The 65,143-nt window shown below is 42.5% G+C and overlaps 1 protein-coding gene across 8 annotated transcripts; it reads right to left on the bottom strand.

Annotated features, from left to right (window-relative positions):
* Positions 1-17,354: 17,354 nt before the first annotated feature.
* On the bottom strand, positions 17,355-62,890 carry CYP2R1 (cytochrome P450 family 2 subfamily R member 1). Of its 8 annotated transcripts, none has more exons than XM_084630231.1 (7): positions 62,654-62,780; positions 50,275-50,343; positions 43,867-44,008; positions 29,282-29,334; positions 28,702-28,898; positions 24,307-24,636; positions 17,355-22,868 (listed from the first exon to the last, which is right to left on the bottom strand). In XM_084630231.1, exons 4-7 carry the CDS (start codon positions 29,314-29,316, stop codon positions 22,693-22,695), a joined length of 738 nt encoding a protein of 245 aa, XP_084486357.1. In that variant the 5' UTR covers positions 29,317-29,334; positions 43,867-44,008; positions 50,275-50,343; positions 62,654-62,780; the 3' UTR covers positions 17,355-22,692. The 8 variants fall into 8 exon arrangements, with proteins under 8 accessions (XP_084486357.1, XP_084486356.1, XP_084486358.1 ...); XM_084630230.1 differs by lacking the exon at positions 62,654-62,780 and adding an exon at positions 57,861-57,933; XM_084630232.1 differs by lacking the exon at positions 62,654-62,780 and adding an exon at positions 54,085-54,411.
* Between the last annotated feature and the right edge of the window lie 2,253 nt (positions 62,891-65,143).

Below are 65,143 nucleotides of genomic sequence, written 5' to 3'. Positions count from 1 at the left end.
GCCCTCTCTTTTGCAGGCTATTTTTGGATCTTATTGTAAATGAGGTAGCTGGCCCTAAACCTAAAGCAGTATCATCACCTTCCAACATTTGTGAGAGAGAAAGAGAGTAGAAAAGTCGGTCCATATAACAGAAAAGTACAAAAGTATTCCTTTCCTACCCTCTAAAGCTTTAAGTCCAGAGGGTGCTTTTTCTCCAGGACACAACAGAAGCCAGGGTTCAAATCAACTTTCCAAGAGCAATATGTGACTCTTTTCCACAAACTCTTTGCTGCCTTCAAGGGGGAAGAATGTCTGCATTTAGGAAGGAGTAGGAGGACGCAACATCAGACCACTAGATCTTTCAAATAATAGTGCAAAGGCACAAGGTATAACAACTTCTCATATTACCCCAGCTCTCATCTTGTGTTTTTTCCCATGTTCTAGATATCCTGCCAAAAAACTCAAACCCTTGACTCATGTCTCCAGATCAGCCCTATCCTCAGAATCCCTTGCCACCTTTGATGAGTTCAGGCAGAAAATCTATTCTTTCTACTTCATTATCACAAAAGAAGGGTTTGAAATGTATGTGTTTATATAAAAAATTCAAACGGGAATAACTGAGATCAACAATAGCAGATGTGGAATCAGACTCCTTTCTAGCTTTCATGGATCTGAAAGACAAGTATTTGTGAAAACCAATTCAGATAAAATATCAGAAATTCCTCCAGTTTGTGATTGATCAATCAAGGAATTGCATTACTCGTCCTTATAGAATGGCATTGTCTGTACTGACCTTTACTAAAGTTCTAGCTATGGAACAGCCTCACTGGCAAGATCCATGTATTACCCCACCTATATGACTGACTCATAAATTCACCAAACTTTTTCACAATCAAGGATGTGGGCAAAGAAACAACCTAATTATTTTTGAGAGTGGGGATCATGGTAAACCAAGACCAAGAAACTACACTGGAGAGAAAACTTGGATGAGGGCATAAGTACGCTTTATCTTTAAAGAATACAGTATATGGTGGATCAGATGTGAGGGAATGCAGCTGAGAGACCCTTCTGACAGAAGTGATAGCAGTTATAAAAATCAAGTTCCATGAAAGGTGTAATAAGGAGCACATTGCTGAAAGCTCAAATGGTGGTCCCATAAGCTTGGACAAAATCAAGTTCAAATGCCAAAGGGGAATGGGCTCCCTTAATTTAGGGTACAATCTTTCCAGGCCTTTATAGAATCTAATTGTTACGTTGTTAGAAAAAACACAGTTATCTGCACAAGGGTGGAAAGCTGATATTGCTGCCCAGTGAACCTTGATAGAGGAAATTGCTAAATCTTCCTGTTTCAGGTTTAGCAGATAGTTGCATATTTGTTGGATGGACGAATGCATCAGCGAGACTCTGGTTTGACAAGCCCAGATGGAGAACTGCCTCCATTTTGACAGATAGATGGCCCTAGTGGAGGGCTTTCTGCTACTTTAGTAAGATCTGCTAAACTTGCTCCAACCAAATCTGCTCTTTGGGATTTAATCATGGAGCTTCCAGGCCATTAAATGAGGGTATTGCAGGTTCAGGGGGAGCAGCCAAACATGGTCCTGAGAGATCAAATCCAGGTGCAACGGCATTGAGATTGGAGTTGCCACTGAGAGGTCCAGTAGAGTGGAGAACCAATGTTGACAGGCCATGCTGGGGCTATTAATATAACCCGAGTGTGGTCCCACTTGATCTTTAGCAGCACTCTGTAAGAGTGGGATTGGGGGAAAAGCGTAGTAAAGCTTTACTGTCGAGGGTTGCAGGAAGGCATCTGTGATGGAGCCCAGATTGTGGCCTTACAGGGAGTAGAACTGTTGACATTTCTGTTGTACTTGTTCACAAATAGGTCTATCTGGGGAGTCCCCCACTGCTAGAAAATGCATCTGGCTACATCTGGGTGAAAAGAGCACTCATGGTGACTGGGAAAAGACCTGCTCAGGCAGTCAGCCCATTCTGCTCACTTGGAAGGTAAGAGGCCTTGAGATTGATTGAATGGATTGTGCAAAATTGCCACAGGTGAATTGCTTCCTGACACAGGAGGGATGAGCAAGCTCCTCCCTGCCTGTTGAGGTAAAATACTGCTGCAGTGTTGTCTGTACAAACAGGTTTCTCCCCCTGATATGAGGTAAGAAAGCCTGACAGGCAGGATAAATCTCCCTGAAATCTCTGACATTGATATGAAAAGTGAGTTCTGTCAAGGACCAAATACCCTGAGTTAGGAGGGGCCCCAGGCGAGCTCCACACCCTAGAGCCAACATATCTGAGTCATCAATGGTTGAGGGCAGAGGAAGGGAACACCCAGACAAATATTGAGAGGATCTAACCACCAATTCAGTTAAATTAGAACCCACAAAGGTACCATGAGCAGTGTCCAGATGAAGATGGATTGGCAGGTACACTGAGGCCAGTCACATCTGGAGGGGTTTGAGGTGCAGCCTTGCATGTTGTATTACATATGTGCACATTGCCCTGTGCCCTAGTAGCCTCATACTGTTTTGGTCTGTGATTGGATGAATCTTGAGGTTTGTCACAAGAGATCAAATAGATTGAAATCTTGACTTCGGGAGAAATACTCTCACCTGGGTAGAGTCCAACACAGTCCCTATCAACTCTGTCCTCGGCAAAGGATAGATTTGTCTTCATTGATCAGGAGGCCTAAGGCCTTGAAGGCTGACTGAATGAGTTGAATGCTGAATATAACCTGAGCTCTGGACCAGCCAGTCATCCATGTAAGGGTAAACCTGCATTCCTAGTCTCCTGAGGAATGCTGCTACCAGGGCCATACATATTGTGAACACCCAAAGAATTGCAGGCAGGCCAAATGGAAGCACCATGAATTGGTAATGTGAGTGCTTCAGTAGGAATCTGAGGAATTTTCTCTGCTGTTGGTATATCAACACATGAAAGTAGGCATCTCTTAAATTGAGGGTTTCCAGGATCCATGTAGGGAATAATGGATGCCAGGGTGACCATGCAAAACTTTATTTTATGAGATAGTAGTTGAGCTGACGCATGTCTAAAATAGTTTTGAGACCTCCCTTGGCTTTCAAGATTAGGAAATATTCAGAGTAAAAACCCTTCCATCTTAAATTCTGCATAACATCACCTATGGCTCCCATCTGAAGGAGAGATTGAACCTCCAGGACCAAAGTTCTTCATGAGAAGGGGTCCCTGAAGCGGGATGGGGAGGGAGGGTGGGATGAAGGGGTACAAATAAACTGGATGGTGTATCCCACTTCTACAGTCCCAGATATGGGACTAAGCACTACAGAGATGGGAAAGGTGGTTTGCAAACAAAGGAGAGTCTGAACTGAGGCCAGGCACTGTCCCTGTGTTGGGGTCCTAAGCACACTCTTGGGATGCAGCCCCTCTATCTAGCATCCTCTCTAGAGTTGCAACTACATTATCCAATTGCTCAGCCCTTAGAACCAGTGCTGAACTCTCCCATACCTCAAATACAACCTCTTCTTGAACTCCACCCAAAGATGTGAGCCTTGTGGTTCACCACCTCAAGGGGCCATGTGGTTGGTACAATTTATAAAACACAGATTCTTTGCACAGGGTTCTTACCCATTAATTTTTCTTACTCGCATAATAAATGCATAGATCTTTACAAAAATAATAAACCCTATGTGCATTTCCCTGCCTCAGTTTCCTCACCACTCCAGAGCATTCTTTGAGCTGGAGTCAAGGTCATCTGTGTCCTTTTGTTACAGAGCATATTTTGGTTCTGAAACATGGAGCCTTCTCCCCCCACCTCACCTTGCTTGACTTGGCTGATTCATCCCCTTCCCCTCTCCTGCCCAAACTTTCTTTGTGTTTGGGACATTGTCTTCTGTCCCTCCTGCTTTGTCATTTCTGTCTCTTTGCCTTTCTTGGGGATCTTCCACTCTCTGCACTTCCCCCACCCCCTTTACACGAGTGAAGGAAATACCTTCTCCCAGGCTCCAGCAAATCCATTGTCCCAAAGTACTTCACCCTGAATTAGATAGTCATTGAGTTCTAGTGACCCGCCAATATACCTGTCTGGGAAATGCTTAAAACTTGTCAGCACTGGTGGATACACAGATAGAGGGGTGTCAAGGTTCCTTCCCCACTCTGAACTCTAGGGTACAGATTCGGGGACCTGCATGAAAAACCCCCTAAGCTTATTTTTACCAGCTTAGATTAAAACTTCCCCAAGGTACAAACTATTTTACCTTTTGTCCCTGGTCTTTATTGCTGCCACCACCAAGCATCTAACAAATATAACAGGGAAAGAGCCCACTTGGAAACGTTTCCCCCCCCCCAAATCTCCCCAAGCCCTACACCCCCTTTCCTGGGGAAGGCTTGATAAAACTCCTCACCAATTTGCATAGGTGAACACAGACCCAAACCCTTGAATCTTAAGAACAATGAAAAAGTAATCAGGTTCTTAAAAGAAGAATTTTAATTAAAGAAAAAGTAAAATAATCACCTCTGTAAAATCAGGATGGTAAATACCTTACAGGGTAATCAGATTCAAAACATAGAGAATCCCTCTAGGCAAAACCTTAAGTTACAAAAAGACACAAAAACAGGAATATACATTCCATTCAGCACAACTTATTTTATCAGCCATTTAAACAAAACAGAATCTAATGCATATCTAACTAGATTGCTTATTAACTCTTTACAGGAGTTCTGACCTGCATTCCTGCTCTGGTCCCGGCAAAAGCAACACACAGACAGAGAGAACCCTTTGTTCCCCAGCTTTGAAAGTATCTTGTCTCCTCATTGGTCATTTTGGTCAGGTGCCAGCGAGGTTGTCTTAGCTTCTTAACCCTTTACAGGTGAAAGGGTTTTTCCTCTGGCCAGGAGGGATTTAAAGGTGTTTACCCTTTCCTTTATATTTATGACAAGGGGCATTTGTGATACAGCAATTTTCACAGTAACAACTTCAAAATAACTTCATGATATCAACCAGAATTCATAAGTTGTACATATGTTCCCCAAATCATCACACAGAAACAGTAGGTATACTTGGAGCCCTTATATTTGAAGGCTTCCGAGGTATCCGTGAGTTTAACAGTCTGAAGCCAGCCCTAAGGCCATCATCTCATGGGTCAGTATACGAGACTCCAGTACCGATATGTAGTCTCTGGTTGCCATAAGTGCTTGGGGAGTTGATTTCAAGAGTACTGTTGTCGCAGTTATTACCACCAGGCGTGAAGATGTCAACAGCATTGATGCCAAGATCATGGGTATCGGAGGAATGGCAATGTGTACCAGCTTCATTGGTACCAAAGTTGGTTCTTGAGGAGCCTTTCTAGTCTTTAGCTCCCTATGAACATTACAGAGCTGGAAGTCTTAGGGTCCTTTGACTGGCCTCGGTATGGAGAACAGTTCCTCTTTTCCCTGGGAGTCTTATGAGGTTTTCTGCCCTCTATTACTGGTTGAGGATCTCAGCGACAGAACAGTTGAAATTCTAGCTGCCGAAGTACTTCTTGCAGAGTATTCTGCTTAATGAGTCCTGGGCTGGCCTGGATCAGAGGCTGGATACCTCTCAGAGGTAATCTCAGAAGGGCTTCTCTGGATTTTTGCATCGTCTTAGAGAAAAACTTACAAATAATGCATTTGTCCCTAACGTCCTTCACCTAAATAGATGTGCATCCAGTAATGCCCATTGTTAAAAGGCATGAGGGCCTCACAGTTTTTAAAACCTGGGGACTAAGTATTGCTTCCTCTTCCCCTGCAAGGAGTGTCTGGGACTGTGTCAGACCCATCCCTATAAACTCCCACAGCTGCAGGAAGCTCAGCATTCGCCCCTGCTTCCTGTCCTCATCACTCTTCAGCGTCACAGGGTCACTGTATGAGGAGCTGCTCCCCCATCCACCCAACCCCCCTGCATCTGGACCTCCCATACCCAGATACCCCCACCAAGCCTCACCCCATACACCCAGAACCACCCTAGCCCTCCACACCCAAACCCCACCCCACTGAACCTTAACCCTTGCATCTGGAGCCCCCATACTCCTGCACCCAGACCACCCCCCACTGAGCCATCTGCACTAAAATCCCCACGCCCCTGCACCACCCTGGGTTCCCATATCTAGACACCCATCTAGCTGCACCCAGACCCCCCTGCTGAGCCCCAACCACTTTCACCTGGAAGCCCCCGCAGAGTCCCCATTACCCCTGCACCTGGAACCCCTCCCCTCGCCCCCCGCAACGAGCCTCTGTGCATCCAAATCCTGCCACACCTAGACCTCCTTACTGAGCTGCTTGCACCCAGATTGTCCCACACAGAATCCTCTTGTCCCACACCTGGATCCCACACACACACACTGAGCCCCTCCACACTTGGATTCTGCCTAGTGGAGCCTGCCTGCCCCACACCTGGTGCACATGGTACAGAGGGGCAGGGCCTCAGGGTGTTTCTGGGACAGGCCCAGGCCTTGTGTTGTGTCAGGGTCTGGTGCAGTCTCACCACTGAGTCCGTGTCCTGAGAGGTGGAGAGGCTGCGGGGTGATTTCCCACCTTTGTACAGCCAGTGGCCTGTGCTCCCCACTGCCATGCTGGAGCTGCTGCATTTATTTATTGACAATAAAACTTGCAGAATTTTAAAATATTGTGTGCTGAATTTTTAATTTTTTGGCGTAGAATGCCCTGTAATAGTAAGTACGTAAGTTTAAGACAGAAATGTGATTTTTCAAGTTGACAAATGTCCCTTTAAACAATAAACAGCTGATACTGAGGCCTGGTCTACACTGGGGGGAGGGAGGGGAGAATTGATCTAAGTTATGCAACTTCAGCTACATGAATAACGTAGCTAAGTCAACATACTTAGACCTACTCACCACGGTGTCTTCACTGTGGTGAGTCGACTGCTGCCACTCCCCCGTCGACTCTGCCTGCATCTCTCGTGGCAGTGGAGTGCAGGAGTCGACAGGAGAGCACTTGGGGGTCAATTTATCGCATCTAGACTAGATGCGATAAATCGACCCCCGCTGGATCGATCGCTGCCTGCCGATCCAGCGGGTAGTATAGACATACCCTGAGGCTGAATGACCGTCTCAGATTAAGGAACATCCTCTGTTTCTGTGGTAGCCTGTGATGCTCAAAAGGTGAAATCTTGTCCCACTTAAATCGATGGCAAAAACTCTCATTGACTTCGTGGCGTCAGGATTTTACCCAGAGTCTCTATTGAGGATGCTTTCTGATGGACTGGGACCTTTAATAGCAGTACATTTTCATTATCTATACAAAAGATTTAACTTCTCATTTCAAAAACTGCAAACCAAATTGTCTTACATTTTAAGTATATGGTTTGAAATGCAGTAATCCAATATAACCCTCCTCCCCCCTCCCAAAAGGCATGTAGCCTTTTTAATTAAAAGAAAAAATTTAAACTTTGGACAATTTTAGAGTGAAACTGGCAGGCTTTTCCAAAATTGCACTCTGGCTAATGTTATCTGTTTTTACTGCAGATTCAACTGTTTTTATCTATGGCTCAATCAGCACTTAGTCAGTTTTAGAAATTCTCAATGGACTCTTCAGTAAGTAAATTATAACAACCCAATTTTTAATGTGGTCATTTCCCCACATATTTTAACTCTATTCAGCAAAGATAAAAATAAAATAAATTGCACATAAGCAGGCTGCTTGCCTTACTCTTGGGGCTTCTCTGTTCTAGAGAACTTAACTGTTTATAACTGAACCAGTTGTATTTTATACATTTAAGCACAAAATGTTCAGTGTGTCTGCACTAGCAATGTTCAAAGTTATTTTGATTGCGATGTTCTCTGGTTACCTATCCCTCAGTTCCCAGCACAGCTCCCAGAAGCAACAGACCACTATTCTGGGAAGGACAGACAGTTGGAATGCTTCACGGGAATACTTCACAGAGACTGGTAAAGACTTATGAATCTGCGGGAATGACTGTCCACTGGGATGAAAATGAACTCTCCAGAGGACAGTCTGCAGAAGGTAAGGGCAAACAGCTACAAACCTTTATGCCCCTGCTTGGGAGCTGAGAGAAAAGATTAGGGTTTCATGTCAGGATTATTTGTGGGCAGTTGGTTGTGGGAGGATCCCAGTTATCTGTGATCTGAAATCTGGGATCACATTTACTAAAGATTTCATAAAGAAGTGACTTTTCCCTGAGGAAGAGAACTTAGGTCTCCTTATCTGGGAGGCTGGCACAGGAAGAGAGAGGCTTTAGTATGTGACAAATCAAATCAGAGTGACATCTTGCATTTCCCTACAGAACCTATCCCTTTTGAAGGCAAAGGCTATCTTCTAAATTGACAAGATATCCTCCGCTCCATCTATGGCCTAATGCAGGGGCTCTCAAACGGGGGTTCAGGACCCCTCAGGGGGTTGTGAGGTTATTACATAGGGGGTCACCCCAAACCTCACTTTGCCACCAGTATTTATAATGGTGTTAAATATATAAAAAAGTGGTTTTAATTTATAGGGGGCAGGGTGTCACACTCAGAGGCTTGCTGTGTGAAAGGGTTCACCAGTAGAAAAGTTTGAGAACCACTGGCCTAATGCATATGCTCTGTGTGCCCCTGAATAAACTGAAAGTTAACTTGAGGGAGCCTTGGGCAATTACACTGAGGCTGTTGGCAGCCAAGAGGATTCTGGGTAGGTTTTTCCTTAACTTTTAGAGATGGACTAAATGAAAAACCTAATCCTGCTATAACTAACAGCATCTGACAAACCTGGACATACAGGAAAGAATGCTGCAGAAAATTGTGTGGTATGCAGGTCAAAAGAAAAAAATCCAGGGACTGCCTCCACTTCCCTATCCATGGGGTCCTTTTAGGCTAACATTAGATCCACAAAGATATCTCTCTCTCTTTGTGTATGACATAAGATTGTTTTTTTGTTTTTTTTTTAAAGTCCACTCCACTTATGGCCTGATGCACATCTCTTTTAAAAAAAAGTCTTAGCCAAAAAAATAAAAAATGGCTTGATACATTCCTTCTGAGGATCTTTGAATTTCATGGCTGCAGAACCCTGCCTCAACAAATGTGATACATACCAAGTGAAGTCTGGGGCCCTGTCCTTGAATTTTAAGTAATAAGAAACTCTCTTTTCTCTGATTTTAAGCCTTTAAAAAATTTTAGCTTCTTTTCAGCCATTGAAACTGTGAGAAGCAGGGGGCCAGGGTCAGGAGTATTGCCAGTGCTTGTATGACAAAGCAAGTAAGAAAGACCCACATAAGGTCTCTGGTGGAGCAGACTGAGTCATTGAATTACTTGTACCCATAGTAATAGAGAGAGAGATGAACTGGTTGTTACGCTGAATTTACAAATCTTATTGAAATTTTTGGCCCAGTCTTGCTCCAGTGAAGTCAGTGGCAAAACTCCAATTGATTTAAATAAAAACTGGTTCAATGCCCAGATAGTAGGTACTACTTATAGTAGCTGCATTTATCTAACATTACTAGTAAGTAATCCTACATGCTGCTCTAGAAAAAACCTGCAGCACCCCATCCACACTCAGACTACACTTCATAGTCACTGCCACAAACCATTCTCAGATATCATCTTTCAGCTTTTTAAACTTTACAAAATGTATTTTAGTTGTAAAGATAAAGTTGTAAAATATTGTGGGGGGGGAACCAATATGATTAAAAGTTGAGGAAAACTTGTCAGCTTTTCAAAGTAGTACATATTTTTCATTAATAGTGTGTTAAAAGTATGCATAAAATGCAGGATTTTATGTCAGTTTGTGTTCTGTCTCAAGTACAGAATTAAGTAAATTTGATATAAACAGCACAGCTATAGTTGTATAGACTTGTCCAGATGAAATATTTGTACTACAGAATGTTTAGTGGTAGTAACATATGAAAATTAAAGCAATTCCTATGAGTTTTATTTCCATCTACTGTATTTCTTCACCTTTTCAAGGTTTCCTATTTTAATAATCTTTGCTTTACATTGAAGATAATGTGTTTGATCCTTTGAATAATTATTAGGAGGAGATAACTGAAGGATTATCTATAAAACACCACCATACCATTTTAAGTTAGAATAAGCCATATTTTCAAAATAAGACAGTAGTTTTCACCTGATCTTAGCCCTATTTTATCCTTAATAAAATTTGACTACAGTCAGTTTCTCTGTCTTCTCCGTACATTACTCAGTTAAAGATGGCTTAACTGTGGTATCTGGCAGGAATTTAATCGCTATTAGTGTATATTGCAAATTACAGAAATAGTATATTTATTATTATACATTTGTAATATTTTGGGGTGCAATCCAGATCAGTAAGAGGTTATGTTACGACCTGTCCTATAACCCTGGGTGCCTTAAATGCTCTGCTGCTTGGCTCACAGGTGAGACCCAAACAACCAGCAGACAAGCAGGCAGTTTCTTGAGTGTCTGGGTGCTCCACAGCCTCATTGTTCAGTGCCCTGACCCCAGCTGCCTGCTGACAATGGAAGAGCCCCACCCTGGTCTCAACCAGCCTTGCAAGCCCACCACACTTCCAGTCCCGAATTTCCCCAAAACCATCTGTCCTGAAGTGTCTAGCCCTCTCCTGGAACATCCAGAGAAGTTATAAGATTCGTGGCTTCTTTAAAGAGAACAAAAGCAAAGTTTATTCCTTTAAAAGGAATTAACAATCACTTCGATTCACACACAGCATGGGGGTGGTTTAGATTAAAAGTAAAACAAGTTCATTAACAAAAAGAAAGAGGTTTTAAGTGAGTTGAAGCAGGGCGGTAACTAGGGTGGGGTGAGAGGGGCAGTTGCTTAGCATGCAGAGCTGGCGGAGACACAAAACTTGGACAGTGCAGGTACATTTCTGAATATAGCTCTGTAAGGGGGATCAGCATGTTCCCTCAGTGTCTTCAGAGGGTGTCTTGTAATAATTAAGATGGAATAAATAGACCGAAGATGTTAACATAACCTAATCACTGTCCAATATTACACAAGGTTTGGAGTTTCATATACAAACACCCCATAAAAAATCCTTTTAACCTTTTATTAAAGATAAAGAAGAGTAGGAAAAACAGTTTACATTTAAAATGCTGAGAGTATTAAATAATGCTTTTATTTATCATCATCCTTTGTTCACTCTCCTTTTAGCTGAAGAGAATTTTTAGAAGGAAACCCCCCTTTGTTTGGCAGTCTCTTAGGTGGTATCAAGATAACTGTCCTTTTGGGAAAAGAGAAGTTGAGATGGGCTAGAACTGTTGTTACTGCTAGATTCCAATCCCATTTCATCCCCGATGGTGGTTGGGATTCAGTTGGTCCCAGTAGAGGTGGCGATGTCACCTGGGTCCCTCTTTCTGGCCCAGTCTACTCAGGACATCCCTCAGGATCAGAATGACAAAGGCTCAAGGTCCCAGGAGACAGTAGGGGTGGCAGCCATAATAGTGAAGCTCGCTCCAGTAACCAGTTTTTCTCCCAGAGTCTCTTTAAGGACTCCAAAAGGGAGTGGTGGGCAGCCCATCCCCTCATTCTGCCCACCTATTAGGCCTTGTTTCCAACACACCAGTTTTGGTTCATTGATTTCTCGTTCCATACTTTCCTAGTTTACCACAGTCCTTACTTAACACAGTCCTTGAGTTATATGAGCAGGCCTTTTTTGTTGGACTAATTCAGTCTTTTAGTCTTGCTTTTGCACCTTTTCCCATCAACGTTTGTTGTTGTTGACATCTTATGAACTTACATTCACTTTTTACAGCTGAGCTCACAATTAGATTAAATTTATAGGCCCAGTTATCACAACAACATAAGCTCTCTCTTTTATCAATCAGTTCTGCCAAGGTCAGACGTTTGTTCACAAAACCACAATTAAAAAAAACCCTATCATTTTAAGCATATAGAAAAAGGAAAAGAAAAAGGTACTTGATTATCTTTTACAATTTGCAAATTTCTTATCCCAAAAATTGGGATTTAATCAGATATTACAAAAATGACTGTTAAACCTTTCAGATCTTAACAGAGCTTAAGAACTTACAACTCACTTCACCTATAGCTAAAACAAAATTTAAAACTGCTGCTGTTGTTGTCCAGCTAGACTAAAAGATATAAGGCACTTGGTATGGTTTTAATCAGGCCACAACTTTATTATTAGGTGTCTGGGTTGACCCAGAAGATAAGTGTATAGTGCAGGTAACCCCGTGTTCATTCAGTAATTACCTGGGGGCTTCCATCAGGTCCCTCTTTTTTCATCCAGGTCCCCCAACCAACCCATTGATGGGATCTTACCATCCCCCCCCCCATAGGAGGTTTAAAGTGTGCTATAAGGAAGGGGGGTTGGCTCCCTGCCGTACCATTCATAGGAGCCCCAACCACTCCCACCATCCCCAATCCATTCCTTTAACCAACACCACCTGATTAAGTCATTTTCCAAGCCATTATCTCGTCACTGTATCCCTTCCCCATGGAGTACCTGCCCTGGACATCCGCCCCACACTTACATGAGTTGTGACATAAAGCCTAACCCCTTCATGCCACACATCATCAAAGCCCTCCCTGAACCTGCTGTGGGGGAGGCAGAGGGAAAACCCCCACTCCACCAGGCCAATCTGGTGGTGAGGGAAAAATTTCTTCCCAGCCCCCCTGAAAAGGGGCAGCTAGTGCAGTGCCCACATAGGTCTTGACCAAACCTGGTATTTTACCAGCTAAGGGGGAGGGAAGGTGAGTGTAGCCTTAGCCTGCTCCATGTAAGAGGGGCTTCACTGCTCGAGGCTGTCCCTTTTAAACCCTTCTGCCCTTCCAGTTCCCAAGGGATGAGTCAGTGACCACGCTGATCCGTCCTCCCCTTTTGCAGCAGTTTCGGACCTCTTCCCCCGACTCCCCAGCAGTAAAGCGCTGTTCCCTTCATTTGGCCAGCCAGACAAAATCCACCCCTCTTGAAGATGCAATGCAGTCATTTGTAAGATGTTTAAAAACAAACTAGTTCTTGTCACTTCTTTAGCTGTATGCCCCAAATGGACAAATGGGGGAGGGGAGATAGAGGAGGGGCTGTTTTTGCCTCTTACACAGTAAAAGCTGCACATTTACACAAACCATGAAAATTGTATATATTAGTGGTTAAGCTTGCTCTCTTGGAGAAAAACTTTAGCCCTGATGGCATTCTTACCCAAGTGTGTTGTCTTATTTAAAAAGAAGCAACAAAATGATGGTTTTTTGGAATCACTTTTGCATTCATGAGCAATTTGCAACACCCAAAGGAGTAAAAATTCAGACATTTGTAGTTCATGACAGACTTAGCCCACCTGTTTTGCCACCAACATTTGTGATGACAGTATGACCATTGTGGCAACATAGTCTATCACAAGGATCTAACCTGCAATACTAACACTAACCGGTGTCTCATGCCCAGAACAAAAACAAACACAAACATTAAAAAACGTAACTGGAATGAAAAAAAAAAACCCACTGCAAAATCCAAAAGAACAAGAAGGAAAAAAACACACACACTCCGCAAAATCCAAAAGGAAAAAAAATTGCCAAAACAAAACCATCACCAAAAAATGTGGTGGTGCAAAAGCTCCTAGTTCTGGTTGTTTGAGATTTAATTCATATTTAATGCAGTAGCAGCCTTGAATTAAAATGGCATTTTGTTAACAAGAGGGTTACCCAAGATGTTACTTTGATAAAGTGTGCATTAGTAGCTTAACTTTCAACTATTTAAATCACTTCATTTTTACTTTTTCTTAAAAATACCTTTTCAGTAAATTTCAAAATGATTACCAATCACAGAAACTATAAACCTCAAAAAAGCATTTAAGATTTTAAAAAAATAGAATTTTAAAAAAATTGCCAAACCTCTTTTTAAAAAAAAGCAAAATAATTAACAATTTACTTGGCATGCTTATCTCAAACAAGTTCAACACATTTAAGAATTTTAAAACAAACTTTTGTTTTAAACTAACTTTGAAAACAATTGCTTGTTTGCCAAGGTGGCAGCTTCTGAGTGTGTATTTAGGCCCCATGTTGGGATGCCAAAAATGTTGTTTGGACTAATTAAGTCTCTGTCTCACCTTTGCACCTTTTTCCTGTCAACATTTGTTGCTATAGGTTATTGTGACATCCTATGAACTTTCACTAGATTTTTACAGTTGAGCTTACAATTAGGATAAATTTGTACCCAATTATCAGAACCATGCACAACAGGAGGAATGGCAGCTGGCCCCTAGAGGTGGATGTTGTGGCCCAGGCAGCAGCTCGAACTAGCTACCTGAGCTTGGACCCAGCTAATCAGTGGGGCTTGGACTAGGGTAGCTAGCCTGAGCAGCTGTCCTTACTGCAATGTCCACACTGCTATTTTTAGCATGCTAGCTCTGCTGAAGTAGGCATGAGTCTGTCTACGCTGCTAAGAATATCACCTCCCAGCTGCAGGCTAGACACACCCTTGGAAGAAAAAAGGACTCTGGGGAGGGAACATTGAGGTAGTAGCCAGAAGAAGTTCACAACTTTAAAGGGGACAGGAAATGAGTAGGGCTGCTAGATCAGCCATCTTAATGCACAACCTTGCATTTCAAAGCTGGAGGGGATAAGGGCTGGTTGTGTGCACCAAAGCTAGGAGGCTACCCGGAGTGCTCAGATTCTCTGTACCAAGTAGAGGAAGAGTTTATACTGCCAGGAAAAATCACAGTGAAGGAAGAGAAAAAACACGAAGAGAAACCCCACATTGCATTTGCAGCCCTAGATAAACAGTAATGGGAGGGGGAAAGGGAAGTCAGGATTAAGGGCTGTGACAAAGTTCCTCCTCTGTCTTGGTGGGTCCTGCGCTTACTGGCAGATTTGCTTGCCTCAGAGGTTCACAGCAGCCCTCAGTTTGGCCACTTTCATAGCTCAAATCTGCTGTTAACTCAGTTAGCCTCATCATTGGCCAGCATAGGGAAAAGGAAGAAGAACAATCCTCGTAGGCTCTGCTGATCCACCGAGTGGATCGGGGAACAGGCTAGAGACCTTCCCCTCTGGTGGAACCCACAGTCCAGGTCAACTCCTCCAGTATCAAGTAGGGAGTTGGGGGGGGATGGAGGGGAACCAGGGCCCACCCTCTACTCCGGATTCCAGCCCAGGGCCCTGTGGATTGCAGCTGTCTACAGTGGCTCCTGTAACAGCTGCGTGACAGCTACAACAACCTGGGCTACTTCCCCATGGCCGCCTCCCAACACCTTCTTTATTCTCACCACAGGACCTTCCTCCTGAGGTCTGATAATGCTTGTACTTCTCAGTCTTCCAGTAGTACAGCTTCTCACTCTCAGCTTCTTGCACCTCTTGCTCCTCGCACACGCACCACAAACTGAAGTGAGCTCCTTTTTAAAACCAGGTGTCCTGATTAGCCTGCCTGTCTTAATTGATTCTAGTAGCTTCTTGATTGGCTGCAGGTGTTCTAATCAGCCTGTCTGCCTTAATTCTTCCCAGAAGGTTCCTGATTGTTCTGGAAACTTCCCTGTTACCTTACCCAGGGAAAAGGGACCTACTTAACCTGGGGCTAATATATCTGCCTTCTATCGCTCTCCTGTATAGAGCCTGTCACAGAGCATTCCCCAAGTGCTCCCTTTTTGAGGAAGAGATGGAGGTAACAGTGAATGAGCCAAGGTGAGGAAGTAGAAGAGGACAGTACGTGTAGTAGACAAAAGAAAGCTGTTATATCAAGGAAACGGGGATGGCTTGCCACCAGAAAGGACCTGCCCTTCAGTGTTCAGTTGAGAAGTTATTGCCCACAACAAGAAAGGACCTGCCATGTGTCACCCACGTTGGTGGTGGTGATGAACTGGGGCTGGTAAGCTGCCAACCATCAGAAAGAGGACCTGTCATGATTGAGACGGAAGAGGGAGAGCCCAGCAATCTGAAAGATTGTACTAAAATCTCTTCCTCTGAGAGCCTGCACTTGAAACAAAGTGTTTTTCTTTATTTTCAGGTGGTGTTCTTCTATAACTCATTTTTCTAGTTGTCATTGTACTCTTTCTTGGCTTCTTTCTTCTTGGGCCAGAGAACTGGAATGAAAGAAGGAACATTGCTAACAAGGGACTGCAGGATTCCCCTTGCAACAATGAAGACTTCCTGGGTAAGGTTAAGCTTGGGTTTATATACTCCCTTGGAGATATAACTTCGCTTCTTTACCTCCTTGCTTTCAGAGATGCAATGATAATCCTTCTTACAGAACGGAAGAAAAGGGACCATACACTGTAGTGGTATTCCTTGGTACAAATACATCTACCAGAGGAGATTAAGCACAATAATGTATCTTTCCACAATGATAAGTTGGCACCAAAAAAGGCACAATCGTAATGTGAACTCATGTTCACAGATCACAAAGCACAATCCTCCTATCCTTCTGTCCAAGCTCCAGGTATGCCAAGGAGAGGGAGTGGCAGAAGTTTAGGATCTCAACAGTTTACCAAGAAATTACTTCAAGAAAACAGAAAACTTTAGAAAAAACAAACTCATGGTCCACCTTTCATCTTTCAAAGGTACAGAAAGCAAGCTTGTTATCTTTAATAGCAGCACAGAGACCAAGACATGTATGCTGGAAAACCAGTCTTCCTCCCTGAGATATTACAGCATACTAGACTAAGTTTGTGGATACAATGTAAGAAATTCTAGGTCTCATGAAAAGACAGATCTCCTCATCCATGAATGAACCATTCAGGAGAACAGCATTGTAATCTGTAGTCTCTTAGTAATGCAAATTTCTTCTAAAATATTTTTGAGTCAAAATGGCTCCCACCTTTGTGATATTTCCGGAGTTTGTATCACAGAGTAAGGACTAATATATGCAGAAACAGAGAGCAAACACATTTTGGGGTCTAATTTCTGTTCTCCTGATTTCTGTATTTTCTAATTCCATATTCCAGACATAATACTGATTTGGTTTCTCAAAAGCTATTTCTCCCTTCTACTGTAAGGTTAACATTTAAAGAAAATTAGTTAGTAGGTTTAATATTTAGTAATTTTTCATGATACTGTTATAGCTTTGAGAATACAACCATCTGGTGGTTTAAGTGGAATGGTCCATCCCAAATATAGGAATGACAAATTGGGTTGTGCCCCCTAGTTTAAAGGAGATGGATAACCCACAAAAAGACTGTTAAGCACAGAACTGAGGAAAAGCAAAAATTTTCAAGAACACTTGAAATGTGCAGCATCAGCTTCTGTTTTGGCACACACAATTTAGAGTAATACCCACAGAAAATCTGGCCCCAGCATTCATCTATAAATTAGAACTAAAATAAGAATTTAACTATGCATGTATTTAATTACACGTTCTTATTTATATTTTAATAATTGTGTAGTTTTTCAGTCTTCCAACCCAACAGTTTTTCATGTGATGATAATGCTAATGTAAAAAGTTATAATACGGTTAAACACAAAACATTCATCCAAACACACAGACACTGTGGATATAGAGACCTTTATATATACTATATAAAATTTATAATTGCATATGAGAACAGATAATGTGGGGAGACAGACCTAGTGGTGATAATGGACTGCAATTTATATTACAGTAGTATTTAGAGGCCCCCATCAGGGACATGTGACCCATTATGTTAGGTCAGGGGTAGGCAAACTATGGCATGCCGATTTTCAGTGGCACTCACACTGCCCGGGTCCTGGCCACTCCCCTGCTGGTCTGGGGTACCGGCCACCAGCCCCCTGCCAGCCAGGGTTCCGCCCGCCGGCCCCCGGCCACCAGCCTGCAGCCGCCCCCAGCTGTGGCCCACTGGCCCCAGCCTGGGGCAGTGAGGGGTGCAGACAGGGGCAAGAGGGGGCACAACTCAGCACCCCCACCTTAAAAATTGTTCCAGCGCCACTGTACTGGGATATTTTTAAGTCCTGATTTGTTGCTTACATCACTATCACGCCACGTGGAACAGCGCACTGCGTTTGATGTTGAGATTAGAATGTACGTGCAAGAACTGGAATCAGAATTTTCTGACAGATTTCAAGATTTCCAGCAATTTGGCCCAATGCTTTCTTTTCTAATTAAACCTGAAAAGTTAAATGACAGTAACTTGGATTTGTCTGTATTTCAGTGGATGGGTGTTGCAGATTTCAAAATGCAGCTCATTCAGTTAAAAAGCTCAGAATTGTGGGCATCAAAGTTTGGAGATCTGCGGAGTGCACTTGCAGCTACCGAGAGAGATCATGGGACCTCTGTTCTAACCTGCTGGACGTCCCTGCCAGTGAAATTTAACTGTTTGAAGAAAATTGCATTTGCAATGCTTTCAGCATTTGGATCCACATACCTGTGTGAACAGGTATTTTCACACATAAAATCTGTCCTCTGTCCCTCTCGGAGCCAGTTAACAACTGATCACTCAGAAGCCTGTGTGCAGCTTAAAGTATCCAAATACGTGCCAGACATTGGAAAACTCAGCAATGAAATCCAAGGGCAAGGATCACACTAAACTGATAAGAGCTGCATTTTAATGTAATTTTATATGAAGCTTCTTAAATATTTTAAAAACCTTATTTACTTTACATACAACAATAGTTTAGTTACATATTATAGACTTATAGAAAGAGACCTTGTTAAAATGTATTACTGGCATGTGAAACCTTAAATTAGAGTGAATAAACCCACTTCTGAAAGGTTGCCGACCCCTGTGTTAGGCACTGTAACAACACAGGAAAGATAGTCCCAGCCCTAAAAAAAATGAAATTTAGGTTAATGACAAGACATGAGGAGTGCCTGAACAAACAAAGAGGTAGGGAAGGGGAGAAGGAGGATGAGGTAACTGTAGTACGAGCACATTTTCATGTAGACTAGCTGTGTTCACAAAGTAGCGTGCTATCTGCCTGCTTTTGTCAACTGGCATCTGTGGATATGGCAGGGCCAAACTAATGGAATATTGGGCTGAACATGAAGTAGCATTAAGTCAATGTGGCTCCTGATAAGACTACACCCACGATACTGATTTCAATTCTGGGCATCTCAATAGTAGAAACAAAGAAAGAAAAAATAGTAGATGGAATTCAGAGAAAAGCCTGCATTAATGGAACTACTTACATGAAGAGGAGTAACAGGATCTGGTCCTCATTTACAAATGCTACTCAGAACAGAGAAATGGTACAAGGTATACACAAGAATTTAAACTAATCCATAATCTGGGGGAAATAATTTTTAAGAGATACTCAATAGGAAAGAGAAACCTGAAAAGATGTCATACTAAAAGTGTACTAGGAATCATAATAGACAACCAATTACACAAGAATTTGCAATTTAATTTTCCCAAGGCTATTTTTAATTGCATATGCAGGGGCAGCACATTATGAGTGAAAAAGGTAATAGTTCCCTTCTCTCTGGTTCTAATGCAACTGTATCTGGAAACTCTGCCTTCAGCTCTGGACACCTCAATACCAGAAAGATATTAATACATTGGAGAGAGTCCAGAAAAGAGCAACAAATGATCTGGGTACTGGATTTTGAGGACAGATTTAAAAAGCTAATGATATGTAAATTTAGCACAAGGATGGGGAGCATATAGATTTACAAATATTTGAAGGGAGACAACATCAAAGGGGAATAGGAATTGTTTGTTGTGGTATGAGGGAGGCATAGCTAAGGGGAGTTTAGCTAAGATTAATGTGCTGAAATTAAGGAAGGTAAAATTTAGGATTAATCTAAGAAAGATTCCCTATAGTGACATCTAAGGCTCCATAATAGTCTCCTATGGGACACTTAAAACTAGTCTGGACAAACATTAGCAAATTCACCATAGGGAACAATTTTACATGGAGGGATTTTTTTTTTCATTCTTACGTTCCGTGATGAGAAGAAAAGGCTATCCTGTCTTGAAGGAGAAGTGAGGGCAGTTACATTTTTTTAATGGAAAAATGGGGAAGCTGACAGGAATGAATATAATTTAGAAGTTAGGAACTGCAGAAAACTAATAAGGGAAACAAAAGGACACAGGAAGTGTCAACAATCACGAGTTTACGTATATTAAGATTACAAAGAATCCTAGAGTTGGTCCATTACAAGATGAAAATGATAGGGTTGTCAATAATAAATGCAGAAGCTGTCAAATATTTCTGTTCTGTATCTGGGAAAAAGCCACATGATGATGACATAAATACTTTCCATTCTAACAGTAACTCAGGAGGATGTTAAATAGCAACTATTGAAGTTACACATTTTGATATCTGCAGGTCTGAGTAAAATACATCCAAGGGTTTTAAAAGTGCTGGCCCAGGAGCAATCTGGATCAGTAATGTCCAGTACCTGATTTTTAGTAACTCTTGGAACACTGGCGAACTTCCAAAGGATTGGAAGAAAGATAATGTTGTGACAGTATTTTAAAATAGTAAATTCGATCACCCAGGTAATTACAAGACTTTACAGAATGACAATGATCCTGGCAAAAATTTTGGAACAGCTGATACTGGACTCAATTAAGAATTAAAGGAGGGTAATATAATTAATGCTGATCAAAATGGCATCCGCTATGCTGTCTGGGGCCCCGGAAGAAAATAATTTATTAAAATGGGGTTGTGCTGGCAAAAAGTCTAAGAACTACTGGGCTAATGTGATTCTTGGATATATAAACAGAAGAATATGGAGTAGGAGTAGAGAGTTTATATTAACTCTGTATTCGGCACTGATCTATCACTACTGGAATATTGCATCCAGTTCTGATGTTCACAATTCAAGAAAGATGTTGAAAAACTGGAAGGGGTTCAGAGAAGAGCCACAAGAATTAAAATAATGGAAAAAAAAACACCCCACTTTTCAGTGAAAGACTCAAGGAGCTCCATCTTACCAAACTGACAATTTAGGGGCAACTTGATCATAGTATATATGTACTTATTTACATGAGGAGCAGAAATTGATAATAGAGGGCTCTTCAGTCTAGCAGAAAAATGTATAACAAATCCAATAGCTGGAAGTTAAAAGGTATGCCAGGTTAAACTAGAAATAAGTCACACATTTTTAACAGTAGATAGGATGGTATGGGGAGCCACAAGAAGGTGCTTGTTTGAAAATGTAACAAATGGGCAATGAAGGCTGCCATAACTGTCAGAGCAGAGGTATGATTCAACATTCTGACAGCATATAAGGCGTGCTGGATAGGGTGGGTATAGGCTATGAAGTGTCTTAAAAGTGAAGACATGTAGTTGTTATTTGATGCAGTGGCGAACGTGGAATAACCAGAATGATGTAAAAAGAGGGGTGATATACTTGACGTGTCATGCCAGAAAAATTATCTTTGCAGCACCATTGTGAATGAATACAAGTGGGCAAGATGGGATTTGTCAAGGAAGAATATATAGATAGGATTTATTACAACATATTTCAAAAAGGGTTTTTAATGAAAAATGGGGTTAATATATTTTTAATGAAGTACTCTAAAAATTAGTTTGTTTGGGGCAGTTTTTTATTATTTGAGATTTCATGAGTGGACTCTGACTGCAACAGGTTTCATCCAAGCTCTCCAAATTTATCAGAACATTCTCCCAAATTAAAAACAGTTTTCCGCTTATGTTAAAAACTTTAAAACTATTTTTCTCAACGTTATTTAAATATCATGAATAATAGAAAATATTGTGTGTGGCAGTAGCTGAATTTTTTAATAATCTTTAAATAGGGTGTGACAAAGTTCCTCCTCTGCCTTGGTGGGTCCTGCGCTTATTGGCGGATTTGCTCGCCTCAGAGATTCATGGCAGCCCTCAGGTTGGCCACTTTTGCTAGTGGCTCAAACCTGCTGTTCTCTCGGCTAACCTCATCACTGGCCAGCATGGGGAAAGGGAAGGAAAACAATCCCCACAGTCTCTGCTGGTCGACCTAGTGGGTCAGGGGATAGGCCAAGGACCTTCCCCACAGTCCAGGTCACCTCCTCTTGTCTCAAATAGGGAATTGAGGAGGATGGGGGGAACCCGGGCCAGCCCTCTACTCCGGGTTCCAGCCCAAGGCCCTGTGGATTGCAACTGTGTACAGTGTCTCTTGTAACAGCTGTGTGACAGCTACAACTCCCTGGGCTACTTCCCCATGGCCTCCTCCCAACACCTTCTTTATTCTCACCATAGGACCTTCGTCCTGATGTCTGGTTAACGCTTGTTCTTCGCAGTCCTCCAGCAGTACGCCTACTCACTCTTAGCTTCTTGCGCCTCTTGCTCCCAGCTCCTCGCACGCACCTCACTAACTGAAGTGAGGTCCTTTTTAAAACCAGGTGCCCTGATTAGCCTGCCTGTCCTAAGTGATTCTGATAGCTTCTTAATTGGCTCAAGGTGTCCTAATTAGCCTGCCTCAATTGGTTCCAGAAACTTCCTGATTGTTCTGGAACAGCCCATTATCTTACTCAGAATAAAGGGATCTGCTTAACCTGGGGCTAATATATCTACCTTCTATCACTCTCCTGTAGCCATCTAGCCTGACCCTGTCACAAGGGTAATTCAATGAAATCTTGAAAAGTTGAAACGAGAAATGGAACCTGATCTAGATTTTTGAAGTGAGAACAGAATCTTTAAACACATGAAGAGTATTAATGCCTTTTTGTGAAAATTACATACAAATACATTAAATACCTAAAACCTATGAATAAGACAAAATTTGTGTGTTAGTCCTTTAACAGAGAGTGTTTAGAATTCTTGTTCTTTTGACAAGACTACGAACAAGATAGTTATAAATAAAAGATGGGGCCAGATACTCAGCTGCTGTAAGTTGGTGCAGCTCCATTTATTCAGTGGAGCTATTCCAATTTACACCAGCTGAGAGTTTGGCTCATATGCTTTAACGTCTTTCAGCACAGATGAGATATGGCTGTGGTTGTAATGTCATGCCTAATTTTGGCTTCAGATTGGGAATCAAAGCATGTGGAAAATGCAGGTGAAATCGCTGAAGTAATGAAGTAAAAAACAAAAACATTTCCATCCTGGCCAGTTGTTCTCCAAGACAATGTCTTCTTCCTGAATAGAAAATATATATATATTTAATGTATTTATGTTTGCACTTACATTTCAAAAAAGAATGGTTATTTCTGCTTCCAGTCTAAGGGGAGCTGTTTGGACACAATAGGAAAGGATTAATAGGAAAGGATATGTGTAAATTATATTAAGGGTCATATTTTAAAAACATTTGTAGTTTTGACAACACAAGTACCACTGGATCGAATCCTGCAGTCTTAATTTAGGCAAAACTGCTAATGAGATCAATGGGATTTTTGCAAAAGACAACAAAATTGTGCCTACTGTCATCAATGTTCGTCACTCACTAAATTTCTGCACTTGTTTAAGTCTATTGCCAATCATCAGTTGGTAATTACCCACAAATATCACAGGAGAAGTGGGACTTTTGGAGGGATCTAAAATAGGATAGTGTAGTGGCTTTATCCACAAATTCTCATTCCATGCATAATAGGCAGCCTGGAAGCATAAAGGTGCTTGTGGGAGAAGCAGCTAAATAGACAGTCAAGGCTAGCAGAGTTGATGAAGTACAGGAGGCAAGAAGCAATGTTATAAGATACTAGAGCAGATAAATAGGAAGAGGTTAAATTACAAGTAACACATTTAATTTATTTTGTTCTAAAGCTTGAAAACACTCTCCAGATTCTTTAAGATGAAAGCCTTAGTCTGAAGGGTTTGAGGGTTTTGATATTTGCTCAATTGATTTAATTTAAAAAACCCATGTTATATGATCATTTGAATAATTAGAACACTCTATTCAATAAATGCATCTGCAGCATCAATTAAGGAGTTCTAAATACTTTAGATTTCTGCTCCAGATCAGTTGTATTTATTTTCCCAAAAAGTGATCAATCGGAAAAACAACATTAGCTGACGTCCTAAACCCAAATTTAAAATAAGGTATTCAGATTTTGCAATATCAAGTGTTCAAAGATGGAAACTGGATTATGAAAATTGAGCAGACACAAAAATCTAAGCAGCAAATGATTGCTTAGCCTAGCTGCATCAACTGCCAAACAAACAAAACTCAGTTAGAAACCACAATGACAGAGGCTGTGTAAAATCCTCAGATAAAACATACTTATAAAACATTAAGATGACATGATCAGTTTTTGTATCAAAATGTCCTTTAATTTATATAAGCGACAGCATTACATGACATTGCCAGTGTTGCTGGAACAATTTATATAGTGGGGGTGCTGAGAGCCATTGAACCAAACTGTAAACTATGTATATAATGGAAACCACTTCAAGCCAGGGGGTGCAACAGCACCCTTAATTCCAGCACCTATGGACATTACTAAGCCTCTGATGCACTGTATTGAATATAACTTTACAAACAATTGTTTTATCGTAAGTGTAGCTTTTTTACATCATGCTGTCTATTGTGGATTAGTTAACACTATTGTATATAGATGTATGAATAGGCATGAGCTCTTACCGAGTGAAAAAGGAACAAATGCATCTTTCTTGATGAACTGCCCACTGCTGTCCAAAAACCGTTCAGGAGAAAACACTTCTGGGTTACTCCAGTACTTTTCATCGAAGTGTACAGAATAGAGGTTTGTAATTATCGTAGTGCCTTCAGGGATAGAATAACCACGCACAACTGTATCCTTAGAAGTTGCATGGAAAATACCTAATGGAGCTATATTACAGAACCTTAAAATTTCATGTAGAACTGCTTCAGTGTAAGGCATTTTGCATTTCTCTTCTAAAGAAGGTGTTTTGTTTGGACCCACAACCAAATCAATTTCTTTATGAACTTGCCCTGTTAGAGAAAAAAACCTTTAGTTTATTATGCAATACTTTAAAATTTAACTGTAAGGAATAAATACATAAATATTTTGTGTTAAGACTAGAAATGTCTTAGTACTGAGTGCAGCACCTAACAAGCCGGTATGGTAGATATTTTCAATTTTTAATTTCCTCTGGTACTCTCATTCCACTGCTGACAGTTTTTTCAAGCCCCAAAGAAATAGTAATTTCGCAACAAACTAGGACCATAATCTTAATTCCTATGTTTTTCTTCACTCAATAAGTTTCCCCTCTCAAGGAGCTCATCAGAATTGGGATAACTAACATCACATTCTAGATAGCTAAGATGAAGTATATTAAATGCAAAAAGAAAAAATCAAACACAAGAGCAGATCATGTATAGAAAATTCAGAATTAAGAGCTACTTAAACTTTAATCTATCTAATTATCCCAAGATAGTACACCACATATGTTGTGTAAAATCACCCACTATTTTAAGAATCTTGAAATAGTTAGGCACAATATGGTAAAAGTAAGAGGAACAACTCAAGCTGGATTCTGGAATTTTTTGACTTTTTGGGATATGAATTTAATTACTTCTCTTTCAAACTCTCTTTTAAAAATGAAAAAATATAACTGGATCCTTTAAATCAACTGCACATTGAAAAATCACACAATAGTTTGCTCAACAGGGCAACAGCTCCTTTACTCTTTTTTTCTGATGTACTTTATCAGTGTGTTTGCTAATGCCATTATACAGCCCCTAAATCACATAAAATAGCAGTGATATAGCTTGAATGGCGTCAACACAGTATATCTAGACAATGAAGAACTATTACCAAGTTCTTAAAATGAAACTAACCTCTCCCATCCCAAAGAAAGTGCATGAGATAGATCAGACCAGAACCTTAGTGTATTTCGTAGTTGACTGGTATTTTTGATACAAGTTGAGATCCTCATGTGGAAAATGTCTGCATAAATGCAGGGTATTAATATTATTTACTGCTATGTAAAGAATCTGAACTTGAATCCTGAGCTTATTTTTCTCCCAAGAGCTAACAGAAGTTGAGATCACAGGAGAATTTTAGGAGAGAGGGATTACTTTGTGTTTTAACAGTACAGTGCCTCTTGAATGATCTGGCTGAGAGACAGAACTGCAAGAAGTGCCTAGTTTCTGTCTCCTGTTGGAAGATGATGATTTGAGTGAAGACCTAATGCAGAAGGGAATAAGAATGTTTTTTTTGTAAAGCCCGTAAGTTGCCAACTTAGCGACTTTGTCACTCGATTTAGTGACTTTTTGCTTTCCCTTGCAAGAAAATAAGTGTCAAAGTGACCAGTGACAAATCTAGCGACTTTCACTGCCAATTACAGTCACATTCAGAGAAAGAAGTCACCAATATCTAGTCACAAAATCATTCACAAGCAGCTCAACAGTGTTAAAATCCATTCCATGATCTTTTTACTACATTCAGTTGCACACCAAGTCAATGTCATTATGTCTCAATTGAGTATGTCCTCAGAAGGAATCACATTCCAGGGCTTCTTCGGCTGAGATCACTATAATCTACAGATGAGGAAAATAAGTTTGTGGAGGCTAATTAAATACTTTGCTAAGAGAGAGCAGCACTTTGGAGAGAGCAGCTGTCATAAATATAAAGGGAAGGAAGGGTAAACCCCTTTAAAATCCCTCCTGGCCAGAGGAAAAATCCTCTCACCTGTAAAGGGTTAAGAAGCTAAAGGTAACCTCGCTGGCACCTGACCAAAATGACCAATGAGGAGACAAGATACTTTCAAAAGCTGGGAGGAGGGAGAGAAACAAAGGGTCTCTGTCTGTCCGTATGCTGCTTTTGCCGGGGATAGACCAGGAATGGAGTCTTAGAACTTTTAGTAAGTAATCTAGCTAGGTATGTGTTAGATTATGATTTCTCTAAATGGCTGAGAAAAGAATTGTGCTGAATAGAATAACTATTTCTGTCTGTGTGTCTTTTTTGTAACTTAAAGTTTTGCCAGGGTTTGTTTTTAACCCAGATGTGTTCTTTCTTGCCACTCCACAGCAGGTATCACACCCTGTGATGCAGGGAAAGATGCCTAATGAAGTGGGTAGGGTGGGGGAGGCAGGTTAGCCAGCGAGGAGTGCTGCACGGATAGAAGATGGGGTGGTATGAGACAGGGGCACCGGGCCTCCAGGAATGAAGCCCCTACTACAGGATCAAAGGTGGAACTAGCTTGATTTCAGTTCCCCTTTACTCCTTCCCCTGGCTTGGCCTGGGGCTAGCTGCCCAGCTGTTTTCAGAAATTAAACCCTGGAAATAAGGGGAAGGGGTCCAGCTAACGGATTTTTGTTTTTAAATCTACTTCCTTGGCTCCCTGCAGTGCCGAGCTCAGGTCAGGTGAATGACCTCTTCCCCCTGGTTCTGGGCTCTCCCTTTCACTAACCTGTTGGCTCAAATCCAGGCTGGCAAGAAAGGAAGGCTCAGCTGAAATTAACCAACCTCAGTCAACTTGGGCTGCAGTGTACAGAGTGCCCTTCCTAATGAACAGAGGGCTGCAGTTTCCTTCCCAGTGAGCAGAGGGCACTCTCTTTATGATAACAGTGTACTGTTGTAGTTGCTTCTGATGTGCAACAGAATGTAGTAAGAGCATGGGATGGATTATATTAAACCCTGTTGAGCTGCTTGTGCATGATTTTGAGACTGTACTTTGGGAGGGGGGTGTGTGTATATATATATATATATATATATATATATATATATATATATATATATATGTATAATTCTCTGGAAATTTTATGTGACATTTTTTACTCCTTTTGAGTGCTTAAACAGCTACATCTAGCGACTTTTCAGGGTTTGTCTGGTGACTTCCTGTATGTGGAGTTGGGAATGCTTTATGCTGCTTGTAAGGTGAGAATGACCCTGTATTATGAGGAAATTAAAAGAGTAAATATAAGTAGTTATGAAGGTAATTATTAGCCTTCAATTTTTTCCCTTTTATCTCATGCCATATACATACATACAAACATATATTGCTATCCCCTGGCCATATAAATTTGGAGATCAGGAAACCCTTTTGATGAAATAGAGGCCCTCCAAAATGTATAAGATATTTTAAGTGATGGCCCCCATGCAATAACAATCACAATTTCTGTGGAATCACCAAGATGTACAGGAGAGCATGGTTAAACCAGTTAAACTAATGTATGAAAATTAAACACTGAGCAGAAGTCCCTGCTGGTGTTAATAAGCACAGTTTCATTGAGGTCAAGGCAGCAGCATCCATTTACATGAGCAGAAAATTTTGCCCATCATATATAAAATAGCAACTTTTCACACATTAATATTTGAGACACTTAACTGGCCTCTTCCCCTAAGTATTAAAAAGTCTTAGTTCAACCTAAGCACTTACAAGGTTGTGATATGAAAAAAATCTTTTCTCAGAAGGTGTGTGAACTCATAAAGGAAGTTAACTAATGATATTTAATGTCTAAGCTTCCATACTAAAACTTCAATGTGACCATTTTCAAAAATACATGTTAGCATTGTACTTCAGAACTAAGCTAACAATGGTTATGTTTTAAAATGCTCATATTGTCTTTTTTCCCCCTAATGATCAATGTAAATATATATAAGTGTATAGAACATAAACCTGTCATGGATTGATGCACTTAAGGATTAAAAAATGGTTCAGTTACCCAAAATCTGATTTACACTTTTTTGCTGATTGTGTTCTTCTGCCAGCCAGTATTCTGAGTAGTCATATTGTTCAACCTACACATAATAAAAGTAAATCTCTCCTTATTAAAAAAAAAAAAAAAGTTCACTGAAGTGCTTACAAAAAAAACCCCTTAAAATGTTATCCTAATGGTAACTTGATACCCGTTTTAGCTGCAGATAAAAAAGCATTGGCATGTCTGTCTGCAATACATTAAGAAAGGGACATAATGGCGTAATGCGCACAAATTTTTATTTTTACTAAGGATTAGTATTAGCAACTCCAACATACCATGTTGAAAATGCACTCTAAATTCTCACCATAAAGGCTACAATATCAGTTCCTCAAAAATGACAAAAATTCTTACCTTGAATGTTCGGATAAAGAGCCATAAACAATACTGCCCATCTTAAAACGTTAGTTGTGGTTTCTGTTCCAGCTATGATGAGTTCTCCAACAGAGAAAATTAAATTTTTGGTTGAATATGTAGACTCTGGATCATTTTCACTTCGATCCATTTCATCTAGATATGCATCAATGAAATGTCGAGGTGACTGAGGCTTCCTGTTTTTAGAAACACGCTCAATAAGTTCAAGCAAAAAGTTATAGACTTCAGCTGCATTCTTAAACAGTTGTTGATGTTTTCCAAAGGGTAATATGCCAATCCAGGGAAAAGAATTATACAAGAACACTGAAGCACTAGCAACTAATTCAATGTTTTCACTAAAAATCTCTATCATGTGCTGAAATTCAGTGTCTTCATATGTAAAACGTTCTCCAAAGATAATCAAATTAGTAATGTTTGAGACTGCATTTGTTATCAAGTGTTTAAGATCAAAGGGTCTGCCTTTGTATGTATCAATGGCATCAAGAAAAAACATGGATTCTTCTGAAATTTTGTGTTCAAAGGACTTTTGACCATATCCAAAACAACGAAAGCTGCTTACAGCCAACTTGCGATGCTCTGTCCATCCTCTACCATATCTGGAGTTCAATAAACCTGAAAATACATTTTAAACAGTATTTTATGCACAGCTCTATATCCTTATTCAACAGATAACAAAACTATGAAAAACAGCAGTCCATTCTAAAAGTAAATTCACAAATAGAGATGCCCCAGTGTCTTGGTTAGTGGTAATGTTCACTCCAATGCAGGAAAGATTCAGAAGTCTATTTCCTCATTAACGTACATGAATATAGTGACCCAAAGCACCTGTGTATTCACAGCCTACACAATATTGTAATAATATGCCTTGTGACATATCATTTGAAAACAAATAACTAGCTGGTCAATAAAGTTATTAATTCCTTCTGTATGATGTTATTAGGAAATGTTCAAAACCAGACCACTCTGCCTAGGAAAAAGTTGTTAAACAGGTCTGTCCTGAAACAAAGGAATGTGTGTTTACCCCAGTTTACATGTAAGTAGTAAACAGGACTATCAAGACAGCCAGAGGAGGAGATGGCAGGAAACAGAACAATTTGCATTTCAGCAAACACAGGAGGGAGAAGGAAGAGCATGGAGCTTCCTTCACCACCAGACTCCATGTTGCCTTCCTCACAGCTTGAATAAACTTTACTTTGAGGGGTATCGTTCAGGAGAATCCACTTCAGAGATTCAATGGACTATAAACAAAAGGGTCAGAGAACCCCAAGTTATCACTTTCACCTAAGATGACAAAGGCACCAGAACCTCTAGCCTCTGGAAGAGATCCTGATCAAGGAGAGGGTAAGTCACCCTCTTGCTAGAAGGCTGAGAGTGATAAAGGCCTTCTTGAACAAAGCCTTCAACCAAAACTTGCTAAAATAAGTTTTAGATGTGTGTTTAAACTTTTATTTCCTCGTGGCCATATCTAACTTTATCTCTCATTCTTGAACTCACTTAAAATCTATTAAAAATTACTAACAGTGCCGTGTTTGTACTAAAGTGAATGTCAACTCCAGTTAATGTAGGAAACTGGTGTGTTTTGTCTCCTTAAAGAAGCAAATTAACTATATTATTTCTTTTAACTAGGAGAGAGCTGAACATTATAGTGCACATGATTTTGGGAAGTTTCAGGACTGGAAGTGTGTTGGGTTCACTCTGCAAGTAGTAACCAAGACTGGTGAAAACCAGAGTGGGGCTATACACAGGCTATGATGGTCCGAGCTGCTAAACCACGGGTGTATAGCACACAGACACTCAGGGTGTGACCTGCATGATGGTAGGTTGGTAGTGAGCTACAACAACAAATATTGCAAAACACCCAATGTTGCAGGGCAGGCAGTGATAACCCCTCATTAGTCTGGACTGCACTCCAGAACATGATGTGTATTTATTAGTAATTACCTCAAATCCTAATGAGAGTTATGTACATCTCTGTGAAAAGATGGGATAATAGACACTTTGTCTCTAAGACAAAAACAAAAACAAAAAAACACACACACACCAGCAAAACAAGAAAAAGGTTAATCGTTTCAGTCTCCCAGTGATAAGTTGCACAGTGTATATGCCAATGAATAAAGGATGGCTCTGGATACAGATAGGTAGCACCTTTATTTTCCCACCCTCACCTATAATCTCAGAGTGTCAGGCACTTGGCTTCTTAATTATACTATAGCAATTCATGTTTTATCTAATATAAAGGCCTTCCTATGTGTCAGGGTTCCCTCCCCACTCTGAACTCTAGGGTACAGATGTGGGGACCCGCATGAAAGACGCCCTAAGCTTATTTCTACCAGTTTAGGGTAAAACTTCCCCAAGGCACAAACTCTTTGCCCTTGGAGGGTACGCTGCCACCACCAAGTGATTTAACAAAGAATCAGGGAAAGGACCACTTGGAGTTCCTATTCCCCCAAAATATCCCCCCCAAGCCTTTACACCCCCTTTCCTGGGGAGGCTTGAGAATAATATCCTAACCAATTGGTTACAAAGTGATCATAGACCCAAACCCCTGGGTCTTAGGACCATAGAGAAATCAGTCAGGCTCTTAAAAGAAACAGAACTTTATTGGAAAGAAAAAAGGTAAAAGAAGCTCCTCTGTAAAATTAGAAGGGAAGCTGATCTCACAGGGCAATCAGATTTAAAACACAGAGGATTTCCCTTTGGGCAAAAACTTTAAAGTTACAAAAAGAAAACCAGGATTACACCTTCCTCTCAGCACAGAGAAAATCACAAGCCAAAACAAAAGTAAACTAACACATTTCCTTGCTAGTACTTACTAATTCTAATGGAGTTGGATTGCTAGCTTTCTTGATCTCTCTCCGGCAAGCACACAGAATAGACAGACAAAAGCCTTTCCCCCCCCGCCTAGATTTGAAAGTATCTTGTCCCCTTATTGGTCCTTTTGGTCAGGTGCCAGCCTGAGCTTCTTAACCCTTTACAGGTAAAAGGATATTGTGCCTCTGGCCAGGAGGGATTTTATAGTACTGTATACAGGAAGGTTGTTACCCTTCCCTTTATATTTATGACACTATGTAATACAGAATGGGGTTGGGGTTATGCTCTTATTTTTTATATACTGACACACTTTTAGCTATGGGAGAATATTTAGAAGAGGTTACTCACCTTGTGCAGTAACTGAGGTTCTTCAAGATGTGTCTCCCTGTGAGTGGCTCCACTTCAGGTGTCAGTGCGTCTTGGCACCATCAATAGAAGATTTTCGATAGCAGTGTTCATCAGGGCCATGCATGAGCAGTAGCTGTCTTGCAGTGCCATTGGCACCTTGACTAGCATGTGCACAACCCAACACCCTCAGTTTCTTCTATACTGTAGAGTCCTTACTGCAAACTCTGAAGCAGAGGGGAGGAGCGTGGGTAGATAGTGATCTTATTGAATAAGCCCTGATGCGGGTTCTATTTTGAGTTGGTCGTAACCCATCTAGATGCAGTTGGAAATCCATTTCGATAGTCTCTCTGAGTGGATACCGCAGAGCCTTTGGAACACTCTGTCTTTGAAACAAAAAGCCTTGGGGACTTTCGGAAGGGCTTTGTTCTGTCCAAGTAAAATGCTAATGTGTGTCGGATACCCAACATATGTAGAACAGTCTCTTGTGTATTCACATGAGGTTAGGGATAAAACATAGGTAGTGAATTGGTTGATTGAAGTGGAAAGAGGATGATATTTGGGATATAAATTTTGGATGTGGTCTCAATGTGACTGTTCTGGAAGAATATGGTGTATGGGGGATGAGCCATAATAAGAGCCTCTATTTTGTTTTTGCGGATGTAATTGTGACCAGGAACACCACCTTCATTGATAAGTGGAGAAGGGAACGGGTGACTAGTAGCTCAAAAGGGTCTGTGGGTAAGGCTTTTGAGCACCAAGTTTAAGTCTCATGGGTTCACCTATTTCTGGGTACACATTTTATATGCCTTTGAGAAAACGTTTTGTCATCAGGTGTGCAAATACCGATATGCCATCAACCTTATGGTGAAAGGCGGTAATTGCTGGTAGGTGTACTCTAGCCAAGCCTGTGGAAAGCCCTGAGTTCTTTAATTCTAGTATGTATTCCAAGCCTAATGGGAGTGGTGCCTTAAGTGCAGATACGTGCTTGTTCTGGCAACATAAGGAGAATCTCTTCCATTTTTGGACGTAAGTGGTACGTGTGGTTGGTTTTCTGCTGTTTACTAATCCCTGTTTTACTTGTTCCGAACAGGTTAATTCATTATGGAGGAGCCACATCCTTGTGAAGTTTCTCCAGGCTCGGATGGAGGACCCGACCTTCATCTTGCGAGACAAGATCCCGTTGCAAAGGGAGATTGTGTGGCAAACACATTGCCATGTACCTCAGGTATGGGTACCAGGTCTGCCTGGGCCATGTCAGAACTATAAGTATGACTTTGGCTTGTCGATCTGTATCTTGTGTATTACTCTGAATTTTAGTGGTATCGGTGGGAATACATACAGGAGAGGAGCATCCCATCTGATGAGAAAGACGTTCCCCTTAGGGATTGTGGTCTTAGGCCTACTCATGAGCAAATCTGAGGACATTTGTTGTTTCATGCTGTCGCAAATAGGTCGATGCAGAACCCCCACATTTGGAATATGTGTTGTACGATACTGTCATTTGGTTCCCATTCGTGGTCTTGGGAAAAATATCTGCTTAATGCGTCTGCCTTTGTGTTCTGGCAGCCCGGGAGGCATGAAGTGGTAATGGTGACTTTGTGATTTATGCATCAGTTCCATAATTTTATGGTCTCTGTGCATAAGGAATGAGAACAGGCTCCTCCCTCTTGATTTATGTAGAACATACATGCAATGTTGTCTGTCATGACTCTTACTATTTTGTTTTTTATCATTGGGAGGAAGTGATCACACACGTTGTGAACCACGTGCAGTTCGAGCAGGTTGATGTGTAAGTGTGTCTCTGAGGGAGACCACTTCCCTTGGATTGTATGCTGATTCAAGTGTGTGACACAGTCGATCTGCCAAACATCTGTTGTGATCACTATGGATGGTGGATCCTGTTGGAATGGCATCCCTGAGGGGGACAGCGTAACCCAACTGTATTATTTCCAAGACCCATTGATTCGTAGTAATGGATGCCCAAGTGTGAATAGAATGGGCACAGTTGGTGACCAAAGATCTGGGTATGCGTAGATGGCACTGGTTGGTGGGAGAGGTCGTTCAAACCCTTGATCAGTGTTTCAAAATTGTGTCTTGCCTGATGGAGTCTGGGTCAGTAGGCTGAGACTGAAGGGTTCAGCGTCTCTGTGGGTGTTGTCTCTGTCTCTGGGAGTCACAAGGTCATTCTCTTTGGAAAGTACTCTTGGCCACGCTGGTATGGTTGATATCTCCTATGCCTGTTCAAAGGTGTGTATGTGCCTAAGATGCAGAGAGTTGTCCAGGAGTCCTTCATGGAGTGAAGGACCTTGCCTGTTTTGGCCAAGAACAACTTGTCTGTGTTGAAGAGGAAATCTTCTACCTTTGTCTGTAAGTCCTTTGGATTCTGGGCAAGTGTAGCCATGATGCTCTGTGCATGACTATCGCTGTGGCCATTGTTCGTATAGTTATGTCCGCCATGTCAAGGGATGCCTGTAGTGCTGTTCTTGCCATAATCTGTCCCTCGTTAAGGATTGCCTTAAATTTGTTCCTTCCTCTCCTTGGGGATGTCGTTAATGGCTACGCAGGTGGTGTCGGAGAGAAGGCTTTGGTTTCTTTGACCATGGGATGGTGTTCCATGAAGGAGGAGTGCTGGGCAGAGACGGGCTCCATCTTACGAAGAGAGGGAAGAGCATCTTTGCCAGCAGGCTGGCTAATCTAGTGAGGAGGGCTTTAAACTAGGTTCACCGGGGGAAGGAGACCAAAGCCCTGAGGTAAGTGGGAAAGCGGGATACCGGGAGGAAGCACAGGCAGGAATGTCTGTGAGGGGAGGGCTCCTGCCTCATACTGGGAATGAGGGGCGATCAACAGGTTATCTCAAGTGCTTATATACAAATGCACAAAGCCTTGGAAACAAGCAGGGAGAACTGGAGGTCCTGGTGATGTCAAGGAACTATGACGTGATCGGAATAACAGAGACTTGGTGGGATAACTCACATGACTGGAGTACTGTCATGGATGGTTATAAACTGTTCAGGAAGGACAGGCAGGGCAGAAAAGGTGGGGGAGTAGCACTGTATGTAAGGGAGCAGTATGACTGCTCAGAGCTCCGATACGAAACTGCAGAAAAACCTGAGTGTCTCTGGATTAAGTTTAGAAGTGTGTGCAACAAGAGTGATGTAGTGGTGGGAGTCTGCTATAGACCACCGAACCAGGGGGATGAGGTAGATGAGGCTTTCTTCCGGCAGCTCACGGAAGCTACTAGATCACATGCCCTGATTCTCATGGGTGACTTTAATTTTCCTGATATCTGCTGGGAGAGCAATACAGCAGTGCATAGACAATCCAGGAAGTTTTTGGAAAGCGTAGGGGACAATTTCCTGGCGCAAGTGCTAGAGGAGCCAACTAGGGGGGGCGCTTTTCTTGACCTGCTGCTCACAAACCGGGTAGAATTAGTGGGGGAAGTAAAAGTGGATGGGAATCTGGGAGGCAGTGACCATGAGTTGGTTGAGTTCAGGATCCTGACGCAGGGAAGAAAGGTAAGCAGCAGGATACGGACCCTGGACTTCAGGAAAGCAGACTTCAACTCCCTCAGGGAACGGATGGCCAGGATCCCCTGGGGGACTAACTTGAAGGGGAAAGGAGTCCAGGAGAGCTGGCTGTATTTCAAGAAATCCCTGTTGAGGTTACAGGGACAAACCATCCCAATGAGTCGAAAGAATAGTAAATATGGCAGGCGACCAGCTTGGCTTAATGGTGAAATCCTAGCGGATCTTAAACATAAAAAAGAAGCTTACAAGAAGTGGAAGGTTGGACATATGACCAGGGAAGAGTATAAAAATATTGCTCGGGCATGTAGGAATGTTATCAGGAGGGCCAAATTGCACCTGGAGCTGCAGCTAGCCAGAGATGTCAAGAGTAACAAGAAGGGTTTCTTCAGGTATGTTGGCAACAAGAAGAAAGCCAAGGAATGTGTGGGCCCCTTACTGAATGAGGGAGGCAACCTAGTGACAGAGGATGTGGAAAAAGCTAATGTACTCAATGCTTTTTTTGCCTCTGTTTTCACTAACAAGGTCAGCTCCCAGACTGCTGCGCTGGGCATCACAAAATGGGGAAGAGATGGCCAGCCCTCTGTGGAGATAGAGGTGGTTAGGGACTATTTAGAAAAGCTGGACGTGCACAAGTCCATGGGGCCGGACGAGTTGCATCCGAGAGTGCTGAAGGAATTGGCGGCTGTGATTGCAGAGCCATTGGCCATTATCTTTGAAAACTCGTGGCGAACCGGGGAAGTCCCGGATGACTGGAAAAAGGCTAATGTAGTGCCAATCTTTAAAAAAGGGAAGAAGGAGGATCCTGGGAACTACAGGCCAGTCAGCCTCACTTCAGTCCCTGGAAAAATCATGGAGCAGGTCCTCAAAGAATCAATCCTGAAGCACTTGCATGAGAGGAAAGTGATCAGGAACAGCCAGCATGGATTCACCAAGGGAAGGTCATGCCTGACTAATCTAATCCCCTTTTATGATGAGATTACTGGTTCTGTGGATGAAGGGAAAGCAGTGGATGTATTGTTTCTTGGCTTTAGCAAAGCTTTTGACACGGTCTCCCACAGTATTCTTGTCAGCAAGTTAAGGAAGTATGGGCTGGATGAATGCACTACAAGGTGGGTAGAAAGCTGGCTAGATTGTCGGGCTCAACGGTAGTGATCAATGGCTCCATATCTAGTTGGCAGCCGGTATCAAGTGGAGTACCCCAAGGGTCGGTCCTGGGGCCGGTTTTGTTCAATATCTTCATAAATGATCTGGAGGATGGTGTGGATTGCACTCTCAGCAAATTTGCGGATGATACTAAACTGGGAGGAGTTGTAGATACGCTGGAGGGAAGGGATAGGATACAGAAAGACCTAGACAAATTGGAGGATTGGGCCAAAAGAAATCTGATGAGGTTCAATAAGGATAAGTGCAGGGTCCTGCACTTAGGACGGAAGAACCCAATGCACAGCTACAGACTAGGGACCGAATGGCTAGGCAGCAGTTCTGCGGAAAAGGACCTAGGGGTGACAGTGGACGAGAAGCTGGATATGAGTCAGCAGTGTGCTCTTGTTGCCAAGAAGGCCAATGGCATTTTGGGATGTATAAGTAGGGGCATAGCGAGCAGATCGAGGGACGTGATCGTTCCCCTCTATTCGACATTGGTGAGGCCTCATCTAGAGTACTGTGTCCAGTTTTGGGCCCCACACTTCAAGAAGGATGTGGATAAATTGGAGAGAGTCCAGCGAAGGGCAACAAAAATGATTAGGGGACTGGAACACATGACTTATGAGGAGAGGCTGAGGGAGCTGGGATTGTTTAGCCTGCAGAAGAGAAGAATGAGGGGGGATTTGATAGCTGCTTTCAACTACCTGAAAGGGGGTTCCAAAGAGGATGGCTCTAGACTGTTCTCAATGGTAGCAGATGACAGAATGAGGAGTAATGGTCTCAAGTTGCAGTGGGGGAGGTTTAGATTGGATATTAGGAAAAACTTTTTCACTAAGAGGGTGGTGAAACACTGGAATGCGTTACCTAGGGAGGTGGTAGAATCTCCTTCCTTAGAGGTTTTTAAGGTCAGGCTTGACAAAGCCCTGGCTGGGATGATTTAACTGGGAATTGGTCCTGCTTTGAGCAGGGGGTTGGACTAGATGACCTTCTGGGGTCCCTTCCAACCCTGATATTCTATGATTCTATGATTCTGAGTTTTGCGTAATTTATGTAGTCCTATTTCGTGAGGAGTGCAGCATAATTAGTTGTGTGGAATTGTAGAGTCTCAGATTAGTATACTTTGTGACTGACTAGATCTAGTCTCTTCCAGTCTTTGTCTTATGGAGTGGACCTGTACTGGGGCTGTTTTCCTCTTTGACTGACCACATCTACCACTAATGAATTAGATTGAGGGTGTGAAAAGAGGAAGTCCATTCCTTTAGCTAGGAACATACTACTTCCTATCAGCTTTTTTACATACCAGGGGGAATGATGACTGGTGTTTGTCATACTGTTTCTGCTGGCTCCATTATAGCATCACTAATTGGCAGTGCTATTTTGGACGTAGATGATGTTTGGAGGATCTTTCAAAGTTGATGCTGGGTCTTGGTCACTTCCTCAAATGGGATGTTTTGGCTTTGTGCTTCATGCTGGAACAATTCTTGGAATTATTTAAAGTCATCTGCAGCTGTAGGAAGCGGTGGCATGACAGCCTCATCCAGCGATGATGATGAGTAATGGGCAGGTGACATGTCTTGTTCTGTGTCCACTCCTTTGTCGTCCTCCATTTCCTCAGGGGCCACTGATGACTCCTGTACTGAGGTTGTAAAGGAACATGTGTCTCTCTTTTGAGGTCTGTTGTACTGATTCACGTAGGCTGCCCCTGGGTCCCATTACAGCCATTGCATCGGGAATAACATAGGTGGGCACACCCATGGGTGTCTGAACCACGGCTATATGTTTCAGTCTCGGTGGTCTCTAGATCTCATATGTCCCAGCATTGGCCCGGGACCGGTCGGTGAGGAGTGGCACAATGAAAAGGTGCTCTCCTCTAGATCGTCCTCCTCATTGCTGGAGAATGGTGGCACGATGGGGGAGTCAGGTTGCTCCGGCGTCGTCAGTACCAGTGACCCCTTGGTACAATATAGTGGTGAGCATGGGGTGGAAGATACCGCCATGTCCTCCTGATGCATAAATTGGTGCGGTGCTGTCAGGGTTCCTTCCCCACTCTGAACTCTAGGGTACAGACGTGAGGCCCTGCATGAAAGACCCCCTAAGCTTATTTCTACCAACTTAGGTTAAAAACTTCCCCAAGGCACAAAGTCTTTGCCCTTGGATTAGGTAAAATGCTACACCACCAAGTGTTTTAGACAAAGAACAGAGAAAGGACCACCTGGAGTTCCTATTTCCCCAAAATATCCCCCCAAACCCTTACACCCCCTTTCCTGGGGAGGCTTGAGAATAAACAAGATGAGCACAAACCCCTTGGATTTTTAAGACCCAAAAAACCCAATCAGATTCTTAAACATCAGAACTTTATTAGAAGAACAAAGAAAAGGATATGAGAACAACTCTGTAAGATCAGAATGGAAGATAATCTTACAGGCAGTCAGATTCAAAACATAGAGAATCCCTCTAGGCAAAACCTTAAGTTACAAAAAGACACAAAAACAGGAGTACACACTTCCTCCAGCACAGCAAATTTACAAGCCAAAAACCAAAGAAAACCTAACACATTTTCTAGCTAGATTACTTACTAAGATTACAAGAGTTGGAAGGCTTGCATCCTTGATCTGTTCCCAGCAAAGGTATCACACAGACAGACAACCCCCCCCCCACCTTCCAGATTTGTTCATTGGTCATTTTGGGTCAGGTGCCAGGGAGGTTACCTTAGCTTCTTAACCCTTTACAGGTGAAACGATTTTGCTTCTGGCCAGGAAGGATTTTATAGCACTGTATACAGAAAAGTGGTTACCCTTCCCTTTATATTTATGACAGGTGCCATGGACTTCAGTGCTGTACCCTTTGGTGCTGACGTTTTTGAAGGTGCTGTGGTCAGAACCGATTGTTTATGAGTTACCACTGGTGCCAATACTGTTGCAGACACCAGAGGTGGGGGTATTGGCATTAAAGGCTGTGGTACCGTCGCCTTCACTGTGTTGTTGGTACCGTGGAGAAGGAGTTTGGCTTTTGTTTGCCTCTCGACTCCTTAACCTTGCTAGTAGAGGTCCCAGTGCAGGTGGTGCCGGAGGACCCTGGTGCATCAAAGGTGTTCACTCTTGGCGTAGTTGGCAGTGAGGATAGCAACCTTGCAGGAGACTGTTTTCTTTTCAATGGCTCTCTCTGCTGAGGTGATGTCTCTTCTCCTTGCTTTCTTGGAGGAGTGAGTACTTGATGACTTGCCCAGAGAGTCCCTGGTTGGGGAGTTCTGCTGTCCAGATTCAGAAGCTGATTGAAGGGATTTCTCCATGAGAATGAGTTTAAGTTGGAGATCTCTGTCCTTTCTGGTTCTGGCTTTAAGGTTGCTTCAGTGAGCGCACTTTTGTGGTATGTGTGACTCACATAAGCAATGGACATAGAGTGAATGGCCAACAGAAATCGGCATTGTGTCCTTACACAAGGAACATCTTTTGAAACCTGGTGAGCCAGGCATGTTTTAATGTCCCTTTTTGATGTTATTTTTAAATGAAATAACTAAAGATTTCTTTTAAGGGAAACAGAAAAGGGGATGAGAAATATATAGACTGGTAACTTACTAAACCTAACTAACACTAATAACTGCTAACTAATTCTAATTATTTTCTTTAGGTTGTCTTTCGACATCGCCATGGGGCTCTGTCTCAGGCAGAGGATGGTTAAGAAGGAACTGAGGGGCAATCAGGTCATGCGTGCTCGTCAAGGCGTCAACAGCACCATGAGACAAATACTGCGCATGTGCGGCCGTGACAGACACTGCTACCGAAAATCTCCAATTGACGGTGATGGGACACATCAACATCTTAAGTGGAGCACCCACAGGGACAGCACTTGAAGAAGAATTATTTCTTATGGACACAATGATTGACAGTGATTTCCTCCCCTCCTTTTTTCACCAACTGATTTCTTCTGATACGGAGTTTTGTGTTCCACACTGCTTCTCTCAGAGTCTGTGTTTCCCAGTTCCCAATAATCTGCACACCTAATAATACATTTTCAGGTTTAGTTCAAACTGTTAGTTTTTAGAGTCCTGCATGGTTTGAAACCCAGTTACTTGTGAGACTGCTTCTCTCTGTGTGTGATACTGCTATACTAGCTATCAGAGAAGACACGCAAGTCAGAGATCCCTCAGTTTAAATGAGAAACTGATGGCAGGGCATTCTCCAAGAAGAGACCTTACTTGTACTGCTTGGTCCACCAGTGTGTATTGTTAACCCTTTGTGTTCACTACAAAGCCCATCTTTTCTCTTGGGTATCTAGGAGGTAGTCAGTTGATGGGACAAGAAATATTGCTTTAATGGTAAGGTTATTATGTGACAACTTCATTTTATTATACTTCTAGGCAGTTCAATAGGTTAAACCAGTGGTCCCCAAACTGTGGGGCATACCCCCCGAGGGGGGCATGGAGGAACATTCGAGGGTAGGGAGGGCACCTGGCAGGGCCCAGGTTAGCCCCACAGGGAGTACAGAAGAAGCACCACGCTGCCCACAGTCGCAGCACCACTTTGTCCCCTGCTCTGGCCCCAGCTGCAGCTCTGCTCCAGCCCCAGTTCCACTCTGCCCCATGCCCAGTTCTGCCCTCATTCTCTCTCCCTCCCTAGGTCAGCTCTGCCTCTAGCCCCAGCTTCTCCCCCATCCCCAGTTCTGCCTCCAGCTCTGCCATTAGCCCAAGCTCTTCTGCTGAGCCACCTGTGCAGTAATGGAGGGAGGATGCGGATAGATTCCATTCCTGGTAAGGGGTGGTGTGTGCAACAGGAAATATTTGGGCACCTCTGGGTTAGACATTTAAAAAAATGTACTAATGTTGTTTTTATACTGAATTTTAGACTGACAATGAATAACAAAAAAAAAAAAATAACCAAAGTGAACTCATATGACAAAATGTTGAAGCCACAGTACTATATTGAAAAGAAAAGAAAAGGAGGACTTGTGGCACCTTAGAGACTAACCAATTTATTAGAGCATGAGCTTTCGTGAGCTACAGCTCACTTCCTCGGATGCATAGAGTGGAAAAGCTCACGAAAGCTTATGTTCTAATAAATTGGTTAGTCTCTAAGGTGCCACAAGTCCTCCTTTTCTTTTTATGGATACAGACTAACACGGCTGCTACTCTGAAACCAGTACTATAGTGGTAGTCTGTAGTGATTTCTATAGTTAAGTGAATTCTAACTTCTGTATAGGCTTCCATTTTTCAGATGCTCATGTTTATGTCCATGTCCACGATTTAGCTGTGCAATACTTGGGAAAAAACAAACCCCCATACTGTTGTGGATTCTATTCTATACAGATTATTTGATGTCCCTCATCAACATAGTAATCACTGAAGTGCTCTGAGCAACCTGACGAGTGTTTGTTCCATGTAGTTCCTTCTTTCTCTCTCCCTCTCTCGAAGGAGAAATTGTGTGGGTTTTTAATAAATAATTTTAATATATTATATGTAAACTCTGTGTTTATATTAGCAAAACGAAGTCATGGTTTGCACTTGGAACTAAAGGTGGTGAAGTCTGTATGATGTCTCATATTTGACAACTGCTCCCTTTTCTCCTGTTTTATCTATGTCAGTTGCAAAATATGTACACAGCCATGCTTACAAGGCCAGTTGCCACAACGAGGTATTTACCTTGTGAGAATTCCCTCAGGGAAGAACAACTTTAAATTCCAGCTGAGCTTCATAGGATTCCCAGCAGTGAAGGCTGCCCCAGGAGAGCTGCTAAATCAGCACATCTCCTGGCTAGTCTGGGCCAGTTTTGCCAACTTGACACTCATAACCTCTGGGTGGAGTGAGATTCAAGGGTGGTTTGTACCACTACATCACTGCTTCTGGTGGATTTTCTGTTGCTGGATCACAGAGTCCAGATCCTACATCCAAAAATTAATCTAGACTATTACTTCTTCACCATTACACAGAGAGGGTCCATAGTCAAAACACTTCAATTGTGGACAACTCAAGGAGCCTAAAGGTTTAAAAGACCCTATTTGTCTTTTACCTCAATTATTATATTGGGAAATTGATTCTACATGAATTTAAAAGGTGAATTAAGAGTTTCAAAATTCTGCCTTTGTCTTTCTCAAAAAGATCAGTTCATTTCTTTAATGCGTCTAGGTTTGGCATAGGCCCAGGAAAAATTAATGAGCAAACTTATAACAAAATTATATTTTGAATGACAAAGCATGAGAAGATTTTTTGATTCTGCTTGAGTTGGGAAGGATAGCAACAGAGCTCTGAATGAGAGTCAAAATAGTCTACAGCCATGAAGATTTTAATGCAAGGTCTAACTATATCTCAAATGAAAAGTAAAATTTATTGGCATCATACTGCCTTCTTCACAGCTGAGATGGAACAAAAGCCCACTCATCCAAAGAGAAGCAAAGCTCTGCATTCTAGGAATTTTAGTCTTTATTTTGCAAGAATGCATATATATGATGTGTGCACACAAAATCTGGTTTAGTTACTCTTCTTACTACTTAAATATGTTAGTTAATGTTTGCCCCCAGTTCACCTGGAATGGGGGAAGGGAGGAATGGCAAAATTACCCAGTCCAGTGACCAGAAAGTAGTATAGAAGAGAAAATGGGGAAGAGAGAAGCAATCTACGTTAAGAGAGCTAGCTGGACTTGAGTAATTAAAGCCTGAGGGAAAATATTCCTGAGTCCAAGACACTGGCAATCAGCATTCCAACTCAATTCAGTGAAATGCGATTTCTTGTAAAATGTAGAATAATTCATTCTCCTGGACTGTGAGGTCTAATAATTTTTTTTTTTTTTGGTTATGGCAGCGTGAGACCACCTTCCTATTGATCATCCCGGATCCACATTGATGAAAAACTCATAGAAAACAAATTAACACACAAAAAGGGCTAGACCTGCATGGGAGGCAGGAATGAACACAATAGCAAAAGATATTCAAACAAGATCAACACTGAGCAACTGGAAGACTTGAAGTGGCAGATGAAGAAGTGTAGCTTCTGCATAGACTTCTTTCCCTGACCATTGTCAAAAAAGTGACTGAAAAGTTCCAAAGTCAACAGTGCCCTGGGTGGTGTGTGATCACCAGTGAGGAGGGAGGGGACTCATGCTGCAACCTGCTACCACAGACTATAGGAACATTAACTTTAGAGCTTAAAGAATTCTACTTCCCTTACTCAGGCCCACAGCCCAAGTATGGGACTCTTTCCCAGACACTATCTTTAGAAAAGTGTCAAATATTCTGGAATAGGAGATGAAAAGATTGGGAAAGTAATCTAAAGCAAGTATCCAATGTAATAAGAAAATATCTTCTCTTTCATGACAGCAGCACATACCTCCCATATTTGTCAACTTCTTGAACAAAGGAAGAGATGGTCTGTCTGCAAAAACTTCACTTTGATGAACCAGGCATTCTTTTACGGCATCATAACCATTCAGTACAATAGCAGATATACCTCCAAGATCAAGACTGAAAATCTTTGAAAAGAACAAATGAACAAAAGTGCACTTGTAAAATTAAACTGCAAGTCATTTTCAAGAATAAGTAATGGAGACAATACTGGAAAAATTAGAACTAAGCATCACTACCATAAATATTTCATAAGCTGTTTCCAGATTGCAAGTATAAACATTGTTCAGAATAATCTTTTCTCCATAAACTTTAGATTGTAAAATCTTTAAGGCTGGGACCATGTCTCTATGTATTTTTTGAACAGTGCCAACTACAATTCAGCCCAAATTCTGTCTGAGGCTTTTGAACACTCCTGCAATAGAAAGATATTGAATTGACAGTTCTATGAAGTCCTCTGTTTATTATGAGTATTCTTTATCCACAGAATAGTTGTGCCATGCAAGCTTCACGAAACTATCTCCTATTCTGATTTGCAGGGACCAAGTGAGAAGAAAGTTTCATCACCATGCCTATGTAACCCCACGTCTCTCTCACAGTTTCAACAGTGTTAGAAGAGTTTGGCTATGGACACCTGTACCCTAGTAGTGGACTGAAACCACTAGCTCATTCCACACTGACCACCAAAAAGCCATCAAATGATGACAGCCACAACAGTTGTGCCAGCATGACATCCATCAAATTATGAGATGGTCCATCTAGACCCATTTCTTATCTCTGAAATTGGCCACCAACTCATTTCACATAGGCCACTAAAGAATCATCAAATGATGATACCCCCATGACGACAGCCAACAAACGATAGCATGGTCCATCTAGTCCTGTACCTGTCTCCAGAAGTGGCCTAGATGCTTTAGAGGAACATGCAATAAACCCTGTTGAAGGCAGATATGGGATAATCTGCCCCCAACTAATGTCTTGTCCTAACAGCTAATAAAGATTAGTTTAACCCCTAAGCATGAGGTTTTATATTACTTTCAAACCTTTTTTTAGTATTATAACTGGATATTCTTATTACCCATATGACTAGGGCCCTACCAAATTCACAGTCCATTTTGGTCAATTTCACGGTCATAAGATTTTTTTAAAAACTGTGAATTTCACAATTTCAGCTATTTAAATCTGAAATGTCATGGTGTTGTAACTGTAGGGGTCCTGACCCAAAAAGAGGGGTTGCAAGGTTATTGTAGGGGGTTGCGGTACTGTTACCCTTACTTCTGCACTGCTGCTGGCGGCAGCACTGCGTTCAGAACTGGGTAGCTGGAGAGCGGCGGCTGCTGGCCGGGAGCCCAGCTCTGAAGGCAGAGCCACCGCCAGCAGCAGCACAGAAGGATGGTATGGTATGGTATTGCCATCCTTACTTTTGCACTGCTGCCCACAGAGCTGAGCCCTCAGTAAGCAGCTGCCACTCTCTGGCTGCCCAACTCTGCAGGCAGCAGCGCAGAAGTAAGGGCGGCATGGTATGGTATTGCCATCCTTACTTCTGCGCTGCTGTTGGCGGGGTGCTGCCTTCAGAGCTGGGCAGCCAACAGCCACTGCTCTCTGGCCACCTCACTCCGAAGGCAGCACAGAAATAAGGGTGGCAATACTGCAACCCCCCTGCAACTCCCTTTTTTGGGTCAACACACCCAATTTGAGAAATGCTGTTCTTCCCCTTTGAAATTTGTATACTATAGGATAAAATCACATAAAAGACAAGATTTCACAGGGGGAGACCAGATTTCACACTCTGTGACTCTTTTTTCATGGCCATGAATTTGGTAGGGCCCAATGACTGTCATATGACTGTCCAATCCCACTTTGAAACTTGCTGAGCTCTTGGCCTCCATTACAACCTGTGGCAAAAAGTTTCAAAATCTAATTATGCTTAGTGTGAAACAGTATTTCCTTTTATCAGTTTTGAATTTGCGGCCTTTCAATTTCTTTGGCTGTCCCCCTTGTTTTTCTTTTATGAGACGGGGAACAGAAACTCTTAATTTACTTTCTCTATACCATTCATCATTGTGCATACTTTTACCTTGTTCCCACTTACTTATTTTCTTTCTAAAGTATACAATCCCAGACTTTTCAATCTCTCTTCAAAAGAGTTTTTCTAGGCCCCTAATCATCATCATTACCCTTCTCCGAGTCCCCCACAATTTTGCAAAATCCTTTCTGAGATAAATTGACCAGTACTGCATACGGTATTCCAGGCAAAGGCAAATTATTGATCTATATAGTGACATAATATTTTTCATATTATTTTCCATCCCATTTCTTATTCCTTAAATTTGGTTTGCTTTTCTGACAGCAGATAAGGCAACCATAACATTTTGCCATTATGGAAAATTAACCATTTATTCCTACTCTTTGCTTTCTGTCTCCTAGCCTGATTTTAATTGACAATACTTTGCCTCTCACCCCATGACTACTTAGTTTCTTTAGTAGTCTCTCAATAAAGAAACTTGTCATAGGTCTTTTGAAAGCCTAAATTGTCAGCCAGTTCTTCTTTATCCATTACTATAGTGATATTCAATTATAAAAGGCATAATTCTCCTTGAGAAACCGTCATGCTTGTTGGACCCTATCGAACCACAATCTTCCACACATTATTAAATATTAATTATTGTCTTGACCTATTTACTAGGAATAGACATAGGTTTACTAGTCTGTAATTCCCTGGATCACTACTAGAACCCATTTCTACCCCTGCTAGGTAAGAGATTGAAGTCCAGGACCTCCATGGTAGCATTCTCTGAGATGCTCCCAGTTCCACATGCAGGGCCAGACAGACAGGCAAAACTGCAAGGTCTCAATGCAGGGATGAGACGATGGTGTAGGGAGGAGGGGTTTAGATTTATTAGGAACTGGGGAAACTTTTGGGAAGGGGGGAGCCTATACAGGAAGGATGGGCTCCACCTAAACCAAAATGGAACCAGATTGCGGGCACTTAACATTAAAAAGGTCGTAGAGCAGTTTTTAAACTAAGGACTGGGGTTAAGCTGAGAGGTGTGGAGGAGCACATGATTTGAACATCCCTTAGGGGAGGATCTATTAATAGAGAATCTCTGTGCCCTAGTGAGGACCAGAGGATGGAAAATGATAAAAACCAGGTAGGGTCTGATCAGAAACAGTCAAATAAAAAAGAGACCCATTCAATTACATTGTGTAATGGCAGACAGCTAAAAGGAGACAAGTTCTTAAAGTGCTTATATACCAATGCTAGAAGTCTAAATAATAAAATGGTGAACTAGAGTGCCTTGTATTAAATGAGGATATTAATATAACAGGCATCACAGAAACTTGGTGGAATGAGGATAATCAGTGGGATACAGTAATACCAACGTACAAAATATATCGGAAGGACATAACAGGTTGTGCTGGAGAGGGAGTGGCATTATATGTGAAAGAAAGCGTAAAATCAAATGAAGTAAAAACCATAAATGAATCAAACTGTACCATAGAATCTCTACAGATGGAAATTCCATGTTCTAATAATAAGAATATAGCCATAGGGATATATTACTAACCACCTGACCAGGATCGTGATAGTGACTGTGAAATGCTCAGGGAGATTAGAGAGGCTATTAAAATAAAAAACTCAATAATACTAATGGGGGATTTCAATTATCCCCATATTGACTGGGTACATGTCACCTTAGGACGGGATGCAGAGATAAAGATTCTTGACACCTTTCATGACTGTTTCTTGGAGCAGCTGGTCCTGGGACCCTCCAGAGGAGAGGCAATTCTTGATTTAGTTCTAAGTGGAGCACAGGATCTGGTCCAAGAGGTGAATATAGTTGGACCGATTGGTAATAGTGACCATAATATAATTAAATTTAATATCCATGTGGCAGGAAAAACACCACAGTAGCCCAACACTGTAGCATTTAATTACAGAAAGGGGAACTACACAAAAATGAGGTGGTTAGTTAAACAGAAATTAAAGGGTACAATGCCAAAAGTGGAATCTCTGTAAGTTAAGTGGAAACTTTTTAAAGACACCATAATAGAAGCTCAACTTAAATATATTCCCCAAATTAAAAAACATAGTAAGAGACCCAAAAAAGAGCCACCATGGCTAAACAACAAAGTAAAAGAAGCAGTGAGAGGCAAAAAGACATCCTTTAAAAAGTGGAAGTTAAATTCTAGGGAGGAAAATAGAAACGAGCATAAACACTGGCAAATAAAGTGTAAAAATACAATTAGGAAAGTCAAAAAAGAATTTGAGAAACAGTTAGCCAAAGACTCAAAAAGTAACAGCAAAAGAATTTTTAAATACATCAGAAGCAGGAAGCCTGCTAAACAACCAGTGAGGCTGCTACTGGACAATCGAGGTGCTAAAGGAGCACTCAAGAACAATAAGGCCATTGCAGAGAAACTAAATGAATTCTTCGCATCGGTCTTCATGGCTGAGGATGTGAGGGAGATTCCCAAACCTGAGCCATTCTTTTTAGGTGACAGATCTGAGGAACTGTCCCAGATTCAGGTATCATTAGAGGAAGTTTTGGAACAAATTGATAAATTAAACAGCAGTAAGTCACCAGGACCAGATGGTATTCACCCAAGAGTTCTGAAGGAACTCAAATGTGAAATTACAGAACTACTAACTGTAGTCTGTAACCTATCACTTAAATCAGCTTCTCTACCAGATGACTGAAGGATAGCTAATATGATGCCAATTTTTAAAAAGGGCTCCAGATATGATCCCGGCAATTACAGGCCTGTAAACCTAACTTCAGTACCGGGCAAACTGGTTGAAACTATAATAAAGAACTACAATAAAGAACAATAAAGACATACAGATGAACATAATTTGTTGAGAAAGAGTCAACATGGTTTTAGTAAAGGGAAATCATGCCTCCCCAATCTACTTGAATTCTTTGTGGGGGTCAACACGCATGTAGGCCAAGGGGATCCAGTGGATACAGTGTACTTAGATTTTCAGAAAGCTTTTTACAAGGTCCCTCACCAAAGGCTCCTATGCAAAGTAAGCTGCCACAGGATAAGAGGGAAGGCGCTCTCATAGATTGGTAACTGGTTAAAAGATAGGAAACAAAGGGTAGGTATAAATGGTCAGTTTTCAGAATGGAGAGAGGTAAATAGTGGTATCCCACAGGAGTCTGTTCTGGGACCAGTCCTATTCAACATATTCATAAATGATCTGGAAAAAAGGGGTAAACAGTGAGGTGGCAAAATTTGCAGATGATACAAAATTACTAAATATAGTTAAGACCCAGGCAGACTGCGAAGAGCTACAAAAGGATCTCTCAAAATTGGGTGACTGGGCAACAAAATGCATTTATCAGCATTGAGTTTCATGTGCTAAAGTAATGCACATTGGAAAGCATAATCCCAACTATACATGTAAAATGATGGGGTCTAAATTAGCTGTTACCATTCAGGAAAGATCTTGGAGTCCTTGTGGGCAGTTCTCTTAAAAGATCCACTCAATGTGCAGCAGCAGTCAAAAAAGCAAACAGAATGCTGGGAATAATTAAGAAAGGGATAGATAATAGGACAGAAAATATCATGTTGCCCCTATATAAATCCATGGTACGCCCACATCTTGAATACTGTGTGCAGATGTTGTCGCCCCATCTCAAAAAAGATATACTGGAATTGGGAAAGGTTCAGAAAAGGGAAACAAAAATGATTAGGGATATGGAATGGTTACCGTATGAGGAGAGATTAATAAGACTGGGACTTTTCAGCTTAGAAAAGAGATGACTAAGGGGAGATATGATTAAAGTCTATAAAATCATGACTGGTGTAGAGAAAGTAGATAAGGAAGTGTTGTTTACTACTTCTTATAACACAAGACCTAGGGGTCACCAAATGAAATTAATAAGCAGCAGATTTAAAACAAATGAAAGGAAGCATTTCTTCACACAATGCACAGTCAACCTGCGGAACTCCTTGCCAGAGGATGTGAAGGCCAAGAGCATAACAGGGTTCAAAAGAACTAGATAAATTCATGGAGGATAGGTCCATCAATGGCTATTAGCCAGGATGGGCAGGAATGGTGTCCCTAGCCTCTGTTTGCCAGAAGCTGGGAATGAGCGACTGGGGACGGATCACTTGATGATTACCTGTTTTGTTCATTCCCTCTGGGACACCTGGCACTGGCCACTGTCAGAAGACAGTATACTGGGTACATGGACCTCTGGTCTGACCCAGTAGGGCCATTCTTATGTTCTAAATATAGGTGGAATATTTGCTACCCTCTAGTCCTCTGATACATTAGCTGTTTTTAATGACAGGTTGCATATTTTTGCTAGCAGCTGGACCACTTCATTCTTAAGTCCCCTCAGACCTCTTGGATGTATAACCTCTGGGCCTAGGGACTTACCGCTTTTTAAATTATCAATTTGTTCCAGCACTATTTCTGCTGACATCTCAATCTCTATTAGTACCTCACCTGTGTTACCAAAAAAGAAATATTAATTTCAGTTTTTAAAAAAATGCAAGACAATCAACATTTGCCAAGTGAGAAAATACAAGATTGATGAAACTGGAACATATGTCCTTTATCCCCACAGGCATAAAATGCTAGAGAGTACACAAAACTGAAAAATATAATTACTTTTACCTTATTTTTATATAATTGAAAAGTTCTGATTTCTCCTAACCAATAAACCATATGACAAACCAAAGTTTCTATTCATCTTTGAGTTCAGTAACTGGTCCAGAGCAATCACTACTCAAGGACTGAATCTGAGAATTACATGTGCTCAGTGTCAAAGTCAAGCTCCAGTTAAGTTTGTACTACTAAATAAATCTTTGCACACTTCCCAGTTCCTGGTGAACTTGCCAGGGCCAATTCTGTGGTCCACAGTTACTGGCTTCTGAAACCCAACTTTCTTACTATTTAAGCAAGAGTTTCCACAGCCAGTGCTCTATTGGCCAGCATACCAACAGAGCATGCAAAGTTAAAAAGACTTTTATTACTAGCATTTAAACATTTTTAAAATAACATACTGAGAAAATTAAAATAAAGCTTTAATGTCATTAAACTAACAGACTGTCTGCTTCAGTGTAATGTATTTTTAAGATACTACACATCTGAATGTTCAGAAAGCATTGTTGGGGGAAAAAAACACCCCAAAACAATCAAATGGAAGACTGTTTTAGAACAAAATGCCTTCAGTGAAACTGACACTCTGTTCAAGTGCTGCTATTTGTTATAATGTGCTTCTCTTAAATAAGAATATACTCTGTTGTGCCCCTATAACTTGTGCATATGAAAAGGTGGCTTAGCTATCTCTGGGGCAACATCTCCTCCCTTCTCCCCACTACTAAGTCTGGGGATCAGTGAGTGGGACGCTGAGGGTGTGAGCAGGCCAACAGATAGGTCATCCCAGCTGAATTAACTTTCTGCACACCATGCCATGGGGCTCCCTCTTTAAAGAGTATCCACACACCACACCTGCAGCCATGTATGCTCATCATCTCGGGTGTCAATTACGGCAACATCCTTCTCTCTGGCCTGGGCAAATGCAATTTTGCCCTGCTCATATCCATTCAGAATGCTGAAATCATTTTCCTAACCTGTTACTTCAGCCAAGTCACCCCACCCTTTGAATCCTTTCACTGGCTCCCCCTTCAAACATAAACTGCTTGTATCAAACATAAACTGCTTGTACTCACTTTCAAGGCCCTTCACGGTCAATTCCCACCATAGAATCACAGAAGTGTAGGACTGGAAGGGACCTCAACAGGTCATCTAGTCCAGTTCCTTGCACTCAGGGCAGGACTAAGAAATAACTAGACCACTCCTGACAGGTATTTGTCTAACCTGTTCTTAACATCCAATGATGGAGATTCCACAACCTCCCTAAGCAATTTGTTCCAGTGCTTAACTACCCTGACAGTTATAAAGTTTTTCCTAATATCCAACCTAAACTTCCCTTGCTGCAATTAAAGCCCATTGCTTCTTGTACTATCCTCAGAAGTTAACAAGAACAATTTTTCACTCTCCTCCTTGTAACAACCTTTTATGTACTTGAAAACTGTTATGTCCCCCTCTGTCTTCTCCAGACTAAACAAACCCAATTTTTTCAATCTTTCCTCATAGGTCATGTTTTCTAGACCTTTAATCATTGTTGTTGCTCTCCTCTAGACATACTCCAATTTGTCCACCTCTTTTCTGAAATGTGCACAGAACTGGACACAATACTCCAGCTGAGGCCTTATCAGTGCGAAGTAGAGCGGAACAACTATTTCTCATGTCTTTCTTAACAACACTGCTGCTAATACATCCCAGAATGATGGGCACTGTTTGTGCAACAGTGTTACACAGTTGACTCACATTTAGCTTGTGGTCCACTATGACCCCCAGATCCCTTTCCGCAGTACTCTTTCCTAGGCCGTAATTTCCCATTTTGTATGTGTGCAATTGATTGTTCTTTCTTAAGTGGAGTACTTTGCATTTGTCCTTACTGAATTTCATCCTATTTACATCAGACCATTTCTCCAGTTTGTTCAGATTATTTTTAATTTTAATCCTATCCTCCAGAGCACTTGTAACAACTCCCAGCTTGGTACTGTCCTCATACTTTGTAAGTATATTTCTATGCCATTATCTAAATCACTTAAGAAGATATTGGACAGAACCAGACCCAGGACCGATCCCTGCGGGATCCCACTCAGTATGCCCTTCCAGCTTAACTGTGAACCACTGATAACTACTCTCTGGGAATGGTTTTCCAACCAGTTATGCACCCACCTTATAGTAGCTCCATCTGGGCTACATTTCCCTAGCTTGTTTATGAGAAGGTCATGCAAGACAGTACCAGTAAAGTCAAGATACACCACATCTACCGCTTCCCCTCATCCACAAGGCTTGTTACGCTGTCAATCTATTATCTTCTAGGTGTTGCAAATTGATTGCTTGATTATGTGCTCCATTATCGTTCCAGGTACTGAAGTTAAACTGACTGGTATGTTATTCCCCGGGTTGTCCTTATTCCCCTTTTTATAGATTGGCACTATATTTGCCCTCTTCCAGTCTTCTGAAATCTCTTCAGTCCTCCATGAGTTTTCGAAGATAATCACTAGCGGCTCAGATATCTCCTCAGTCAGCTCCTTGAGTATTCTAGGATGTATTTCATCAGGACCTGCCAACTAGAATTTGTCTAAGTAATTTTTAACTCACTCTTTCCCTATTTTAGCCTCAGATCCTACCTCCTCATTTTCATTGGTGTTCACTAGACATCCAATCGCTACTAATCTTTTTGGTGAAAACTGGAACAGCCATTTAGCACTTTTACCATTTCCACATTTTTCTGTTATTGTCTTTCCCCCTCACTGAATAATGGGCCTACCCTGTCCTTGGTCTTCCTCTTGCTTCTAATGTATTTGTACAATGTTTTCTTGTTACCCTTTATGTCTCCAGCTAGTTTAATCTCATTTTGTGCCCTGTCCTTTCTAATTTTGTCCCTACATGCTTGTGTTGTTTGTTTATATTCATCCTTTGTAATTGGACCTAGTTTCCACTTTTTGTAGGACTCTTTTTTTTTGAGTGTCAGATCATTAAAGATCTCCAGGACAGTCTCTTTCAAAAACTGCCAACTTTCTCAAACTGTTTTTCCTCTTAGAGTTGCATCCAATGGGATCTTACCGACCAATTCCCTCAATTTCCTAAATACCTATCTCATAGCTCTCATTCACTATTGAGCGGTCAGTACTTGCCTCCATTCGACCCACAATGCCAGCCTCCACTGCCCACTTCCTAAATTAAAAAAAAACCAAACCTTTTCACATTCTTTCATGCTACCCCAGATGCTTGTGAGGGCTCCCCATACACATCCACAAAACAACCTCGTTACCCACCTTCAAATCCCTCCTCAGCCTCTCCTTTGCTATGATGCCTACAAAATATATGACAATGCTGTCGGTGCCCATTATGCTGACATTGTTTACTTGTACTCCCCTCTGTCTATATTTCCATCTGTTGTCTCTTGTGTTATGCACAGATTGTAAGCTCCTTGGGGCAGGAGATTGTCTTTTTGTTCTGTGTTTGTACAGCACCTAGTACGATGGGATCCTGGTCCATGACTAGGGATTCTAGGCACTATGATAACACAAATAATAAATAATAATATTGTCAGGGAATTAGGGATGTTATAGTGTGTCCTCACCACCAGAACACTCCCCTCACCTGTGTCTGGACACTGCATTGCAGGGACTCATCCTCTCCAGTACCCCCCTGAGTCCTGGTTCCTCCAGCCAGCCTAGCTCTCAGTCCAGACCACTTCCAGGGATAACAGAAAATCTCAACTCAAAATAGACACCTAGGCATTTAAGTCCATAATATAAACACTAGTCCTTCATAGAGATCCAAGGCCAGTGCTGTCAAGGTTAGGTTACTTGGGTTACAGCAGGGAGAGTCTTCCTTCCCTATCCTGGCTTCACCCAGAAATGGCCCCTAGTAGAAGCCCACCCTTTTCATCTAGCCCACTCAGCCCCTTCTAGATGCCGGAAGAGCAACTCTCACTGGTTCTGCTGCAGCTATCATGAGAGATTTCTTTAGTCATCTCCGAGAGGTATGAACTCACTGCTCTTCCCTTCCAGCGGGACATCTTCTCATGGTGGGGTGTGCCAAGGCTTTGGGGGCTTCAACATGGGGCGACGAATGCTTGGTACACCTCATCCCACATGGATCCATAGGTCTTATCTCCTGTTCCTTCTTGTGAAAAGAAATCTGTATTTCCATGTTGTATTCCTGACGGTGGCATATTTGGAATGCACAGGGCTGTAGCGCCAGGTACCATCTTGCGATGTGTGGACTGGTGTCTTTCATCGCTTGCATCCACTTTAAGGGAACATAGTCACCATATGTATTCCTGAGCCCGGGTTCCCCGACCAGCCATTGGTGACGTGGCACTGAACGTGCAGAGGACAGTGGACTGCCTGGGATGATTTGTTCTGGAAAGACTTTGTTACACCTCCCAGAACGGGGAACCATGGAGTGACCTGGCTGGAGGGCTGAGTCACAAAAAGGAGGCTGCAGTTCCTGGAGCAAGAAGGATGAGAGGATGATGAGAGAGATACGGGCAGAGGAGAGTGCAACGCCAGTTGAGAGCTATTCCCAGAGCGACCGGGGGAGGTGACACTAGTGGTGAGTGTACCCTGCGACACACTTTTGGGGAGTTGTATGCTAATACTACTACTAGGCCAACTTCTGACACATCTGTTTGAAGAATAAATGGTAGCCAGAAGTCTGGGTACTGGAGAATAGGTTGCCTCCATAAAATGTCCTTTATCTTTTCAAAGACTTCCTCACAATCTCTTGTCCTCTGTACCACTGGTGTGGATGCCTTTGTAAGTTAAGTCAAAGATGTTGCTAGGGTGGCAAATTGTGGAATGAAGCAATGTGAATAACATGTCTGTCCTAGTAACCCCCACACTTGCTTCTTGTTCTTGGGGACCAGGGTTTTCTTCAAGGCTTCTATCTTGTTCTCAAGGGAATGGGTTCAGCCATTTCTCATTAGCTATACAAGATATTTAGTTTCTTGCATGCCAAATTTGTATTTTGGGGGTTTGCTGTGAGTCCAGCCTCCCCCAGCGACTAGTACAGATGCTACATGGACCAAGTGTGACCATCAGTCTGTGCTGAAAACAACCACATTGCCAAGGTATACTGCTGCAAACTGGTGGCAAACCACATGGTCCATGTGTGGCTGGGGCCCCATGCAAACCAAAGGACATGGTGGTGAACTGAAAAAGCCTCAAAGGCATGGCAAACACTGCTTTTTCCCTCAAATCTAGTGTAAGAGGTATTTGCCAATATCCTTTTGTCAAGCATAGGGTTATAATATACCTTACCTTCCCTAAATGATCAAGGAGCTCATCTACCTGGGGCACCGGATAAGTATCAAACTAGGATAGAATACAGAAATCTGTGCAGGACCAAATAGTGTTGTCTGGCTTAGGTACTAGCACCACAGGACTGCACCAGGGACTTCTCAGTGACTCTGAGTTCCAGCATTAACTGTACCTCCCACTACACCACTCCATGAAGCTTCTTAGAGATTTGATGGGTTTATGTTCAGGCTTTGTCCCTTGGATTGTCAGAATTTGGTGTGCCAGGAAGTGCCTGGCAGGGAGGAAAACAGTGAATAGTCCTCCAAGAGGTTCTTGGCTATCCGGAATAAATGTGAGGCAAGATCTGCTGCTACTGATATATCAAAGGGGCCCACTGCAGCCTGTACCTGTGGTACAGGAGAACAGGGAGATCCCTGGGATCTATACATAGGTTTTCTTGGGCTCACCATGGTTTTAACGGATTAACATGATAAATCTGATCTCATAGTCCCCCTTGCCAACTCGCCAGATGACCTGGTATGGACCATGCCATTTGACCAAAAGTTTAATTTCCAAATTGGGGACTAGTACTAGATCCCTGGGCTAATAAACCCTCTCAAGCACCTTTACTGTAGAGTCAGACCTGGGTTTGCTGGGCTCACAGTAGATCTTCTTGAGCAAATTGTCTCTTGAGACCCAGCCATTCTCACATCCTCATGACATCATGTAGTACATTTTGGGAGTGGGATAGCTATTCTTTCCAAGCTTCTCTAAGGATAACTAGAATTCCCCGGGACTGTCAGTCATACAATAATTCAAAGGACAAAAACCCCCTTGATGTAGTGTATAAAGTGTCACAAGCAACGAGCAGGTTGACAGAAGCTTGTCCCCACAGGAGCCAAATATCCTCATGTACGCAGATAACCTGCGCCGAATCTTCATATCAGAGAACTCTGGGTCACACAGGGTTTCCAAGACTAAAGACTTGGAAAACCCTGGGTCCATTAAGCCCAATGCTGTTTGCCTGCCAAGTTGTACTGCGACTATATATGCTTGTCAATTGCTTGATCAGAGCTGCCACAAAGTTCTACGATTCTAGAGCCCATGAGGTCACATTCCATCAGGGGACACGAATGAGTGATAGGTCCTGGCTTTCCGCAACAAACACAATCAATGTGATTGCCAGGAAAGCCTGCATTACCAGATTTTGATTGCAACTCTGAGTAGTCCTCTCCTAGAGATGTGGTCAACATCCCTTGTTGCAACAATTTGGGTTGCCTTGTGGAATCCATTAGCTGGCCTCCACTTGCTCCTGAAGTCTGCTGGGGGCTCCACACTGCCTTTCTCATCTTAGGGCTGTGTCTGTGGGCCATCTGGCCTGGAGTGATTAGTTTTACTGGGCCAACCTTTAGCCAGATAATCTGCAGTGATCTGGATAGCAACTGCTATTGAGCTGGGGTTTTGCCAGTGAACTCAGGTCTGAATTGCAGTTGGCAGAACTGTCAGTTATTGCTCAACAACTGCTGAGTCTATAATGTCTAGTGCAATGCAGGTCTCTGGACGGAGCCACTGGATAGCCCAATCCCTCAGGCACTGGGCCATAATGTGGGATCATGATGCAAGAGAAAAAGGTTCTGTCCAGAATCAGTGTTATGTCTTTTGGGATACACCCATCTGATGACAGTCATTATGGTGTCATAGTCTTTAGCTGCCTCATTGTCGAGGACCTGGCAGGTGGACTGGTCTTCCCCAGACAACAAAGGCAAAAGCCAAGCACCCCAGAACTCTTAGCCCATTGGGCTACCCACTCAAATATGGCCAGGTATGCCTTTGGGTCATCATCTGGCCCCAACTTGGCAAGGTCAGGCCAGGCCTTAGTGATACTGCTCCAGACAGGGCTAGGCTGGCTATCCGCTGGAGAACTGATTCCTGAAACTCTCTGTTGCTGTTGTTGCTATAGTTGATGTTGCTCAAGACTGCCCATTGGGCTTCTTGTTGCCCCTCCAGGAACAGCCACTGAGCCTCAGCATGCGCTTGCTGTTGTCAAGTAAAAAGCCTTAACAAATCTTCCATTGTCCCCTTTGAGGACCATCACTGCTTCTGGTTTCATGCATTATAATGTGCACTCACCACAAAAATGCCCCTCCATGTCAGGATGCAGAATTTCAGGGACTCTTCCTCTCTGGCACATGCCCTGAGTCCTGGTTCCGCATTGGTCTGCTGCGTCTGTGTCCTAGCCCTCTGGTCAGGCCAGCTCTCAGTCCAGACCCCTTCCAGGGTTAACAGAAAGGAATTAAATCTCAACTCAGAATAGCCATCTGGGCATTAAAGTTCTTAATATAATCACTAGTCTCTTACAGAAATCCAAGGCCAGTGTTGTCAAGGTTAGGCCCCTGACTGAGCCAGTTATTGGGTTTACAGCAGGGAAAGACTTCCTTCCCAAACAAAGACAGCCCTTTTTATCTGGCCCACAGAGCTCCAATTGGCCTCCGCCTGCCCCCGGCCTTTCTAAGTGCCAGAAGACCAACTTCCGCTGGTTCTGCCTGTAGCGGATTATGGGAAGCCTCTCTAGGTATCTCTATAGGTCTGAACTTGCTGTTTTCCCCTCCAGTAGGACACCTTCTTAGAGCACAGTGTGCAAAGATGGAGGGCCCTCCAGCAGTGGTTGGCAAATGCTTGGTATACCCTGTCACAAGGGAGCTACTGAGGACACAGATGATTGGCAGAGCATGAGAGAGAGACTTCCCTCTGACAGAACAATTCAGGAGAGATCTTTAGGTTTCACCCTCTTTAATCCTCTCCTACTAGTTTTCCACTGGAAGTGTGCAATAAAGTCCAATGTATGTAATATATGTAACTAGTTTTCTGCTTAACAAGATTACTTGTGTCTTAGTCATAGGTGCTGGAACTGGGGGTGCTCCTGCACCCCCTGGCTTGAAGTGGTTTCCATTATATACAGGGTTTACAGTTTGGTTTAATGGCTCTCAGCACCCTCACTATAAAAATTGTTCCAGCACCCCTTGTCTCAGTGGTAGATGGTGACCTTCATTTTAGTCAGTATTTTCCTGTAAATTCAATAGTCTTGATGATGTTATTAAATGTCTCAAAGCTGCACAGTAAGGCAGATATCACGATATTTTTAGCAAACAATAACATGATCCACAGAAAATACATGGAAGGGTTAAGTACATCCAGGAAATACATTACATATTTAAAAACAAGAGTCACATGGTTACAGGGCAAGGGAATGGTGGGGTAGTGAGGGAAAGTCATTGCTAATACCCACTATAACCTTACTTAAATAATTATATATAAAGATATGTATAAATGTATGACTCACTTTATCTGCTCTGTAATTTTTCATCTTAATTTTTAAAATATGAATGGACTTGATTTGCCTAAGTAAGCAAATAAATCATCTCCTTCAATAACATGATAGTCGATTATTTTGGGAATTCCTAGATTAGGGGAGGGGCAACCATACAAAGTTCTCAAAATTGCAGATCGAGAGAGATGGTGTCACATGATATAACTGGCAAAAGTTTCAAAGTTACAGGTGAGAGGTATATGGTACTTCACTGGAATACATATATTGAAACGGTCTTGATACTGTGTCAAAAGATTTAGCAAAGGTTTTAAAGCTACATGGTGAGCTACGTGGTCACCTTATGCTTATTTTTTGCCAAGGTCTTCACACTTGCATCAGTGCATGCTGTGTCCTGTGTAAAGTTATGCTGCACCATCTTGTGAATAATGGATGTCTCCACATACTCCACTTAGGTATTCTATTCCATGTATCAAAACATCTTAGTTACATGTAATATGGTGCGTGGTCTCAATACTCTATACTGTGGTGTACGCATCATGTTTAGCAGTGGTTTCAGTGCCCAGCCATGAGCCAGGCTACGTCATGTTTGTTGTTGAACTGGATGGCCCCCAGCAAGGCGTGCTGCCCTGTGTTTGATTACAGTATTAATGCCAGAGATAGAAAAAGTTTGCTGTGCCATAAGTAACAGTGGTACCTACATACCGCAAAGTTGATTACTGTGCTGTGAATAGTGGTAACCTCAACACTCCCTACCCCAGGGATAGACTTGTGACTCTGCTATAGAGGCTTGTGACTCTCCCCAGGGGCGTTCTGCACCATGAATAGCAGTGGTCTTGACAACCTGGGGAAAGACATCCTATATGATAAATAGCAGTGCTCTTGACACAATTTGGATAGGTATCCTGTGCCATGAATAGGGACATCTGTGCATTAACATAAGAATGACCGTACTGCATCAGACCAATGGTCCATCTAGCCAAAGACCCTGTCTCCTGACAGTAGCCAATGCCAGATGCTTCAGAGGGAATGAACAGAACAGGCAATCAACAAGTGATCCATCCCATCATCCACTCTCAGCTTCTGGCAATCAGAGGCTAGGGACACCCCTGACCATCTTGGCTAATAGCCATTGATGGACCTATTCTCCATGAACTTATCTAGTTCTTTTTGAACCCGTAAATAGTTTTGGCCTTCCTAACATCCCCTGGCAACAAGTTCCACAGGTGGACTGTGCATTATGTGAAGAAGTAATTTGTTTGTTTTAAACCTGCTGTTAATTTCATTGGGTGACCCCTAGTTTGTGTTATGTGAAAGAGTAAATAACACTTACTTTCTCCACATCAGTCACGATTTTATAGACCTCTATCATACCCACTCTTAGTCATCTCTTTTTCCAAGCTGCAAGTCCCAGTCTTTTTAATCTCTCCTCATACAAAAGCTGTTCCATACACGTAGTAATGTAGCCCTTCTCTGTACCTTTTCCAATTCTAATACAGCGGACCCTTGCTTGAGCGCACATCGCTATAGTGCGGATTCACATGTAGTGCAAGCGTGGCGATGAACCCCAAATTTAAATTGGGATCCATGGTAACGCGGTCCCCGCGTTAACGCTGTACTGCGCATGGATCCCAAACCCCAAGTTCTAGCGAGGGTGCAGTGTATTTCTTTTATGAGATGGGGTGACCAGAACTGTACACAATATGCAAGGTATGGGCATACCATGGATTTACACAGTGGCATTCTGATATTTTCTGTCTCGTTATCTATCCCTTTCCTAATGGTTCCTAACATTGTTAGCTTTTTTGATGGCTGTTGCACATTGAGCAGATGTTTTCAGAGAACTATTCACAATGACTCCCAGATCTTTCTTGAGTGGTAACAGATAAATTAGCTCTAATCATTTTGTATGTACAGTTGGGATTATGTTTTCCAATGTGCATGACTTTGCATTTATCAACATTGAATTTCATATGCCATTTTTTTGCCCAGTCACCTAGTTTTGTGAGATCCTTCTGTAACTCTTCGCAGTCTGCTTTGGACTTAACTATCTTGAGTAATTTTGTATCTTCTGCAAACTTTGCCACTTCACATTACCCATTTTTCCAGGTCATTTCTGAATACGTTGAATAGTACTGGACCCAGGACAGATCCCTGGGGGACACCGCTATTTACCTCTCTGCATTCTGAAAACTGACCAATTATTCCTACTCTTTATTTTCTGTCTTTTAATCAGTTACAGATCTATCAGAGAACATTCCCTCTTATCTCGTGACTACTTACTTTGTTTAAGAGCCTTTGCTGAGGGACCTAGTCAAAAAGGCTTTCTGAAAGTCCAAGTACACTATATCCCCTGGATCATCCTTGTCCACATGCTTGTCGACCCTCTCAGAGAATCCTAATAGATCAGTGAGGCATGATTTCTCTTTACAAAAGCTGTGTTGACTCCTCCCCAACAGATTGTGTTTGTCTATGTGTCTGATAATGCTGTTCTTTACTACAGTTTCAACCAATTTGGCTGGTACTGACATTAGGCTTATTGGCCTGTAATTGCCAGGATAGTTTCTGGAGCCTTTTTTAACAATTGGTGTCACGTTAGCTATCCTCCAGTTATCGAGAACAGAAGCTGATTTAAATGATAGGCTACGTGCCACAGTTAGTAGTTCTACAATTTCATATTTGAACTCTTGAGTGAACACCATCTGGTCCTGGTGATTTATTGTTTAATTTATTGTGAATTGTGAACAGTGGCATTTTCGACAGCCCCTGTGTGTGTTCTGCACTGTGAATACTGGTGCTGTCACCACTAAAGGAGAGTCCTGACCCTGGAATAGTGGCTTTCTTGACATACCTTGGGAGGCAGGGGAGGAGGGCATTCTACAACCTGAATAGTGGCACTGTTACCTCAATAGTTACCCTGTCCCCTCAATGGGGCATCCTAAGCCATGAATAGTGGTACTCTCAACATCTCCAGGAGGGATGTCCTGCACAGGTTCTAGGAATGGGTCACTCTGGGTGCCAACTTCAAGCTGGCACTGTACTGCTCAAATTTTTTCATTTCTATTAATTGGCTTGCCTTTCCCCCATCCTCTGCTGATTGGCTGGCGCTGGGTTTGTTTCTTTTGTGACTTGGTCACTACCATTTTCCACCCTGCCTGGCAAAAAAGCTAGGGCCACTCCTGATCCTGCACTCTGAACAGTGGTGCTCTTGACACCTTCCAGAGTGCCATTGTGTGTCACAAAGAGTGCATGTCTGGACACCCACTGGAGGAGCGTCCTTCGTGGGGTGCCACAGATGTGCCCCTGCGCCAGAGCATCCTGCACTGTGAATAGCAGCGCAATGGCAGCTCCCAGGGCTGGCACATCCTGCACGGTGACTAGCAGCGCCATGGACCTGCCTCTGGGACGGGGAGTCCTGCACGGTGACTAGTGGCACCAGGGATGTGCCCCTGGGATGGGGCGTCCTGCACGGTGACTAGTGGCGTCTTGTGCACCGCTCAATGCACCTAGCACTTGGCTGGGGCGTGGGGGATCGTCCCTGCTGCCCCTCCCCCCTGCACTCCCCAGGCTGGTAGTCGGCAAGGAGATGCTGAAATACCTGGCCATGGACTTGGCTCTGCCTCTTCATATAGACATGCGGTTGGTCCGCGGCCAGCGAGTAGATGTTGCCGATGAGGGGCAGCCCCCGGGGCCCCGGCGGGAAACCGGGCGGCCGCCTCTGCTTGAGCAGCTGCCTCACCAGCAGCGAGAGGAGGAGGAGGAGCAGGAGCGCGGCAGTGCCCACCGCCGCGAGCACCTGACCCCGGGACCACATTCCCCCTCTCCGCCGCTGCCCTCCGCCAGCGCCCGACTCCCCTTCCCCCGCCCCTTCACACAGCCACGTGGCCTCTGCCTTCCCTCGACCGCCCTGATTGGCCGGCGGCCGGGCGAGTCAAGAGACTCCAAATGTGATTGGCGGAGTCAGTCCGGCGGTCGGCTCTTTCCCGGCCTCTCCTCCCCCCTCTCAAGTTCTCAGGTGGGGCCGTTGGGATTTCGGCCGTTGGAGGGGACGGTTGCGGCTCCTCAGCGAGTGGCCATTACTCCTCCCTCCCCTCCCCAGTGCCCACTCCGCGTGTAACCCCGTTCTGCCCGGTTTCACTCAGCCAGCGGCGAACCGAGGCAGGCTGGTTACATAACTGACCCTCCTGCAGCTGGCAGCAGAAATATGTGCTGGAGAGTTGCCCGCCTCTCTTCCCCATGCCAGCTGTGAACCCCTACTTCACCCAAGGGCCCCAACCTCCAGTCTCGCAGTAGCATGACAGGTTTCAGAGTAGCAGCCGTGTTAGTCTGTATTGGCAAAAAGAAAAGGAGGACTTGTGGCACCTTAGAGACTAACCAGTGAGCTGTAGCTCAGGAAAGCTTATGCTCAAATAAGTTGGTTAGTCTCTAAGGTGCCACAAGTCCTCCTTTTCTAGTAGCATGACTGGGGAGATTAGTTGACAAGGCCCTTATGGGTTGTTTCAACAAGGGCTCTCACCTGTGCTTGCAATAAAGGTCGCTGCGGGTTACAAACAGGCCTGTGGTGCAACATGTGCAGCTTCCTCAGAGAAAGTCCCAGATGGGCACAAATTAGTGACCAGCCCTCCCTATCCCCTGCAAATGGTAGTGAGGAGCATACAGAAATAAAGCACCTCACTAGGAAGAGAGGGTGGGAGGGAGGCAGCTTGAAAGCGGCAGGCAAGCTGTCCGGGTGTGGTTCGTAACTGCTTTGGGGAGCTTTTTGGGCCATCTGTTTCTTACTAAGTTGTATGAGCAGGCTAAGATGCAGTGCTTTAGGAATATGCTTCCCCTAGACGGAAAGAATCTTCTGCTGAAGTCAAATGGCATGCCAACCTTCAGCACCAGACAGTAACTCCATAAAGGGGGCCCTGGGAAGACCTTCTGAGCAGAAGTTTTCAAACCAGGCTATGTGGAAACATTTCAGAAGTAATTAAGTGAGTTAGGAGATTAAATCCTATTGAATTTCAAGAAGACCTAGGCTCCTAAATCACATCAGAGCTTTAGAATAGTCTACCATATGTGATTGTTTTATTGGTTTGGAGGGAAGGGTATGCCAAGTGATTGACTTTTCCATCTAAAAATCAAAAAGATGACTGTTCTGAGTAAAATGTTATGAACATGTTTGAGGCAGGAAGCCATTTATTATTTAAGTCATTAATTAACAAAGGGATCTTTAACTTTGGAAAGTTTTTCAATTTTATTTTGCTACAGTCCAAGCGTGCTCCTGTGAGAGAGAAAATGCAAACTGTTTGAATTGCTGTCCTGTGGCACCAAATTATATTATACCTGCCCATGATTGAGGGGTTTGAATATATTTCCAGTGAAAGGTGATTAAATTGGGAGGGGGAAGTGAGAGAAAAGGAGATCAAAAACAAGTGTATTCCAAGGATGAGGCTGACTGACAATAAACTCAAGGTTTTAGTTTTTTACACTAGCTTTTTATTTTAAATCTGGATGGGAGGTTATAAAAAAAGCATACACAGACAGGCCAAAACACTGTACCATTCCTGTTCTACTTTCCCCTCCATAACTATCCTCTCTTCTGGCCGCTCCACCATTGTGTCTTTGAAATGTGAATTGCAAATCAAAATTTAATAAAAGCACTCCATTTTACATTCTTTAGCAAAGACATTACAGTGACTGAAGTGTTTGGGAGAAACTGGGAGTGTCCCAAACACTGGTTAGACTGTATTCAGCAGCACTTTCTTTGAGAGAGCTAAGCAGATTGTTGCTTAGGGTTGTGCCATCTACTCCCAACATTGCACGATAATTTCAGTTTGTCAGCTTTGATCCTCTGTGCTGATGATAGCTTTTGCAGGATAGAAGGTGAGAAAGGTATTAAAAAGATGTAATCTTTTTTCAGTAAGTAATCATACAGTGATATGATATGGCCATATGATCATCTCGGAAATTTATAATCAGTAGAGCATATGTACAAATTTGAAGAGCATAACCAGTATGCTGTTTTAAGGCCTAGGTGACTCCTTCCAATAAATGATTTACTAGGGTAGTAAAGGATCAAAGAAATTACTCACCGTGTATTCCAGAA

The sequence above is a fragment of the Lepidochelys olivacea genome, assembly GCF_965140295.1.
Source record: "Lepidochelys olivacea isolate rLepOli2 genome assembly, chromosome: 6".
In the NCBI taxonomy this organism is placed as follows: domain Eukaryota; kingdom Metazoa; phylum Chordata; order Testudines; family Cheloniidae; genus Lepidochelys; species Lepidochelys olivacea.
This window is presented reverse-complemented; position numbering and strand designations above follow the sequence as displayed.

Bases quoted from the DNA above. Each gene is read 5' to 3' on its own strand.
- CYP2R1 (XM_084630227.1), bottom strand. From the start codon at position 62,869: ATGTGGTCCCGGGGTCAGGTGCTCGCGGCGGTGGGCACTGCCGCGCTC. The intron at 29,335-43,866 runs GTATGTGCTGCT...ATGTATTTTCAG, and splicing joins GAAGTTGACAAATATGGGAG to GTTTATTGAACTCCAGATAT. The intron at 22,869-24,306 runs GTAAGAGCTCAT...TTTTCTATTCAG, and splicing joins ATTTGTTCCTTTTTCACTCG to GAAGAAGACATTGTCTTGGA.